Consider the following 72089-nt stretch of genomic DNA (forward strand, 5'->3'; position numbering starts at 1 on the left):
GACCTGGCAAAAATTGCACACATTGTTACCATTATTACATGAGCATCTATCATGTCGGGTATGTCATAAGCTGCTCGACCGACTGAATCCCTATTTGGGTGGTTATGCATGTACAATGTGTATGGATCAGCAAACAACCGAAAATTTGTCCAGTACGATAATACAATGCTACAAGAAATTGTGTGCTTATATACATAGCACATCATTGTACAAAGTTATGTGCACAAGAGTTGAAGATAAAATGTTAGTCGAATTAATAACCGAAGTTATTGGTCTATCTCGATCAGTTAATGGCTACAGTGGAATGGTGAATGGTAGAGTAATTAAACAAGAAATAAAAGAAGAGGATAGTATTGACACAACTTTATTAAATTCATCAGATATTCAACTACCCATAGACAACCAAACATCGGAGGATTATATTAACTTACAAATATTTGATGAACAGAAACACAGAATTCAAGATCAATCTGTATTCAACAATATTCCTAAAAAGAAGGTGTGAATCTTATTTTTTATTTCTACCTGAAATATATATAATTAAAAATATTTTATGTTTTAACAGAAAAATGAACGTCGTTGGGGCTGTCGATGTGGTAATGCTACAACTACTCCTGGCAAGCTTACATGTTTCGGACAGAGATGTCCCTGTTATACAGAACAAAAACCTTGTAATCAATGCAAATGTAGAGGGTGCAGAAATCCTAGACAGAAGAGATCCAATAATGATGACAACTTAGAAATAGATAAAGTGCGTCGGAAACCAGTGACCTTAGAACTAATATCTTCACTCAAGCCTTCACATAATAAAAGCAAGCCGGTAAAATAAGAAAATTATAAAACACATTTATTAAAAAGTAAATAATAATACCAGAAAATATATTTTGTTTCAGGCATTTAGTTCTTATACAATGAATGATATGTTACCGTTTTCTTCACACAGTCAAAGTTATGATCAAGGTGGGACTGAAGACAAACTTGGACATGTGAACTCTATTTTCCATTCTCCTTGAATAACCATCATTGAACATTATTTAGTGGAACTAGTGTTGTAAGAGTATTGGATGGTGTTGTATACTATGAACAACATATGTTACCTACATCTTAAATAACTACTATAATTAACTTTGGTACCTAAAATAATTTTTTTTTTGGTATCAGCATTATATTATGTATTACTGTATTTTCATAAATATTTAAGTGGACACTAAACCTTATGTATTGTCTCCGTCTCACAAATGTACAACATAGCAAAAATTGTTTTGAGCTGGACAATTATACTCCCTTTGTATTTATACTAAAATTACCTCAATTCAACTACAAGGAAGAAAATGCAATTAAAGTTATCAGTTAAAGAACCTTATTTTTTTTTTCATTTAATTATTAAAAATTATTGATTAGTGCTGTCAAAAAATAAAAACATTTTTTATTTATATTTTGTTGTATTTTATTTTTCAATGTTTTTTCTTTTAGTGGTAAATAAATCATTAATTAGGGTTGATTGGTCTTAATGTTATTTTTTATAGTACGTTTTTCATGATAAATATGAGAATATATATTAATACTTTCTCAAAATATCTGTAAAAATCATCCCAAAAGTTATCGATATAATATCTAACATGAAAGAGGTCCAGTCTCAGAAAAAGACAGTTTATTGATTAATATTATAAAAATAATTAAAGAACCTAAAGCAGAAATACTGTTACTCATTTCTACATACATTATCATATACTGTCATGTATATTTGTATACTAAAGGATAGTGATATTACACATTGAACAAGTATTTTGTCATTGCGTTTTTATTATTTGGATAACATAAGTACAATTAAAGTTATCAGTTTGAGGACATAAGGTTTTTGTTTCTTTTATTTATTAAAACTTATAGGTTAGTGCTAACAAAAAAAATTAAAAAGCTACGACACAGATAGGTCCTTCAGTATGGGTTTTGGAATTTTGGTAATTCTACTATAAATACAGAGTATAGCTGTCTCGCTGGCCGCTCAAAACAATTTTTGGTACGTTGTACATTTGTAAGACGGAGACAACACATGCAGGTGTAGCGTTCTCTTAAACGTTTTCTGAAATCTTAAAAATAAATTGATTACAAAAGTTTGAATAACTGATTTCGAACATTCTTATTTAAGTGTTTTATCAAAGTCATAACTAATGTTCTTTAAGTCTGGATAATAATCAGAGCACACTACTAAATTATTTACTGTAGGATGTGTAGGTAATAGGTAACACACTACACTAATGAATTACTCAGTGGCTAAAAGTAAGTAAACATAAAGCCGCTTTGAATATGATATTGCTGTAAGTGGCAAAAATGATAGAGCGCATATGTCAAGATACCCCTATCCCTTTAAGTATGACCAATAATATATTTGTAGACAGATTTATTTACATACAATATTTATTAGATAACTGTTGGATTGGTAGTTGGTACACAATTATAATCAATGATTTATTTATGTTTAAAACATAAAATTCCTTACCTATATACTATTTCAGTTAAGAACTGTACTGGACTGCTGACTTGTGCGGATGTGGCATTACTACATAATAGGTGTAGTGTGTATGGATGATTGACTTGGTGAGGGTGACAAACTAGTGTTGCCTGACTGCTGCCCTGAAAAAACTGGTCATTGCCGAATACTTTTCTTAACTTGAATAGAGCCTAGGTACTATTTAAATTTTAAACTACATTTTTAGGTTCATATTCAGTTAATATATATTTTTACCAATATTACAGTTCTTAATGTCAGTATAATTAGTTTATTAACTGTCAAATTGAATTATTTCTATAATTATGTATGTCTTATTTTACACATAAAGTTAAGGTAAATTTGTTTACCAATAAATTGTTAATTGTTGACTCGTCATTAGTAATAAATATTTATATTATTATATTTTATTGTGTGTGAAGTTAACAATATGTTACTGTATAAATCATATTCAAAAAAGGTAATTCTTAATATTGTTCCACTATTTTAACTAAGAAAATAAAATTAACGGATATTGAAGTAAGTGTATATGGACATATTATATTGTATTTGTTTAAAAAAAAAATTATAGATTTTCCATCATCTATTACAAAATATAAATGTATACCATTTTATTATAAATTATCATAGTAGTGTATACTTTTTTAACAGTGTTTAACTCATTTGAATAATGTGCGATTTCACCATAATACAATTTTTTTTTTAAAGTGAGCCTCTATATAATATGTAAAATTCTCAGGTCTCCAATAACCGCTATGTTACTTGATACATTATGCCAGTATTGCCTGTAGTAAATACTGAAATATTAATTTGAGATCTATTTTGTAATCACCAATACCAATTTATTTTTATTTTTCCTATGGAAATCTTTAAACAATTGTTTACTAAAATAATTTTAAGTTGTTTAACAAAATGTGTGTATGAGTAACTATTGTACATTTATACTAGGTATGTCAAAAAATAAAGTTTCATTTATCATTAACACTTATATTTATAATTTGCTTTTATGAAAGTAATCTAGTATTTTTAACTATTCATATGCTCTACCTTTAGTTTAGTATATACTTAGTTTTAGTCATCAAATGACAAAGGCAAAACAATGTATCACTAAAGGAGATTAGGAAAACTAGTGGAAATGTATGAACTGTTGACAACAGTTACAGTTGTATGTAAACACTTTTTATTCTTAAGGGCTAAGGCTTAACATAATATAACTATGTTAGTATAAATGTATTAAATGTAGTCCCTATAATTTGGTTATGATGATAGAATTAAATTAAATATATGTAAATGATTTGTTTTTTTTTTTTAATTAGGATGTGTTAGTGTTATTGAGTATAATTTGTGCAGTCTCCACGGAAAAATTATGGTTTATTAACCTTTATCCAATCAATTATGTTTGTTATTACACTTAAAGTAAATAAAAGCATAGATAAATTACTAATATAACTTATTGTACATAAAATATTGCCTTTTTCAAATATTGGATTACAAATTACCATCTCAGCAATCTAGCTTTACCTACTACCCTAAATTTGTCAGCACTGCAGGCTACAGCCAACTCTTAAAAATAAAATGTATTGTCATTTGTCACTTTAATAATTATTCATATTACATAATATTTGTACGGCAGTAACAGTAGTTACAATATGTTTTTGTATTAAATCGGTAATAATTTAATTATGCACAGCAATTGATAATCATGCAAAATGTTTTTAAAATATCTAAACATACAAAAGTATTATTTTCTGACTTTCTGAGTTGACCTCTTAAACATAGCTGATACATCATCTTTCCTTGCCACACTACAATGGCCAATTAAAATATTATGTCATGTACTCAACATTTCAACAGCATTTTAAATATTCTAAAAAATTATAAATACATTAAAATATGTTGCACATTTTATTAATTTATTTTTGATGAAACTCTGTTAGAACATGACAACGATTAGAATATAACAGAAAAAAAGAATATAATTAATGTTTTACATTTATATACCAAATTGATGAAATATTAAATAGCATACAAAAAATATCAGAAAATGTTATCCAAATATAACTAATAAATATTTGTACGTATTTTGGCTAATATCGTATAAAACACATAAATTTTAATAATTAAAATAAATCCAGATTTCAGTTATTAGGAAGATATTGTTTTGTATCATTCGTAACACAACTAAACCTACTACCCATGTATGTTTTAGTCTTACAATTTTAATTAGTAGGACCTTAGTTACAGTACCTAACCAACTATTTGCATGTAAGATATGCCAATAAAAATACATTGACAGTTTTCATTTAACTAAACAAATACTAATAGATTATTAACTCTCGTTATATTTAGTACTATATATACAGTCACCACTTACCATTAAACTTTAATAATAAATAGAGATAACTGCTCGCGTAAGGTAAAATACAGTAGGTCAATATGGTAAGATTTTTGAGAAGTGAATTTATTTTATATTGTGGAGAATTTTCTTTTGGTTGGACATTTTACACATTTAACATGAAAATTTCAAATCCGTAGTTTTGTAGATTTACTTCAATTGTATTTAGACTCTCAATGGCTTAACTTAAGGGAACAGAATAGTGAGTAGTTCATATTAATATTTGAATAGTAGGAATACAATAAATTAAATACCCAAGCACAGTTTATTTTTGGCAGTTTATTGAAAATATTGACTGTTGTATTTCTTTAACTAAATACACAAAACAATATTTGTTAGGTATTTAGGAATGAGGTTTTTTCTTATCCCTTTACAACTATTATAAGTTACTTATAACTTAAACATTATTTTTGTAACACAAATAAGGGACAAGAGAATAATTAAATAACACAATTATCAATATTTTGAGTTCTAGAATTATTTTAATAGCTGTAATGCAATATTTAAAATCTTAAACAAATAAATTAGATTACAGAAAAATGTAATTTTTTCTATTTTATTTTTTCTCTTCATACAATTAATAAATTCTATATTGTTAACATTTGTTGTAGTAATAATCTACTAATTGTATGTAACGATAAAAAAAAAAAAAAACAAACAAATATAGTAATAAAACCCCAGTGATCACAGTCGCTTTAAAGGAAAAATTATGTATATATATTTATGATAAATAAATTATAATAATTATTTAATTATACAAATATAGTAGTAAACACATGAAAACAAAACATTAATGAAAATATCAAACTAAAGATAGAAAGACCAGTTTAAGTGAGAGCAAAATATAAAGCCCTGTAAATGGTATAATTTCATAGGTACATTAAAAACATAATACAAATGTATCATCATGAGCTAGCTGGCAGTTCACTTGATGCTCTACACAGCAAATTTCTAACAAACCCTCTAGAAAAAATTAAGAAAATGTAATTAACTAGAGAACATCAAATATATGGTAGAGATATTTACCTGAGAGGTAAAAAATTTTGTTGAGAGTCCATCACTGGAGGAGAAATAATGCTGACTGTATTGCCAAAACGCACTTCAGTAGTGGCACGTGATCTAATTGATGTTGCTGGAGTATCAGTTTCATCACTATTTCCCAATACCCGTCGCATCAGGCCAGCAGTCAACTCTTCTAATGAACTTAGAGACAAATTGAGAGGCTGTTGTGATTGTGATTGTGTCTCGTCACTCACATCAGCCGACGTTTTATGGCCAGAACGCATCGACGCCGTCTCACTATTGTCAACTCTTGTGAAACATAATTAAATGAGTTTAGTGAATTAGGGATATGTTCTAGAAACCCTTCAAACCCATAAACACTTTCAGCTTTAAGAAATTCAATCAGTTTGAAATGTGTGAAAATTGTAACATAATCAAGTTTAAAATGTTCAGGTCTGACACCAGATGAGTTTAAAAAAATTTGTTAAGTGTAAGCACTGTTTTGCTATTATTATATTTTAAAAATTTCTTCTAGTTTGAGTTCTTGTAAGCTTTAATTCAACCCATCCTTAATTTGTGTTTATTAAATGTTTCAATTCATATATTATTTTAATTTTGAATGTATGTTTGAAACTTTGGTAAAAATTGTGTATTTAATTGATTTTTGAAATAGATAATTACTTTTGAGCTAATAAACTGCCAGCTAATGCAACAGTACTTGCAGATTCTCGATCAGCATCTCTTCCCAATGCAGTATCACCATCCCAATCATTCCAGAATGATGGTTCTCCAATGGAAGGATTACCAATTTCAGCACCGTGACTAACAGTATCACCATCTATAAAAAAAATAAGACGGGTATTTGAACAATTGTTTAAAATAGATAAATATTAAGTTTTGATTTACCAGGAGTTGTGAAGTAATCAATATTAACTGTTTTAGGAGCACTGTGCTCTTCATCAAAATCAAAATGTACTCCATTTGAGGATGTAGTAACTCCACAGCCACCTGAGCGACACAGAGATACTGGAACTACACCGTAAACATAGAATAATAATATTGGAACGCCAATTCCAACAGCTAAACTGGCCATAACTGGTGCAGCAATCAACTATAAGATATAAAAAAGCAATTATATTTTTATAAAATGAAATTAAGATAATTTTTAAAAGCTAAAAAAATGTATTTTTAATTTGTTAAGAACTATCCTAGACAACTAAAATTTTAACAATTGTATATTTAAAAGAAAAACAAATGCTAATATTTTATGCATATTGACTAATTTTACATGTGTGCTGGGCTTCATTTGTAATATTACATGGTACTTCATCCTATAACCTCGTACTTAAAAAACATCCTGGGTCAATTTAAATTGTATGAAAGTATTACGTAAGCCCCAAATAAACCGAGAAACACCTTTAAATTAAAATGTATACGGAGTTCCTACTTTGTATGTCAATGATTTAATATACTTCATACTATTTTTAAATATTGTAATATATTAGTTAATTAATAATAATTATTAGAATAATTTTAAATAAAAACTTATAAATATTATTTAAAATGTTTTTAATTGAATTTAAAGGTAGAGGTATAAAATTGATACTTAAAATACTTTTATAGAAAGGTCATTTATCAGTTTTTATAAGCCCGGTATGGTTTATAATTTAAAGTACAATAGATCCAATAAATGGAATAAACTATGATTGTTTAATAATATAGGTCAGAACCTTGTAACACTAAAATTTTGATTAATAAATATAATATACAGATTGCAAAGGTAAACTTATTAATTTCAGCAAAAATAGCATAAGGTAGAAAATAAATAAATAATTAAATCAGCTTTCACATAAAGTTAAAATATAAATGTCTTGAAGGAAGGTAAATTTTATTAGACCCGAAAATATTCATATTCAACATAACTTATTATTAAGCTAGAATTTATATGCAATAAAAATATAGGAAATAAACAATTTTCCGATAGTTTCCATAATACTTTTTAACACAAATGAATCTTAATTTTAAATAAGGTTCTTTATATACAAACTAAATCGTTTTTGTTGTTCTTACTTTTAAACAAATCAATACCATTCCTCCGTATTTTTCGTTTAAAAGAAATCATTAATTTTAAGAAATATACATTAGGAGCATCTATCAAAACACTCAGGCCTTTTACAATATTTTTGTTACAAGGGCGACGGGGCCGGTGCGTTTTTAGTTTTTAGTACAAAAACAAGTCTTACAGGAAAAACTCACGCACCGTAGAATAGCCGGGTTTTGTAAATTAAATAGGATCGAAACACGCGTTTCATACTTCTACACCAATACGCGGTAGTAAAATTCATACTTTTGAATGTTCGATTTAATATAATATGTATAAATTCTTTGACAAAATAGCCTTTTAGAATGTTTATATTCAATTTTCAATTTTAAAGAACTTTAAAATTAAGATCTTTTTTCAAAAATCCCATGAAATAATTCCATTACATTTGTATTTATTTATTTATTTTGAGCACATCTGATTTTAAATCAAAAAAGTAATTCCTAAAGAGCATAGTCTAGATCCTAGACAATGAATTCATTGATATGTTCTACTATTCGATTATTATTTAATAGTCAGAAAAATGACAAAAATTCCTTTTGGTTAAATTTAGCTTCAAAATATCCAGCCATTTCTCAGAAAACCATTTCAATCTCAATTACCATTTTCCATATCATATCTTTGTGAAAAGGCATTTTCTGCTCTGAACAATATAAAAACAAGTAGAAGAAATCGTTCGAAAAATGTTGAACCTGTTTGAGTCTTACTGTTTCAACTGTTTTACCTCGAATAGAGGAATTAAATAAAAAATACCAGTCTCCAATATCACATTAAATTTGTATCATTAAAATATTAAATAAAAACAATTAGTTACATATCAATATGACATTATGTATATTCATTATTATTCATTTGTGTACCGTGAAAATTTTTAAAATGATCAAGTGCGCCGTTAGGAAAAAAGGTTGGGAATCCCTGGTCTAGAACCTTACAAATTCAACCATTTTTTAGAAATTACAATCGGATTTCATGAATTACGTTTAATTTACTACCGCTTTAAGTAGTTTTTATAGTTATGCAAACATGAAAATATTTCATTTTTCACAATGTATTGACATGAATGTGCGCGTGCGAGAGTTGCATTCAGCAGAGCCGTCGGAGGCTGTGACAGCGATTTTCTCAAACATACACTAATGCACAATTTTTGTTATTCATCAAACGTATCTTTCTAATACTAGTTTAAGAAAAATGAAAATTCGACGTTTGATTATATCTGAAAAAAGTTTTCAACTTTCAGACACTAAAAATTCTAAAAATTCAACAAATCAATGAGGCGTGAGAATTTTTGCCACAAAGTCAAATTTGTTGATACAATATACCATATTAATCAACCCCCCCTGAATCAGGCGGAAGATTAATGGAAAAGTATTATAGCTAAGGTATCAACTGAAACTATAACATTCAAATTTCATAGGATTGCGGAAAATTGGAAAACACCCTTAAATATACACAAAATATGCATTTTTTCATCCATGTATAATCTTATAAATAAAATAAGTAAAATAAAAATGGTGGGCAAATGGGAACGATTCTTCTGTACTTTAGGTGTCGTGTATGGGTTACTGCAATGGATGTATTAGATTTGAATTTAATATATTTCAGCAATGTCATGGCGCACCTAAATTAAACATTCGGTGAAAAAAACCATGTACCTAATTTTATTTTTTTCCTGAGATACACAAAAACAATATAGATTTAGTCAAAAACTGGTTTTGCATAAAAAATTATTCTCATTTTTCCTTATTTTTTTTTTTTTGTTTTACCCGACGCTTTTGAAGACTTCTCGAAATTTTTCATCTTAATCTTTCAAAAGCACAAACTAGATTCACTTTAGCACCAAAATCTTAGCATTATTTCGACTACTTATCCTGTATACAGTATACACAAAAAGTTAAAAAAAACACTCACAAGTATCACTGTAAAATCAATAACATTCATTATTCCGCTCAGAATCCAAATAAATAGATAGTTTGTATCAATATAAAGCGATACGTGTAATTTACCAATTGGATCAAAAAGGATGTTGCAAAAAAAACATTCTAAATGCATAGTATAATGATATGATTGTAGTATAATGATGGACTGCTATAAAATGCAATCAAAATAAATAAGTTTTTAGATTTATTTTTTGTAATCGCTTTCGCAATGGTGAACAATATACGTGCCTTTTGTTGTATTTAGGTACTAGGAGAACGAGAATGCAACAATAATACAATGAAACTGTCAACCATGGGGCGTGAAATTGACGGTCGCATAAAAAAAACTACGAGAAATTATATAGATTCATGAGCGGTGATTTAGTAAAATACAATTTTACTATAAGGCGGAGCGGAGTTAATTGTTATAAACTAACATAACAAATATTTCTATCAAAGTTTCAAAATATTAAATAGGTATATGTTCCACGTATCATGTATATAACATATTGTAAAGTTAACAATTATCAAACAGATATTTCTATAACAAAAAATAAAAAATGTATGTTGATTTATTTGAACCTTAAAAAAAAATAAATGTTTTTATTCTTGAGATAATACTTCGGGTATCTCGGCTATAGAGAAGCTATAAGCTATAAGCTATATCTTTGGCTACAAACTCCAAAATAGAATTCACCGACTAAATAGTACGAGTGTTCAAACTATAAAATAACTACTTAACTAAATTATGTAAATTAATAAAAATTATTATCGGTTTTTTCAATTCTCGTTATTTGTTTTGCGTACTCGCATCTCTCTACATCATCCCACAATTACGTCACGGCACGCTGACTCGGCTCTGCGGTATTGATGGGTCGCACGGATGACGTACATTCTTGCACACACCCACGGCGGCAGTCGGGCACGCCGGGGGACGCGCGAAGCGAGACGGTGGGAGCGAGCGTAAGATGACGGGAGGGAGACTGCGCACTGCAGAAGGGAGATCGTATACTACCAGTGCAACGGCGGGGAGAGATCGCGATCTGCCGACGTTTTCCCGTTGTTTCCAGTGCGGGGAGGGGGCTCAGTCGGCGGCTGCCGATACTCGTGCGAGGGGCGGTTAAGGGTGGCTACGGTGGCGGTGAGGGGGCCCAGGGGATGCAGGTCGACGACTCTCACAGGCTTACACACGCGCGCGCACGCTGTCGCGCCGCCGCCGCCTCCATAAATGCGCGCGCGGTCGAGGCCAGTGTTGTCGTGTCATACGCGTAATACGCACTGCCGCCGCCGCACGGTCAGACGTCGAGCGCTGTCCATCCGCCCCCGAGGCATCGTCAGCGATCCTCGGCCATGTCGTCAGCAGCCGCGTCAGCCGCCGCCGATGACGACGACGAGCATCAGCGGCAGCCGCTGCCCGCCGACCCGGACTGGTTGTCCGGCGTCATCAGTCGGCTGATCGGCCGGCCGCGGGATGCGGTCACGGTGATCTGTGACCGGACCATCGCCACGCCCGCGGTGTCCGACCCGCACAACGTGCTCAGCTCTATAGTGGCCGTGCACATTGTGTACGCAGTGGACGGCGTTCCGGGCACCGACTCCCTCGACGTGGTCATCAAGAGCCTGCCGCAAGAGCCCTACTCCAGAGCGTTCGTGCTCGAGGCCCAGTTCGACTACAGAGAAGTTCACTTTTACAACACGGTGGGTCCTCCTTCTACCCCTCCCCCGTATTCACATAAACATTACACTGACCTTGCCCCACCCCACACGTCACCCCATAAGCACGTCTGCACATCCATCACCTCTTGCACAGTTGTACCGTACACACCGCGAGCGAACTGCACACGACATCGTCGAATTCATAAGATAGAAGCCATGATCGGATGTTCTAGGAATTAATTTTAGCTCATCCAACCCCTAGCAAGATTGACATCCGAAATTGGGTGGAATACACACAACACTATATTATAGTCTTCGATTTCAATCCGTGCAAACCACGGTAATTGCCATGGCTACATAACGCCCGTCGTGCAGTAGACCTTGACCACTCGTTTCAAACATTAAAAAATAAATAAAAAATAGCTAGGCTACGTTGATGCGGTTATGGCTCCCGCGGATGCTTTGAACGAATTCCAGTCAAGGAAATAGCGTGTGCATGGAGAGATGTATGCGTATTGTTATTTGCTGCTGTCTAACCACAAGCGACCCTGAGGTATCATAAACGTGGACCATCCCACCGCACACACGTCAGACACGTCTGTTATTATGTCACGTAATTAATTATAACGCTTGCGGTCAAAAACAACAAAAAAGTTAGTTGGTATCTATCACTTTAAATAAACATGAAAAAAAGAATAATTAAAACAATGGGTGTCGTGATAATATATCTATACATACTTTTTATAATATGCTAATATTAAAAAAACCATTAAACAATAGAGATTACCATTATGTCAGTAGAATAAACATATAATGTTCATCGCAATAAAATTAACCCACTTTTATTCATCATAAGTTGATTTTTTTAAATTACAATTATATAGATATACTTCTCAGCAAAATGAAACCATGAAAATATTATTATTTGTTACACTATACCTTTTAAATTATACTACACTTTGTAAAGAGGTATAGAATACAACTGTCAAAATAAAAAAACCTTCCTCCAGATAAAACTAACTTTTTCAAAATGCTTCAATATTCCAATCAGATATCAATTTACTAGAATAAGGAGTATAAAAGTTTTTCTATTTTTTAAGCATATCAATTATTTTTAAAACGCAGAATAATTTTTTAAAAAAAAACGATCTCCTGACTAATAGCACATATTATTTTATTATACTGTCTTATAAATGTTAAATTATTTTTATTTCTAATAATTCAAATTTGGTTACAGGTATTATTTGAGTTAAGAAATCTCGAAGAAGATGTGCTAACAAAACACAATCGTTCTGCGATTGGTGACATGCCAGTTGCCAAATGTTACTTTGCTGGTATGAGTGCCAGTGGTAAGGATGAGTCGATGTTAGTATTGGAAAACTTATCCAAACGCGGATATACAGCAGCCAACTTCTCTACTGGACTGACATACAAAGAGGCCAAACTCGCTCTCGGTTCTATAGCTCGAATCCACGCAACGTCTCTTGCTTTGAAACTCAAGCACGGGCCGCTCACCGAACGTTGGCCGTTCCTATTCCAAACATCTCGTGCAACACTATCTTACCAAGCACTCGTTGAACGGGGAATGCCACAATTGCACGTTTTCCTACGATCTAAAGGGCCACAATACGACACGTTAATCAATACACTTAGATCTCTATGTCGTGTTACTAAACAAATAATCGGATCGCTAATGATACCCAAAGAACCGATGGGGTTGATGACGCACACGGACTTTTGGTGTAACAATTTAATGTTTGGAGAACAGGACCAATGTGTAATACTAGACTGGCAAATGATATCCTATAGTAGACCAACCAACGATGTCGCACTTTTGCTTGTAAGTAGTTTGTCAACGGAAACCAGACGAAACCATTCAAATGAGTTGGTAGACATCTACTGGGAAGCTTTAACAACGCATGCAAGTAAATTGGGAGTTGATATAGAAGGACAACTTGAATACAGCCGATATGACTTGGACGAAGACATGAAGGAATCAAAGTTATTGGCAGTACTTTTGTGTATAGGTTCAGTGGACGTTGCTTTAGGCAATGAAGAAACTGAACAAAGATTACTAGACCTGTTGACCGATCTACAAGCTGAGGAAATCTTCAACAGACATTTAACTGAAATTTCAGCATAGTATTTATTCAATTTTATCTTTGTTTATAATGTATTTCTCTTTTCTCAAGTAATGATATTACTTTAGAGCTTTCACACTATATAATATATAGAAAAAATATACTTGTTAATCATAAGGGTTTTATTTCACTTTTACTTTTTATATTAGTTCTGCAAATTCAGATGACACTTGAGGTTAAGGTAATTTTTTTTAAATGTTAAGAATTTACAAAATATATTAATATTAGAAAAATATTGTTAAAGCTAAATCATCATATTAATTTTATTAATTTCATCTCATGTACTCAAGTTTAAAAAGCCTAAAAGCCTTAATTGTTAGCATAACCTTAACACGGTATGCAAAGTAATTAATTTAATATTAGATCCTATAGCTCAAAACAAATGTATAAACATGTTATATTTTTCTTTTTAAAACCAGTTTTTACTGATTCTTTACATTTTGACATGTTAAAATTATGTTGCCTAAATTAATGTAACGGTGCTGTCCATACTACTCGTATTATGTGATTTTACTTACTATAGTAATAATAAACATTATTGATTATAAAATTGAAATTAATAATTGATTTGTGAGTACCTTCCAGTTTAATTATTAAATACGATAAAAGTATACACCTACATCCAGTGAAAAAGTGAAAATTAAGAATAATAAATATTCAAATTATGTTTGTGTAATACCAACAGAAGTACCTACTAAGAATGGCCAAAAAGTATATTTTAATTCAATTATACAAATTTAGTGATCACCTTTTATAATTGTAAGATAATATAAAATTCCCTCGGACAAATTAAAGTAAAACAATCTCAAGTCTAAAATATTTAATTAAACCATTAAAAAATACATTAAAATAATTATGAACCCTTAACTCTATAGCTAGTTATTATTATAATAATTAATTTAACTAAGAGATTAGATCAATTAGTTCAAAAAAAGTGAAAAAAAATTTTTTTTTAATATTACTCATTTACCTATATTACTGTCATAATATATTTTTTAGTTGAACCATAATGGCATAATGTATTTAAGTATTAAGTAATAAAATTAGTATGAAGTTAATACTCACCGCAGCTAATACCCCACCAGCAATTGCAAAATTTCGTTTTAATCGACTTGAATGTCTATAACGAGTATACATTTTTCGTCCAGTCCAAACAGGTACACCTTTTAATATAAATAAAAAACAATACACAAAGAATATCTAATCAATTCATTCATTATTAGATCAATAAGTTTTAATTACCAATAATTATTGCAGGTATTGCAATTCCTGCGATTAGACCAATACCAGCTGGAGCTCCAACCAATGTACCTAATTGCCATAAAAGCTTTTTCTTTCTGGACCAGGGTTTTTTGCCCCAAAAAGTACAACCTGAAGGACTAGAATTAAAGTTTATATATAAATAATTTAAAATTGCAATACTAACCCAAATGAATATAAAAAAAAAATGGTATTACCTAAGATAATGTAAATCGCTAACTACTTTCATACATAGCCAACAAAATTCTGCTCCACAAACTGCACATGTCATATGATTGCATGATCCATCGTCCATTTTTACAATTAAAACCTGGCAACGAGGACATGGCTTAATGTCTTCACCTAAAATTATATTTTATGTTACTATCACATGGATAAAATAAAAATATTATTAACATTTCATACGTGACTGTGAATCTGTACTAAATGTTAAAGATGAGGTTCTCATATTAGATGATCGTTTTGCTCTAGCGGAATCACATGTTTGATTAGGATGCCATGCAGCTTTACAATGGTAACAAAAGTATGAATCGCAACCAGGACGTTCACATTTTATTTTTGGACAACTGGCACAACCTGCCGCTATAACAGCATAACTAAAACAATACACCTTTATCATTATTTGTTACTGATATACTACCTAAATATGTATTATTTATTAGTCTATTTCCAAATTGGTTAAAAAGATAGTTTTTTAAAAAACAAAATAAACTTAATGAAGCAAATAAGGTAGTTGTATAGGTTACATTAAGTTATTATCAAGTTATGTTATTTTATAACAAAATTTAGTAAAATAATTCTATAAATAAACAATATTTAATAATCATTAAATATACATATATTATTATTATATTTCATTTTTCTGGAAATTTGAATAATTAATTGTGGATTATTATTTAACATTTCCAAGTTTACTTATTGTTATACACATTACAAATAATTAATGATAGAACTTATGTTATAATTTAGGTTATAGGCTATAGCTAATATCAGCCATTAAATGGTATTAACAAATTGGCGAACAGTCAAACCAATTTTACAAGTATAGCTGTAATTCTTTCTTTTTTTTTTATTTAAATCAACAGTTTTAAGTATTATTGTAATGGCAGTACTTTAAAAACCTTCATAAATGTGTCAATACTAACAATAATAGTTTGAATGGTTTCTTATGAAAGATCAAGTAGCATATTGCATATCCCATGTAAAAACCACATTGTACTGTTGAATACAGAATTTAAAGTGGATTTGTGTCAAAAATGTTTTCCACTCTATTTATAAATTAATATATTTCTAATACAACAGTTACAACAATATTTATCAGCTGCTTTTAAGTGTATAATGTTATAGTAAAATGTTAAAATTGTTAATACTGCTATGACAGAAATTAAAGATATTTTTGAGATAATATGTTTATCACGTTTTAGATGAATATTTAGCATTAATTAGAGTGATAAAATATCAAGGGTATAAGCTATTTAATGATGATAACCTTAAAATGTAAAACAATTTACCTGCAGTCAGGTGAAGGGCAATATCTAGTATCAGGATCAACTGCTAACACCCTCCGTACCATAAAGTCTTCATATTTTTCATAAAGGGCTAGATTATTGAGCACACTTTGTATATCTTCATAGAAATATATTAAACATAAAAAAAAATGTATTAAACTATAAACATTTAAAAAATTTAAAATATACCATTTGGATGCATAGCCTCAGTACACTCTGGACAGGTGATGTTTACACGCGATTCACATATTTCTATACGTAAATATTGTTGAAAACAGTCAAAACAGGAACGATGATTACAAGTTGACAATTTGGCAAAATAATTTTCATCAAATTTGGCTAGACATAATGGACACTCTAATAGACCATCAACTGGAACACCAATCTGGAAACATAAAATTGTATATAAATTTAAAAGATAATAGTTATAAATGCAAAAACAATAGTATTTCTTTGGGGATAACCAGGCAGATAGGTAAATTATACATTTTTTTGTTCAAAAAATATTTATAATATATATAAGCAATGGGTAACAGTTTTTGCACAGAGTTTGTAACCTTATTTGCATAAAATCATTGAAGCATATCAACTGTGCATTCATACAAATATGCAATTAAATATTTAAGTATAAAACTATAATAGGGGCACAAAAAAATAAATTTAAACGTAGTTTATGACGTAATCAATTTATTATTGCTAATGTATCATATATAATAACAAAGGTTTAAAATACAATTAACAAAATTGCATAGTGCAGATAATTGTGTATGGTTGGCTTTTTGTGGTAAACATAATATCTCCTATTTTTTTTCTGCAAAAATACACGTCATGTAAAATATTTAAAAACAATTTAAATGACAACTAAAACTACAAAATTAAGAATTTCAAGTTAAAAAAAATTAAATGTGGACAAATAACAACATTTGGATAAATACAACATTTTAATTCTAGACATTCAGAAATTAATGTGTGTGGTCAGATAATAATCAAATATTTGTACTACAAAAAAATATGCAAATTTATAAAGTCCCTATCTCTGTTTATGCGCTATAATATTTTAATAACAGCCAATCGGAAACTTCAGAACTATTGATGTAGACTTGTTATTGAAAAAAAAATTGAATATAAAGAAAATAAACTACGATGATATAAGGGCCTTGATTATTCAAGGTTTTCCATCCTTAATAATCAACTACCAGAAATTCACTTTAAAAAACAAATTATAAAAAAACTCTTAAATCATATATTTTATAATTCCTTGTTCCCATAATATATTTTAGTTACAAAATTTATTTCCCTGATTTTATTTCATTAACTCTAATTAATTACTTTTTTCAAAGAACTTCTAAGTATTGTTAAAATTGAGAAATATATCAAAAGATACACTGCATTAATTGTAAATAGCAAGGGATCAAAAAGTTTATTCATTTAAAAAGTCAAAAACCATTGCAAGAAAAGAAGAAATCAACTACAATCATGCTGGTTAGAAAACATGATTTATACATTTGAAAAAATAAAAATAACATCACTAATGGCATACTACCTAATGAATTACAATAATAAGACTATAACTGTAAGTACTCATAAACACTTGATGATACAACAAGTTGCTATTTAAAATATAGAAAAAATACAAATGGATACTAGAACATTTAATTAATTTAATATTTTCATGTCAAGCCGTACATAATAATAAAACATCTAGGAGTATTGCTGAAAAAATCATCAAATTATACTTTAATAAATCAACAATTGTGTTTCTACATAAAGCAATTAAAAATATGACGCATGGATAGACAATAGAAATATAAGATAGGTTAGGTTAGGTACCTTATTTCAATAATTTAGTATAGAAGCATAACACAAATGTTTTTCAAATAAACTAAATTTTTTCTAGTAAAAATAAATAATGAACCTAACTATAATCACTTACTTTGGTATTACATACTGGAGTAACCTTTTTAGGATCATTGTAGTTTTGTCCAAACCCCAAAGGAGCTTTTTCAAAATCGGTTACATCTGCTACACTAGGACCACCTAAAATAAATAACTTATCAGATTTATTTTACAATATACGAGTATAATAATTTATCAAAAAAAAAGGATAAATAATAAAATCACAATTTACATGACATCATTTATGGCAAAATAAGTACATATATAATAATAATACATCAAAAATAATTATGGTAGTATTGGGAATTTTTCAATTCAATTTAATAAGATAAACATTTAAAAATGAGATACAAAATAATTCAACAAATAGAGATGAATTGAGATTTTTGTGATACCTACAAAACTTATTCATAATTTTTTTTTAGATAACAGGGCACATGGTAGCTATATTTATTGAATCCGTGGATTATAATAAATCTATGCAACAAAAGTTAATTATAATGTTAAAAATGTGGCTGTAATTGTTTTCCAAAAATTATTTTGGTTATAGTTATATTAGTACATTAGTTTTGTTTAACAAACAATTTTGAAATTTAAAACATTTTAGACTTTGGTTTAAAATTTAGATGAAATTACTATCTAGGTTCTCTAGTTGGTTATTACAATATGCTAATTTTAAAAATAAATAAAATTTAAAAATTATTATATCATACAATTAAAAAATATATAAAAAACACAACAAATTGTATTTTCATCTAAAACTTTGAATACATAACATACTCTAATATTAAAATTTCTATTTTGCCAAAGGTTGTAAATTTGAAAGGTTATATTTTATTTTACGACAATGATCAAGTAATATATTATTTCTAAGTTCACTTCGATTAATGATAAGTAGGATAAAATTATATTCAGTATTAGCTATCGTACAACATACATAATTAACAACCTTAACCATCAAAATAATTATACTTGAGAAAAGAGAAAAAAATAATAACCAGTTTATGAGTTGTTAATTGATAGGTACTATTAATTTGTGACATAACCATAAACATGTAAAATATAATAAAATAATAAGATGACATAATGCAACCAAATACAAAGTATAAATTTATAAAGATTATAGAATCAAACTGCATAAATAATATTTAAAGAAAACATTGAGCTATTATTTCAATAATAACTACTATAGTTAAAAATTAGTAATAATTTTCTGAATGACAAAATATCTTATTTGGTCATAAAACTAAATTGAATATCTTAAATGGTGATTATCATAGAGTCAATTGAATCAACAGACCATTTTACAAACATACCGGTAATTATAGTACGGCGTTTGCCATTTTGTGAACTTCCCAAATGTCTTGCCAAAAATGTATTTGAATACAAAAGTCGGCGTAAGGAAAATCTCGGCATACGTCTTTTACGTGTAGGCGCAGCTGCACTTGTACTGGCTTCAGGCAAATCTTGTAACGATTTGGATCTCATCCCGCGACTGTTATTTCTACTGTCTACACAATACAACATAATAAAGAAAAAATTAATGATTTTAAGTAATCATAAATCACTACATATTTCTTTCTTATATTTGGATGATATTATAAGTTATAACATCGCACAGACAGTAATGATACTGAACAAGATGAACAAACGGCAATGGTACGTGGTTGGATTAGTGAAAGTTGGTGTTCACCTTGACCAATAAAAATAATAAAATAAATAAATATACCTACATAGCGAATTTAGATTATATTCATTATTTAACAAAAGTGGCATTGGGAACAATGTCATCAACTATTAATTGATAGAAAAAAATGTGTGAAAATAAAATATCACTTAAATTTACTAGGTTAATGACTTAGTTTAAATTAAAATATATATATCATTATATCAATACAGTTTACTACTCTCTACATCAAGAATACTTTTCTTAGACTATAAACATGGATTTTATCAATTTTACATGGAATATAACAAATGAATGAGCTTGTATTTGCTATTCATTACTTCATGTGTCACGACTTAGAAGTTTAAATTAAAAATGTTATTAAATAAAATATAATACATTTTCAAAGTTATTATATCATAGTCAAAACTACATAACATTAAAATAAACCATGAATTGTTAAAAGTATAATAACTAAAAAATTGTAAAACAATTTTTCCATATTTAACTACAAAATTACAAAAAATGTTGATAAGTAACTGCAGTTAGCAGGTACATATCATAATTCGATAAATTGAAGCGTTTCAACAATATTATCATGAAATTTCTGTTTCCTATATAGTCTGTTCAGTCTTCAATAGGTGCTACATACAAGATTTTACTGATTCAAAGACAGTTTTTCGAAAAGTATACCGGTACAAAATTAAATTAGGTAGTAAATCAAATGAAAAAATCTATGATCCATAATTAAACAATTTTAAATATATACATAAGAAAATAATAAATATTGGATGAAATTGGTGGACCAATAAGTAGTTACCTTCAATTCCTTTTCTAACACTATTAATTATCTGATTCATTACCTACTTAATAAACCAATACATAAAAGCTACATAATTAAATAATTTTGGTTAAAAAAAATTACAGCTGTACAAATTAGAAGTCAATCAGTAGATTAACCCAATTAAGACCTTGAACATTATACAAAGATAAATTTAACCAATATAAAAAATAATTAAATTAATAGAACGAGGAAATATAAAAAAAGAAACATGTAGGTATCATTTTATTTCATGTCAAGACAATGCATATTATACTACATCATACACATATACATTTACCTAATTGTTTTTCTATACACATTGTTGTTTATTTAATTTATTCTAGAAGCCCGACTTTAATAAAAACAAATAAATATAATTTAAAACGCAACAAAACAAATGTGGTACACCTATGAATAAAAATTAAATTTGTTAACAATTTTATGACTACAATACCATTTAACCCTTTGAAGACTAATCAAGCATAGTCATCTAACGATCAAACAAAAGAAACAGAAATATGTAAGATGAGATGACAAACATAAAATTTAATATTTCCTTATGTATTACCTACAAATTATTATTATCTTTTCCGTTTATCACTAAATGACGCTTGTATAAATAATTACATGTTGTTTACATTTATTTATATTTAATCTAATTGTAAATTTATGTAGAACTAAAACACAAACTGCTCTAAATGTTGACCTTCGTCCGGGTTACGGTTATCTTATTCTATTTAATCCTTTTTGTAATCGTTTTGCTATACAAAACACAATATAAAGTCATACCACATTATAATGACACACGCACACACAATATTGTGTATATTGTATATATGCATATTTTTTGTACAGTTATTCAAAGTATTAGAATTGCATTGGTTTTGAGTACATATTACCCATAAGCTTGTCCAGGAGTGCAGTGAATGTTGCTTTAGCTGGACACGACAATTTATTTTGGATTTAATGCCTAGTGGGATGGTGGATATTTATTTGAAAGGTAGAAACAGAACGAATATTTTACAAATATTAAGTTTAAAATTAAATTCAAATATAAATAATATTCAATGTTATTTAAATGGAAATTTATAATACTATTTTATAAATACGAGAAGTCTAAAAATAGAAAAGTTTTATACTAGAAATCCGACGTTCACTAGATGCACTTTTTATTTGCAATACTTCTTAAATGTTATAACCATAGTCCATAATGAAGGAAATAAGTGGACTGATTCCCAGCTGATTCTGTAGGGCCGGTTAAAGCACCCGGAACAAAATCTTGCGCACGCCAATGATATTACCCATTATATTTTATGTATTAACTATTAGTATTACTAAGATATGTTATGAGATTACATGGGTCCCGAAATTTTTATCACGATTTCGATACACCCAATAAATATAATTCGTTACTATAAGTTCGTATTGCATTATTTGAAAGTTTATAATTTGTATAATCGTTTTGCAGGTACCTCTCGTTTTTTTTCAAAAAAACAGCGAGATTTTTTTAAATATTAATAAAACAAGGTTGATTTATTTCATAAATTGTATTCAACTGTTAATTTAACACGTACAATAATTATGTGTGTATTTTTTTGTCTGAGAACACTTTTTATAGTGTAAAAAATACTTAGGTTTTGAACATCAGCATATTTTTAGCTAGGAAAGTGAATGTAGTCAATACCTACTGCGGACGATCAAAAGTGAACAATCCAGTAATTGAAAAAATATAGAAAAATTTGGGAACATTTTCGGTCAATACTTACGTATAAACTATTTCTCTACTTGGTTTGATTTTTACTTTTTTCGACCTATTTGTAGACATTTCACATTTTCGATATTTGTTTTTAGAAATTTTTCTATAAATATTGATTAAAAAATGTTCATTTTTTAATATAAATTTCCTCATAAGTTATTTTTATAGCAATTTAAAGATATTAAAGATACATAATATATGTATGTAGCCATGTACTCGTGTAGAATTTTAGTTCTTTTGCTGTAATTCAAAAATGTTTGTCGAGGGGATTAGGAACTATTGAAGAAGGGGATTGGAAATATAAATTATCTCTTTGTCTAAAACACGAGGAACACAGGAATTTAGACATGTTCTAATTTAAACGTATCAATTGATTTAGTGAAGCGAAAAGAATTCAAAAAAAAATTTGAATTTGTCGTCAAGTCTACTTAAGATTTACTTTCCTACATATTTAATTTTATCCACATATAAATCCAAAAAAAAAATCGTGCTCAAAAAGTGATTTTGTATATTTCAATTTTGGAGAAGTAAACATCAACAAATTAAAAATCCGGGAAAGTCGATCTCAAGTAGACTACACAAATTCATATCCGTTTTTGGAATTCATATAGCTTCACTACATCAATCGGTAGGTTGGGATGAAAAAACGTCTAAATTCCAATATTCTGCTTGTGTTAAATTAAAACAGAAAATCACCGCTTCCAATCTGTATACAATTACACGACAATTTCTAATGCAAAGTTCTCTACAAAAATGAATTCTACCTGCGGTATAACTAAATGATGTCAAAATAAATTACACCAATAGCAATATAAATATATCGAAAAATATACATAGTAAAGTTTTTTCGTGAAGAATCGTTTTTCATATGCAATTATGATATATATTGAATTCAAACAGACACTGTAGTAGTAGTACTCGACACCATTATCCAAAGCGGATAATATTTCCCTCCCCCGCCTATTTTGTATTAATGCAATAAAAATCAGAGAATATCAATGGCCCATCGATTCTACAAATACAGCATCGATTTCGACGATACAAGTATACATATACTAAACAATACAATATTCCAATAATCCAATTGCAACTGATTTTTTTGTTTTTTTTATGTTTTAAAGCAGTATAGCCATTATAAGTGCTTTTTTAAATAGAAATCAATCAAAATACCTAACCTAATCTACTTTTCAATGAAATGCATAATGGCCTTAAAATACGTCAACTAATTCGCTCCCGCAATTTCTGTATGATTCCCGGAAATTGCCCATCCCAAGTCTTGAATGAGAAGTAAAATTAGGCAATCTAATCAATCAATCAAACCTGTCAACGGTTGAATGTTTGTGAATTATTATGACTTTAAAAATTGTAATTTATTTTTAAATTTATCAGAATAAGAAAATATTATCTGTATTTTGTAAGAAATGTATACATTAAGTGATAACATAATACATAACACATTCCATTAAATTTTTTTTTTAAATGTGTAGAAACAGGTAAATATTTTACACTATTTTTATCAACAAAAATGTGCATATTTTTGTAAAATAAGAAATCTTTTGACAATTACATAGATAAAGCTCACATTCCTTTACAAAAGTTATTTTTCTTCGAATCATATTTAAAAACTAGTTTTTTATATAAGTGTTTTATACTGCAGGGCGATTTATCAAGCATGCAAACCTTTTCCCCATTTTATACTTTCGTAATGCAGGTACTAGATCAGGGTGGTCCAGCCTTCTATAGTTGGATGGCTAATTTCCACTTTTATAAAAAATTAAAAACATAAGGAGCAGCCAAAATAAAAATAAATGATAATATATATATATTTTTTTTATTAGCTTTAAGTATTACTATTACAGCTCAACAATTATATAAAACAATATAACTAGATATTATTATTTATATTTAATTTTATCTAGAGAAATAGAGAATGTTCGCGATTGTGAATAGTATTCACGCCGTTCAGGAAAACCCACAGTCATTATTATTAGGTGGCGATAAGACCGACTTTCTCGATTTTAAAGCGAATTTTTTAATATAAATTTTCTAGGAAGGACCAAAAAAAGGCTTCGAGATCTGTGAGTTGGAAAACCCTGTACTAAATGATACTCTCAAAAATACCCAACATTTTAAAATTATTTTAAGAAATTCATGTCTCTAAAATCATTTATTATTGGATTACATTAACAAAAATAAACGATTTTGTCAAAATCTGTTTTGAGTAAAAATTCCCACGATTATTTTAAAGATAATATTTTACTTGACCATCCGAAACACCTAACTGATCATATTTGCTACATAACAAATCGCACTCTCAAAATTGAAAGTCGAAGTATTTTTACAACTCCAAAACGTGGACTTAAAAATAAAAATAAATTTAAAACTCACCATTGTAAAACCAATAAATACAATCTTTTTCCGGCACAAAGTCTAATAAGAACTTTGAATGGACATTTGACACAGTACAATCTTTGAAAAATTGGTGCATTTATAATTTATGTACTTCAAACTTATAATTGAATATTCTGAAAATCAGAATTTTAGTAAATTTACTATTTTTTTTGTTTTACTAAATCGAAAATTTGTTGTATAATGTTACAATAAGATCTGCAATATGTATGAAGCGTAAAAAATGAATTATTTAAGTCTTAAAAGGGATTAGAATTTAGAATGCTTGGTGACTCACTCCATATTTTTTTATTATTGTTGTAAACCAGAATTCAATGTTTACTTTCCATAAGTATCGAAATAAAAATAAAAAGAGTAAATATTAGGGTAAATAATATAGTTATGACTAATAAGCTAATGATTTTGAGAGAACTCGAAAACTAGGCCAAATAGACATTTGGCACATTGTCTTAGAACTTGAAATATCAATCAACACCGAATAAATAAAGGTTAACATTTTGTTAAAAGCTGGTTTGTACCAAACTTACACTGTTGGGAATTTGTAGAATGCTTAGTTTAAATAGCATTGTGTAATTGGTGTAATGATCTGAACAGACAACCGGTCTTTAGCCAATTAGTCAAATCATAAATCTATCTGTTATATAATACATTATATGATGTACAGAAGTAGCAGGCGAAAGTCACTAGTTACCCGTAAATAAACTATGATGACTGTTGATTCTCTACCAAAAAGCGAATTGATAATAATTTATATGACGTTGTAGTCTTATATAAATAATAGAGAACTTTTACAAGTAAATTAAGTTTCTTAAAGATTTTATAAATCGTAAGGTTAGGTACGATATCCCTCAAATATTGTTTTATTTTATTCAACATTTCTACCCTCACAAAAACTCCAAAAACTGATGGATCAATAATCATTTATCATCATTTTTATGAACACCAAAAGATATTAATTTTTTGTGATTTTTTTTACGAACAACAATATCAGATTTTAAAATTATAATATAATATTAATTAAATTCAATGAACGACGTATTATTTTTTTAAATATGTACTTGGTGAAAAATAATTAACAATAAACTCGTCATGTTATTAGAAAGTTTTTAATATTTTATTCTTATGCAAGGCTTAGCAACAAATTTATTAATAATATGTTTAACAGGTCATCAGCCCACTACAGATTGATTAAATTCTAAGCCAGCTTTCTGGCAACAGAATATAGTCAATATTTTTAAACAATTTTTGAAAGGTCAAAATACACCCCCGATTTTTAAAAATAAAATGTTACTGCAGAACAACTGAACAACTTTGTCAAACAAAATTGTATGAATGATAAATTTAGTTATTTATTAATGTATATACATTATTAAATATTTGTGCAAATGGACTACATTTTCATACATAAATAAGCAAAAAGAAAATAATGAATATCTAAAATATTCTAAAATGAAGGTTAAATATGATCTAAATTTTCGTATTTACATACAATAAGTATTCATACGCACGTAGGTAGTATGTTTTTATTATATCATTCCTATTTTATTTTAAATTATAATTTGTACTTTGTCATTAACCCATCCAAGGTTTTAGTATATATATATATATATATCTATAGAATTAATTCATATCTACCTATAATAATGATAAGAATAAATAAATAAAAAAATTAAAATAGGTTATCATCTTATCACAGATAGCAAAATTGATTGATATAAAAAAATGTATAATAGTTAAAACTATAAATAATAGATAGGTACAAAAAAATAGGTTTAAAACTTGTTTATGTTTGATGGAGCAGACAACATCAGTGAAATCAATTTCATGACAATATTATTAAAGAATCTATAATATTTTTATTTTATTATAATTCTCAACATTGCGACCAAATCAAGTGACATTATTTATAAAGTATAACACTAATTATTGTTATGACACTACTTGGACCTATCTAATATTTATTTACTATGACTTGGTTGATTTTGAAAGCACAATCTACAGTTTGATAATATTATTGATTTTACATAGTATACAACTATGGTTATTTTTAAAACGAAACCCAATGGTAAAATATCAATAAGTATAGAGTACTAGACAAAGGTCAATATTGTATATTCATTATTTTAGTCTAGAAGCATCTCATGAAAATTTGAATATACCATGGAAAAGCAATAGTTCTTGATATGGATATTGGATGAAAGAAAGACAGTGTGTGTTTCGAAGGTAATGGGGCCTTTTAAAAACCTAAGATTAATTTCTTTTTAATGAATGCATAAGTCATTGTAATAATTACTCGTTAAAAATCAGATTAAATTTATAAATACTAAAATTTACCAAAAATTATTAAGCTTCGAAATGAAATAATAAAATTTATTTCTGTACAATGTAAAAGTAATTAACTTTAAAAAAGATGTTTTTTATGATTTGAAATTATTTACAAACATTTAAAAAAATGATAATAGTTATTGAAATAATGAGTGTCTTGCGTTAAAAAAATTGTAGAGAATTTAAAATACTCACTAATCACATTCACAATCCTTATTCCCACTACTTCTTAGAGTACACCTATAAATTAAAAAGGCAGCTGTTTTTTTTTAACAAACTGAACCCTCTGGATAGCAGAAACCTCTGATTAATAGGAAAAATGTCAATAACCAAGAGCATCCTGTATTTAGTTGTTTCACTGTATATTTATTTAAGTACACATTTGTAATTGAAAATACTCTAATTCCTACAAAGATGGCAACTTCAATCTTTTTTTTGCGTGATGCAACTCACCTACTGATAATAATTTCGGACGCATGTAGTATGCTCCCAAATTTTTCAGTAATCTCTGAGTTAAGAATTATGGTGAACAATATTTTTCAGAGTTTGACACATCAGTTTTGTATTTAAATTATTATTTGACTACATCCATTATAGATATTACATTTTTTATAGATAATATTTAGATGAATTGATAGGTTGGTGTTAAAAAAAAAATCAATACTTACTCCAAAATATTTATAATTTTTTTAATAGGCTATTAATCAAAAAACGATTTTAAGTGATTGCGTTTTGTTTATCTATGTTGTGCGTGGGTCAACATCCTCTGAATTTTAAAACTAACAAAATAATTTTCTTTAGCTAGGTATGACACTATTGAAGGAAAGACTGTATTGTATTAAAATGATATTATAATGATATATTACATTGTTACTTTAACTTTTTTTCAGTCAAAAAATAGAATTATTATAATTTTAAACCTGAGTATAAATAATAAAGAGTAATATATAATAGTATTCAATTGGAATTACAGTCTTTTAAGTATTGTAGAATTAAAAACTGAAATTGACAGGTTTATACATCAGAATAAAGGAAGATAAATATCAGAAATAATTATTGACTATATTACGATGCTACTAATTACTATACTTATATTTTATTTCAAAGAAATTATTAACATAGACCTACTTTAAACAAATAATGAATACATAATTGTGCATTTAAATTTCTCTACAATTTGTGTAAATCCATATAAATCATAACATATCAATTTATCTTTTATTTACCTAAAAGGAAAACAAATAGAGAAAGTGTACACTTTGTTTTCTTTTTACAAACACAAATTTAAGTTTTAGTATGACATAAGTGAATGACAAATGAACAGCTTAAAAAAATGCAGCAAATATTATGATTATAGAATTAGCAAAGAGAAATCAAATAACCTGTTTTATAATTTTAGAATGAGTTGTAGATAACAAAAAAAACAAAGAGTAAGAATAAAATGGAGTTAAACATCAGAAAAAGTCTTAAAATAATCTTTTAATTCATTTAGTAATAGCTACAAACACATATTGGGAAGTGTAATAATATCAAACTACAAACTCAAAAAATAATTTGATTTTATTGATTTTATTTTATTTATTATGATTAAACAGGCTAGCCCAATTACAATAGTAATGTGGGAACATAAAATAATAATATACAAAGTATTTAATTAGATATATATTGATTTCAGTTCATGAACACGTGTTCAGGTATGTTCATGTTAATATTTAGTGAACGATACGTAAAGGTCACTCTCTTTTTTTCAATGTAACAATGTTTATACTTTTTAATGAATTTGAATGATTTTTATATCATATTTAAGACATTTAAATGTATTTACAATTTAATAAATATATTATGTATAAATATTGATTAATAATATTATATACCTAATGACATTTTTCTTTTATAAAATTCTGATTATATTTATTAGAATACAAATTCTAAAAATAAAATACGTACAATTCATGTGCACCCTGCCCGACATACAACAACAATAATATTATAATTTTCACTATTTTGCAAAAAGTATTTTAACAATTATTTATAAAAATAAAATAAAAAATGTACATAAACTAATTTGTTTTTTCAAATAATGTGAACATGAACGAATTCAATTTGTTGGTGTTTTGAACACAGGTTGAGAATAAAATAAAAAATAAGTACATAAATGAATAACAATCTTGGTTAATATTTGGTTTTTAAGCTTTTATCAGACATAATGAAAACCATAATATATCTGAACTATACGGAAGAGAAAAATCCAAAGAATTGGTAAATAATCAGGGACTAACAAAAATATAGTTTTATTTTTTTATGTTAAAAAATTTTCTTGGTATTCCTAAATGTAATAGGTTCTGTAATATAGTAGTCATATGAAAATGTAATTTAAAAAAACCTCACGTTTGCTAGCTTAGACTAAATCATAACAGTAAACAAAAATGCGACCATTTTCATACCCACATCATATGAAATAAAATAAAATATTTGATAAATTGGGTGGTAAGAAATTTACTAAATTAAGATACAATATTGAAAACATTGTACACACTAGTATAAAAAAACAATGAATAATCAAATGTTAATTGCAATATAACTGGGATTAAAATACTAATAAAATATCAATAGCTTTATTACACAAACCTCTTTGAATTAAACTTATAATTATTGAAATTTTAACTATTCATTATAAATTAGTAGGGACTTGGATTTCTATGAAGTTGCATATTTATTTCTATTAATCCAATTGAATGCTAAGTATTGCTAACCTAGATACAAATTTGTTTGTTGTTCAACAGAATCAAATAATACCATTTGTATTTGACATATGATTGCAAACTCTAACATAGAATTATATACAAACAATAATTATAATTGATACAACAATCGGTTGTGTGAGTAAAGAATGAAGACATCAATCAGAGAAGAGATTTATAACATAAAGATTGTATATATGTGTATATATTTATAGTTTTATTAATTCGAATAAGTGTATTTTATTTTGTACTTTTCTTGAAAAATATATATTTGTTTCAATAATTTTTAGTTTTAATATAATTGTATACATTTTTTACAATATCAAGTTAAAAATGCATATTTAAAGATTTTTAATGCAATGTTAGCCATTTTTTGTTTACATAGTAATATAAGCAAATAAATATTTCATATTCATCACTAATTATTATACATTTATATATATATACATATATATAACCTACAATAGTAATGCAGTAATACAAATATGTAAAGTAATATAACCATTCAATTTATTATTATTATTACAAATGCCTATAATTTTATTTTGTTTAATATTTGTCAGTAAATCAAAGAAAAAACAAAGTCCATACCATTTTATTATTATTATATTAAGGCATTCAAAAGTATTTAATCCAATAAAAACTCAAAGGAATTTTTTTTATTAACACTTGAGTAAACGACCAACTAGTGATACAAATTTTAGTAATATACCTAATTTAACACTTAATGATATGAAAAAATATGAATGAACTATGAAACCGTACAGATAACCATTTAAAGAAGTTTTACCTCAAGTTTTACTTAGTACTTGTACAGTTGTACATTTGTACCTATATAGCCTTTGAATAGGTCCAGCTCAGGTTCCAGGATTATTAAAATGTATATTACTAAGTTCACAAACTTAAAATAAAAAAAAAATAAAATTATAAAAATAAATACATATTTAATAGACACACAACAAATTAAAGTGTTTCTATGGATTGTTTTTTTTTTTTTTTGCTGTTTTAGTTACCTCATATAAGTAAATACTAAAAATACTCATGAATAAAACAAATTATTCATAATAACCCACAATATATGAATTCAATAGTTTTTATGAATGGAAAATAAAAAAAGGTACTTATATCAAAACATTGAACAACAAGTATCACAACTATTCAAAACTTAAAAATGGGCTACATGAGATATAAAGTAATTTTAGTTTTAACTCAGATGAACAATCTAAAACATTTAAATTTAGGTAATAGGTACTACAAAAAAGTACACCAAGCAAATTTCATGGAAAAACATACTAATCATAGGTGTAAGTAGTGGGGGCTTCGGGGGGCTAAGCCACTCGAACTTTTATTTTAGCCCCCCTATCATAATTTCTATACTCCCACCAACAGTAGCTACACTTATACATTTTAATTTAAAAAAATTGTTTAAGATCTAGGGAAATTATTTTTGTTGTTAAGTATATATTATTATCATTATATGTGATGAGTGATGACCCTGTGTATCCCGTATAATTTCGTTTAGTTTATACTACACAGAAGTTGTCAATAAAGTAAACACAAAAATAATGTCACCAAGAAGAATAGACTGATGATTCTGCTTGTGATTTATTTTTATAACATTAATGTAAAAATGGTGATAAAGACAATTTCTGTGCCGGCCGACCCATTATAGGATTTATCTTGCTAAAAACAAAATCAGATTCTATATATTTTATTACATAATCATTGTCCTTAGATCATCATAAGTACAACGGTTGTGTGCTTGTGTCTAATAATTTGTATACTGGTCAACATTATTGTTATTATTTTAATGAATCAGTTAAATATATTTTCCTTATGTTTTCTGGATTTATTAAATGAATGAAACTGAATTAAAACAAGAAATGTGGGTAGATAATCAATGGTTAGAAAATATTAGCAGAGGAATTAAAAGTTTCTGAAGATTATTATTCAAAAATCTGTTTTACCAAATGTATATAAAATGCTACATTTAACACTTAATGTTCCAACAAGTTCTGCATCTAGAGATAGAACATTTTCAGCAATGCCAGATTGATTCTCTAAGTTATTTATTGTAGCTATTGAAAGAAATTTATCAAATGTTCTAAATAAAGAAGACATTTAAAAAAGATTTGCAAATAATGGCTTAAACAGTATTATTATGTTAGCCATATAAATTGTTGAACTTTCACTGATATTTAAAGAAAATTAAATCAAAAACTTGAATATATTTGTAATTTTATTGACTTATTATAAAAATGCTAGGGTTGAAGTCCGCTCTCCTAACTTTAAGGTCTAGTTATGACTAAGATACCAACAGAAAACTATTATTATACATTTATTACCACTAATGAATTACAAGTATTATGATTTGAATCATGCATTTTTTAAAGGGCATAAAATATCTCATATGTAAGTAATAGGTACCTACATACTAAACTAACAAACACAAAGTCAAAATAATAAATTTTCAATTTCAGATGACTGAACTATAGATTTAGGTTCTATTCCTACTTTATTGACTATTGTTACGGAAAGGCAAAAATACCTATTAGTGAGTGAATTATTATTTTTAATAAAATAATAGCCTAAAGATTATAAAAGAATTAGTTTTTCAAAAGTTACTTAATATAAATTTCAAAGTACAAGATTATTTTATTTCTTAGATATAAAAAAACTAACTAGGCAGTTCCAAAATTTGTTTTATCATCTGACATCAATTTTTAATCAAATTTTTTTTCTAGAGTACATATTCTAGAGTAGATATTCTATCTATATTAGTAATTGTTATTATCAACAAATACATAAAAAACAAGAGGCAACTAGGTATTTCAAACAATTTTATTAACAGTTTTCTCATGATTGGCTTTTATTATAAATATTTTAAATTATTAAAAACTTCATACAGTCATTATCATGAAATAACATTGTCCTAACTAAAAGCATATGCTACATACATTATACATGGTTAGATAAAATGTACAGTGGGTTGGTCCCATTGATATTTTAAATATTTATTAAATGATTTGAAAATTACAGTTATTCATTTATTTAACATTAAATTAACAGTTAGTAACACAAACTGTATAAGAAAAACGCATTTGTAAACTTAATTTTACGTAGGTACCTAGTATGAAAAAAAATTATTTGATATGATTATACATTATGATGTATGGACTGTACAAAAACGTTTAAGACCAGAAAACTAGTATATTTATTTGATATTCAATACAAATGAATATTCAAAACTTCATATCTTATATCATCAAAATGAAAGTAAAAAAACTTACCAGCATTCATTGACATAGATTTCTTTCGGCGTATAGAAATACGTGTGTTTCGCCAGAGGCGCAATAACAGATGCTGCCCACGATCAAGACGATTTTTATAATCATAAGACGAGTGCCGAATTAATAAGGTTAAACAATATCAAAATTTTGTACGAAAAAATTGGAGGTACGGATAATATACTGGAACATTTCAATAAGTAATTTCGGTTCGTTCGGTAAACAGCTATGTATTAAGTGCAAATTCACTTTTCGGCGTAATAATATTTGAAACGTAAAAATAAACACTCAGATAAATCGTTGATGATAAAAATAATAATACCTATCATAATAAAAGGCAAAATAATTTACAATTTAAATATTATTACATATTTATTGTTATGTGTGCGTGTTTATTTTAGTGCGAGTAAATTTGTCTACATTATAAAGTATTTACACAAATTATAACTGCATCTAATAACTCATCTACTCTAAGTGAGATAAACAAGAACTGAGAAGAAAAACAAAACTTTTTTCGACTTTCTAAAAAATAATAATAATAACACGTTTGGTGATAGAGTATAACGGGACTGGGAAGGAGAAATTGGTCACGTCTGGTGTTGTTGGTGAGTATGTCTGGTTCCCTATTGGTCTGCTTTTAACGTCATGGATCTTGGAGAAGTCGACAAGCCCATGGAAAATATATACACTACTTCATAGTACAGTGATAACAATTAAAGTCAAAATAAAGTGACAAGTGATAACGTTAAGCTATTATCACAAAATAGTTTATCCCACTATTGGACTGATTGGACTATTATTTTGCACTGCATAGACTAGAGAGCCTTAATAAAATATACTATCCAGGCATTCCAGGCTCTCTAGTGCAACTACCTGACTAAGGTGTATTTGAATGATTAAATAAATTAGATTTGAATCCACCTTGGTTAGTAGTATTAGTCATTACTCTATGAATTATCTTAACCCTTTTTCAAAATCTTACTGTATTGTAATATTGAAATTTGAATGTTCAAACCTCGAACCTAGATCTCAGTTCAAGGAATGATAATTATTAGATAATTATTTTAATCGTGGTTCATTTATTTAGTTATGGCTTCGTGGTAAGGAGGTATGTCAGCGGATATCTATACATGTAAATAACACAGACCTCTATATAATACTAGATAGCGAACTCCCGCTATCAGTTGAAGCCTGTTAATTAATTGGCATCTTATGATATTTTATATGGTAAGTATTAATTATGTTGCATTGTAATTTATTATTTCTAAATCTGTTGTTTGAAAAAAATAAAAAAATATTTTAAATTTATCATTTTATTTTACCATTAAAAACAATGTTATTCCTTAATCCTTATACATGTTGTATAATGAACGCACAGATATATAGAATTAATACGTATATTATTATAATAGTTATATAAATATCAGAATGAATGTAATCTTTTGCCGACTGAAAACATGACGGCCGTTTAATCAGCTTGCTGCAGCAGCTGACTTCATAGTTTGCAACGGTTATCATAATATGGAGTACCTTATCTAGTTTTCTTTGATTTTATCATAGATAATAATAAAGATATATTATTTAGATACACGTCATATGATCTAAGGTTTAGATATAGATTTATTATCTATGGATTTTATAGAAATCTATAATATTGTTAACAAGCGATTGCTCTTTGATTAAAGTTATACGGTCATATCTTTTAAGACCGTGGTGATGAATCTTATCTATTCTGTGGTTATACCTATTATAAATTATATTTATTTATTATATTCCGTGTGTTCCTAAATTCATCAGATCGGTCAGCCGCTGGAAGGGAGGTAATCAAGCCGATTGACTTATCAGCAATCTGCTATTTTATGGATGGTCTGAAATGAAACTCGATGGATTTGATAACAATATGCAAAAGTTAAGGGACACGGTAGTAGCATGTATGCTTCATACTTGTTCGATGTAACTGGCATCAACGACATTTTAAACAAGTGATTTTGTAAGCGATGTTTTGTTTTTTCACTCTGCCATCTCATCACGTCTGTTCATTCGAATTTTTTTTTTTGGAGTTGATCTGCTACTAGCACTACTCACCCTGGAATATCTGGATCAACTTCCATTTTTGCTTTTTAAAAAATTTAAACAAAAAAAAATGTCTAAATTGTAATATTTAAAGACAGTCACAGAAACTCAGAAAAGCGTATATAACATTGTAATTAAGAACCAAACCAATAAAAAAGATTACAGTCAATAGATTAATTAATATAAGACGACAAATAATTTTCAAGGTATAAAATCTATTTTTGGAATTAATGGTATAAATCGTATTTTTTTATTCGATAGTAAACATATCTTATCGTATATCGTACACAATCATGAAATAACCGTATGCGTGCGAAATTTATCGTATGGACGGCAACTCTGCTGTAACGCAATTTGCTGTGACCGCACCACCCAACCCCGCCAGTCAAGCATATTGCATGCTCTGTCGACTGTCAATGAGTGCACCATATTCTTCTATACGGTTCTGTACAATGGCAATTATAGACCTTCAACTACAACTTAGTCTATGCGAGCAATGAATGTATGGAAACCTTAACAATATAGAGGGCGCTTTTTGATTACTCGGTTACTCGTACGCACGGTAATGCGGGGACTGGGGAGGTAGGGTTAGATAAATAGATGAACAGATTATTCTATTTTTTAGTAAAGACAGCCTACATCACTGCTTGATGTTGTTACGCAGCCAGGATGCAGCTGTTGTTGTACACAGTTCTCGTCTAGCGGTAAAACTTTACCGTATAAGGTCTATGATACAATCAATACATTAGTGTTCGTATAATAAACTACTAGAGCGCAGCACTGTGCTAGATCCGGATTTTTTCCATAATAAAAACGCCATTCAATTGTGCCTTACCAGACCTATTATTTCACTAATCCCCTAATCCTCATTCCTCTGACGGTCCGATGTCAACTCCTACTATTATATTTAGAAATCCATTGGTTTTAAATTTACACTGAACATTTTTTATCATAATGTAATATAATTTAATTTTATATCTTAATTCGTGATCATTATTCGTTGTTCACTGATTTGTAACCTGTCCTAGTCAGTACTCAGTAGTCGCTCAGTTCTCAGTAGAGCACCTTATACAATATCATTATACATTTTATACTTTCAAGTATAGACTAGTTTGTACTGGTAGTAATATCTTAAATTTTTTAAAACCTTCAAATATTTTTTCTCAAAAAATGTCCAAGTCCAACTATGATCCTCATAAAATATATGAAATCGGTTTCATAGGATCTGGAAATATGGCTCAAGCCATTGGACTTGCTTTTATCAAGAAAGGTAAATTTACTGAATATTTTTAGTTAGTAATTAGTAAAATATTTGTTTGAATGAAAATTATTAACTAGGTACAAATAAATAATTATGAAATACATCACCAATTGGTGTTTCATTTTGTTGCCTAACTATTCAATTTTTGTATAGGTATATTTCTTTTTTTATGATTTTGTTTTGTTTGTGATGTATACTATCTATACCTATTGGTACATTTTATTTTTCACTGGATCAAAATAAGCTGGTATATTTACATAGAAAAATTGCCTATTTGTTTTACTCACCGTGTCATATATTAAAAATAAAAATAATGTATTGACTTCTTTTAATTAATTTTTTTTAAGGTATATGTAAAGCAGAAAACTTAATTGTATCATCACCTTCAGAAAATAATAAAAAAGTATGGAGAGATATTGGTGCAGCTGTAACAACTGATAATAGTAGGTTTATAGCAACAGCACTAAATACTTAATGTATAATGTTTAGATGACATTAATTGAAATTTGGGTCTTTATCCATTTATTTTTCAGATGCTGTTTTTTGTAATACTAAAATTGTATTTTTAGCAACGAAACCCCAATATTTCCCTAAGGTCGTATCTGAATTATTTACAACAACTTTTGGTTCCTTAAATATTTTAATATCGATTATGGTTGGAATACCATTAAATATATTACAAAAGGTAAGGAATTGAAATTAAAATTTGAATTAATAAAACTATTAAGTACTTCAGTCTAAAGTATCTTATCGAATGTTATTTATATTTTAAAAAGTTGATTTTTTATAAACATTAATAGATTTTTATGTTTTTATTAAATAAATACATTAAAATAAGCTGTTCATTTGATTGATTTTGCATTTCATTGATGAACTCTAATCTGATAAATAAAATATGTACCAACTTATTTTAATTTTGTCAACCATTAGTGTAATCAATTTTTTTTCAGGCATTCAATGTACAACCTAGCGTTTTATTCAAAGTTATGCCAAATACACCTAGTTTAATCGGAGAAGGATTTTCAGGTTTGTTTAAATCAATATTTTACAAATTGAGAGGTTTGCAGCATATTTAAGCCATGTTGAATACTTGTTCTATTGTTTGTAGTAGCCAATGCTAGTACATTGTTTTGAAACATTGGCTCAGAACATGTACTTCAGGTTGTAATGTCAAACTACGAACAAATTACTACTTATGATGAATATCAAATTTTTATAGAACACACATAGACCCCCATATTGGCGTATCGAAACTGTAGTGTTTTTATCTTCATTATGTTCATATTATTTACAGATGGTTTATGGGTATTTAAGCTATGTGACACCCATCCTCCACATGTCAGTCCCATACTTCCAAGTAGGGATTTAATTGGAGTGGATTTTGAATTTTTTATTTGAGAAAATTGAGTACTGATAAAAAATCATTTTTTTTGTAATTGAAAATAGTATTGCTATGTATAGAAAAATAATTTAGTGTCATTAAAGTTATTTGAACTGTCATTTTAAATTTAGTAAGCCACCATTGCAACTTGAAGGTTAGATCAATGTCACAATAAAATTAAACTAAGTTTGAAGCACAAATTAGTATAATTAAACATTAAATTGATTGATTTACAATATCATAGTTAGTAATTAATCAATTATTTTTATTTTATTTTAGTAATTTCTCATCTAGATGCTAGTTTGGAGGAAATTGCCATAACTTTGCCAAAAGTTAAATTGTTAATGAGTGCTGTAGGTGATGTAGAAGTTATACCAGAATCATTAATGAATGCAGCTGGAGCAATTTCCGGTTCAGGTCCTGCTTATGTAAGCATTGCAAATTAAAATATATGATTAATTATTGTTTATCAATAAATTATGCAGATTAAATTTAATTGTTTAGGCATTTCTTATAATTGAAGCATTGGCTGATGGTGGTGTAAAACAAGGCATTCCACGTGACATAGCAGTACGTTTAGCAGCTAGTGCTATGGCTGGAGGAAGTCGTATGGTTTTAGAAACAGGAAAACATACTGGCCAACTAAAGGATATGGTAACATCTGCAGGGGGATCAACGATTGCAGCCTTACATGCGTTAGAAAAGGGAGGAGTTAGGTAAATATAATAATTTTTTTTAATTTTTCTTAATTATATTTAAATATAATATTATTTTGAAATCCAGCTGATTATTTGTTGAAAATGAACAATTATTATTTTTAATGTTCCATATAGATCTGCCATGATCGATGCAGTTGAAGCAGCTACCAATAGATCAAAGGAAATGGGAGAAAAAAAATAATATATAATTTTCTACAATTAATAAAGTAATTGTAATAGTTAAAATTAAATTGTTTTTTTACTTAACAGTTTATACATCATCTAAAGTCTTAATAATATGATACAGTATGAATAATATTTCTATGTTTTAATAGTAATAATATTTTATGTATCTGGAGCATATTCAACACATCTAGATGGGTCAGTTGGGAAAAATTGTTGACATTTAGTCATTAAACGTTTCAAGGCCTGAATGTATTTCCTTTGTGTTTCATCATTTAGTACATGTGCTACATTTTTTGAGAAAATCTTTTCTCGACCCGTACGAGCATGAATACCAACCATAGTAACTCCAATAGGCCAGGGAGCGTTACCAATAGCCATTTCCAAGTATGCATCACTAGCTCTTAAATAATCTTTCTCCAACATGTGTTTTGTAATAAGTGTAAGACTATCTAAAATGTCATCAGGTAAACTGCTGTTTTTTAGTTTTCGTAATAATGGTTTCAAGTAAATTTGGGTTTGATTGTAAGTAGCTAAAGCTAACTTTCCTTTTGTACTAGCTTTTTCTTTAACAGATCTAGCGTTAAGTTGAACCTCCCACATTTTCAATAACAATTGTAAAAGCTGTAGAATAATTTCCATATCTTGGGATCGATCACGCCTTCTTCCTAAAATACCAGCTTTAGACTGAATGGTTTCATAAGTTGCCATTGCTTCTTCCATGCTTTCCAACTCTGTGTATGTTTTTTCAGGAGCCTTATTTGTCATCAACTTATCTAAATAGTCTTGATCGACTTTTTCTAATGCTTCTTGAAAATCATTTCTGAAACCCTAAGCACAACATATTTTGTGTTAAAATTCAGAAATAATCAGAAATTGAAGAAATACCTTATTTGACTCTGGTTCAGCAAGTTCACTTCGACGCAGTCTTTTAAAAGAATCAAGTTCTGATTCTCCAAACAGTGTAATAGGTTCACCACGATCTCTCAACCTACGAATTACTTCTTTCCTTGACAAAGTATGTTTCTCAGATGTAGAACTACTACTTTCATCACCGCTACCTAAATTTGTTAAACAATTGTTAAGTTTTTTTTATAAGCATTTGAAGTTAAAATTTTGCACATTATTATATAGTTGAAAATGTGTCCAATGTTCAATTTTTATGGTTAAGTTTTAAAAACTTAATACTAAGTTCCTCATAAGTAGTTCATAGTGAGTCTAAAACAAAAAATTCAAATTCAAATATCTTAAAAATATGGCAATGTATTTTAGACATTTTGATTTCAAATTTAGACAAAATTAATGAAGTACCTATTCACAATTCACACCATTCTATGATAAGTTTGTGATTGCTCAAAAGTTAATAACAATAATAATATATGATATAAGTATTAAACATGTATTAAACTATTTCAATAATTCAATATTAATAATATAATAATCGCAATGTTTAGGGCAAAAACTTATTCAACCTACATAAATTACTAATAGTAAAATAAATTATTACAATAGCCATAAAAATATACTTATAGTAATTTAGGATGTCTTTGCTTAGAATTGTTTTCATATACAATGATATATCATTGAATTCAAAATTAAACATAAACATTTAGACTAAATGACGAGGTATAAACAGAGTGATAATAGGTTATGTTAATGTAGGCATTTCACTTTTTTATTTTATTGAAACCAGAAATTTAATTTTAAATCCATTAATGCAGTACTACAGAATTTTTTTAATAATAATGATGTTCTGATAATTATTTTTGAAAAACAAATTTATACCAAGACAACTTATTTTAGACAATTTCATCCTCAAATTTTTAAATAGATTCTAATAAATAATAAACATATAACACAAAACTATGATGCAACAAATTATTTTATAATAATAATTACATACAAAAGAATATGTCTTAAGGAAAGTATTAACTATAATATTATAAGTGATTAACAAAATTGTATGGTAACAGTTGAAAATGTGATCTACAAATTTCAGTCGACCTACTGATAAAATTATATTGATCAACGCAATATTGACTATTGATCACTTATTAAGTCATATTATGAGAGATGAAGAAACATGTGTTCAATATTAAGAATAATAAGGGTTAATATTGGCCGATAATACGATGACAAACATAAAGGTGAAGAACGGTATTTTATATAATAGCAAACTTGTAGAATGTCTAAGTAGTAAAAAACAAAACTGTGATGGCACCATGAAAAAGGTTGTAACATCAAATGTACAAAACAAGATTGCCAGACTTATTAATTAATTTGTATTTAACATTTATGATGTAGGTCGCGTATTGTTCGGTAATTAAGAGCAAAGGTTGAGTATTAGGACAAAAATTTGAGTGTGGATCCCTTATTAATGATTTGTGCACAATATTATTAGGAATAATCAGTGTCAGTCTGGCCTACCCAGCAGCCTGGCATTTGCTGGGGGCCCTTGAATATTTTTAATTGACTGGTTCCAATCAATTTATAAACATTGAGCGTAGTGATGCTTTGTGAGTTTAGGTGAATTGCTTTTTACCCACCTATTAAAAGCAGTGTTAGGATGAGTTCCTTAAACAGTGTTTGAGCAAGTATGATAAAAGATAAAAGATAAAGTTGTAAAGACTAAGTTAAAATATTATATTGTATATTTATCAACCTATACACTCAAGTATGTCATGATTAATGTTTGTCTAAATTTAACCTGTACACCTCAATAATGAATATTTAGGTACCTAATAACTATGACTTTTTATATTTTAATAATTTTCTTTGTTGTTTGAACATTTATTGTTCTGAAAAAGAAATTTAAAAATGAAGATATCTTCAGCAGAAGTCTCTATTTCGTATTTACTAAAACTATTGAAATTAAAGTAAGTTACACATAAATAATAAATATTATCTTTAGTTTTTTACTAACTTATACAAATTATTCTTAAAATCTTAATTATGAAGTTTAATAAAGAAGTATTAAAATAATGTTCAAAAAATACTTATCCAACAATTTATTTTTATTTATTATTATATTTAAGAACAAAGAAATTAATGACACTACAGATGGTACTAAAATGTAAAGCCAAAAAAAAGAAAAGTTTCTGTATTTTCAAGAACAATGATACTGTAATACTATATGTAATAATTTTAAAAACCGGGAAAAATACCTGAAGAATGGAATTACGAGCTGTTAAATTCATATAACATTTTAAATAGCGTGTAATTAATAATGTCAAATTAATATATTAACATTACAGAATACAGATTGCAAAAATGTATGTATTGAAGATTCAAAACTATGTTGACTATTATTATACTTCTTATTAGATTCATAACAAAAAAATATTTATTTTTAATTCATGACTTAACTAGTGGGTGACCAGCGAGTAAATCAAAGCATGTAATAGACACTTAAATTTCATTTCTTTGAATTACCTATATTAATCATCATTGGCTCAGCCCCCTTCCACCAAATAAATCTGTGCATGCCTATGATTTCAGATATATTCATTCACATTTAAGTAAACATAAGAATTTAACTAACCTGTTGATTGTTTTTCAACTGGATTTTCAAGGCCTTCAATTTTTACAGTACTTTTTTTCAAGTATTCTTCTCGTTCTTTGTTTATTAAATCGGATCTTTTAAAGAATTTTCTATTTGGATTCTACAAAACATAATTATAAATATCTAAATATTACAAACTTTTTTTCAAAGCTTTAGTACAAAAATATAGATGGTTGGTAGATACACTGGTACAATATTACTTACAAGCAAATTAGCATCTTCTAATTGTTTTCTTTTTTTTTCTATTTCAGCTTTTAAAAGGTCCATAGTAGTATAGGAATTTAATTCAATATTACTTTGTAACACATCGGCTGGAAACTAAGTGAGAACTGAGAACTAAGAACAAAAATAGAAATCAAGTTTTTACTATTCTGTGTATTGTGTATGAAAAATGATGAACAAATTACAACTGTGCCTGCAGTGATTCGTTTATATCACAAATATCTTAATTCGTTGTTTATATTCACTGAGATAGATAAGTATATTCTTACCTTTATCAGTGTTTATTCTGTGTTTATGCCAATGGCCCAATTTGTGATAAGGTGATAAATTGACTTTTTTTATAAGGATTTAAAGTTCAAATTTTTAGAATATTTATCAAATTGAAAATTGAAGATGATTTTGTAGTTAAAAATTCAAAAAATTTCCAATTTTTATAGCCAAGAATTGAAAAATTAACGCAAGGTTCCACTTAAGCAGTTTTTTCCTTAACTAAAAAATCTAAAAGATACATACAGTTATTTGTACATACATTTTAAGTTCAAATTTGGACAAAATTAAATATTAATTTTTTTTTTTTATTACACAGAATAAAAACGTTTGTCATTTTGTTGTAATTTGGTTCCAAAACTGCTAAATTGTACATAAGTATATTCAATATTTTTTTACCATCACTGATAATCGATAGTTTAAGAATAATATTAATTAAACTTACCGGCTAGTGGCTAACGTATAAATAATAAGTAATAACAATATAAAATATACTTACATACTGTCTCTTCTTAGAATCGTTTTTTGTATATTATAATATATCATTGAATTCAAATTTAATACCAATCATTACAGATTTGCAGCCACCTTCTAAGAATCTAACCTGATGTACAAAAAAGCGACATCCATTTTTTATTTATTTTTTATTTTCGTGTCTGTCATCACGATTTGGGGCAGTAAAAGTGCTTCGATTTTCTTAACACCAACTTTTCAGGTAGAAAAGTGAATCTAGTTGATGCATTCAGGAGGTCGAAATTTAAAATTCCCAATAGTTTTCAAAAGCGTCAGGAAAAATCAACAAAAGATTAAAGAAAACCTGAATTTTTACTCATCAAAACCAGTTTTCGAAAAAATCGATTTTGGTTTTTAGAGAACCTCTAAAAAAGAGAGACCATAGATACATGCAATTTTCACTGATGTTTTTGTTAGCATTTTCTAGGTATTCGGACAATTGACACCCGACGGTTTTGCCGATATCGGACTTTTTGCACCCGATATTTATAGAACACGGACAATTACAATTGACACCGAGCGATTACGATTATGATTACGATTACAATGACGATAATCGTGAGTAGGTAAGTACCTATAGACTATAGGCATTAGGCAATAGTTATTAGTTACTAGTTAGTGTCTGTTGTAATGTAGTGTGTACTCAGTTTTATTTAAAAGTAATTATTATCATAATATTCATTCAATATGGACTCAGAATGTTCCGATATAATTGAAATAATTAAAACAAAAATGATAATTAATGATTATATTTATGTGTTCCAAAAAGAAGTTGGTGGTGGGCTCAGATATACTATTGTGTTCAACGAAAGAAACATTATTGTAAAGGTAGTGTAACGATAAATTCGTCCAAAAGCAAAATTTTAAAATTTCAAAAACATTCTCATAATCCTGATTCCACTGAAGCTGAAGTATGTCGTGCCTTAAATGCGATGAAAGAAAATATAAACAATTTTGATATTCCTTCTAAAGTGTACGCAAAAGAAGTTACCAAACTAACAGACGTAGCTGCTTGTTTGATGCCAAATGAAAATAACGTAAAAAGAAATTTAAGGAGAATCCGTAACAATTCATATCCTACAATTACTTCCAAAGAATTCGTATTAGAGGGTAAGTGGACGATGACAGCAGAACCTAATCAGCAAAAGTTTTTATTTTATGATAATCGATCAATTAATAGTCGTATAATTATATTTGCTTCTCAAGACTGCCTAGAAACAGGGCCGTATTAGGGCATAGACACTATAGGCACTGTGCCTAGGGCCTACGAACATTTTAGGGCCTACGAAAATGAAATGCATGGCTACGATTTTTCTGTAATCATTTTTTTTTTATTTTAAGTCAATTAACTATCTGTAGATGTTGGCACAACAAACAAAATATTGTGTTTGACATTTCTCATATATTTACACTCAATGTTCGTTATCGTAATTCGTAATAATTACTTATTGAAATCAGATTGGATAAAACCAATAACCGATAAAATGCATACGGTATACAGGTAAACTACTGTGTATGATGAATGAAACCACGATTACGGTTTAGAGTATTTTAGGGAAATAATATAAAAATAATATAGTTCATGTAATATAAATAATAATTATCGACCGCGGACACACACACACACACGCATCATTCATCAATATTCAATATATTGTGTAATAATAATAAGAATAAGAATTACATGCGATCATGCGAGACATGATCGGTCGGCAAGGAAGAAAATGCAAGATGGTATAAAATAAGTTGTTTTTTATGGTTTCTGGTAATTTAATTTTAAATAATATGTTTTGAGTAAAATAAAATGTATTTTAAGATGTGTTAAAATTGTCATCAGATAAAGTTATAATTATAAAAGTTGATATTTGATTTTCATGTTGTAAATATTTTTGTTTTTGAAGGCTTAAAACACTGAGATTCAACACTACCTCTCCCAAACATTGTGTTTTTTAATCATTTAAATACTGAACACTACAGGACCGTATTTTAACATGGGTCTACTAGGGCCTACGGTAGAGTTAATCCGGGCCTGCCTAGAAATATTATCACAAAGTGATCACGTGTTCATGGACGGAACATTTTCGTCATGCCCTAAAGGATTTTATCAACTTTATGTACTACACGTAATTTATAAAATGAAACCTTTATCTGTCGTTTATGCGTTATTACCAAAAAAAAACACACACAGTTTATGTAGAACTTTTGATGACTCTCAAAGACACGTGTTCATCAGTGAAGTCATTTTCTATTGATTCTGAAATTGCTATGATAAAAGCGATTGAAGAAGTTTTTGAAGACAGCGTTTCCATACATTTGTGCTATTAACATCTAAGTCAAAGTGTGTGGCGTAAAGTCCAAAATCTTGGTTTGGCAACAAAATATAAAAAAGACAAAGAATTCCGTTGTTCAGTACGAATGATCAATGCATTGGCCTTTTTACCACTTAATATTATTGAAAAAGGTACCATACTCATACACGTACATAATATATACATATATTTTTTTTTAATTTATATATATTTTTTATAGGTATGAGCTTATTATATGACATTTTTTCATATGATGATGATGATATTTTAACATACTTCGATGTAACATATGTTAATGGGCCGTACAAATTAATTAACAATACGCAAGTTATGTGCTTCAAAAAGAGACCATCAATGTTTGCTCCATATATGTGGAATATCCACAATGCCACAAAATTAGGTTATAGTAGGACTAATAATGTGTCAGAAGGTTGGAACAATAAGTTCCAACATTTAATTAGATTTAAACATCCACATATATATACATTTATTTAAACTTTACAAATGATGAACTCCATTAGCTCAATAGAGATTTTAAAACTAAATACAGGAATTCAAATAAATTGTAAAATTTAATCAAATGAAGAACGGCTTAAAAACATATGTAAAACTTCTCAATTCAAAACAAATAGTGAAATTATTAGTTTTTTAAAAAACGTATCCTACGTAATTAAACATTAAATTTTTAATATTATCTTAAAATTAATACAAAATCGTTTATCTTTTCATTTTATTAGAATAAACTTTTCAATTATATTATTATATTATACGATTATACACTGATTATTCAGTATTTATAAATTTTATATTCGGTGTCAATTGTCCTATCAGTGGGTGTCAATAGTCCTATTATTGGGTGTCAAATGTCCTAGATTCCATTTTCTATACACCATACAATTTTCAAAATATTTTAACTCGAACTATTTATAGGCATCGCATGAAATTGTCGATTATTATTTGTTTTTTCTAAACTATAATATCAATAAAAAAATGTTCGTTCAGTCAAAAAGCTTGTAAATGTAATACAAGGTTCCTCGTAAGTTGTCGTTAGTGGAAATTAAAAAAAAGTTGAGCGTAAGTCCACAATAATTTTGATACTCGTCGAATAAGTTTATATTAGTTTAGTATGCTAATATCTACCGTAATTTTATGTTGGTCAAGTATGATAAGTACCCAATACGTTACAAGTTCCGCGATATCGCACTAATTTAAGCCACTGTTGGGTACACTTCCCATTTTTATCTATATATACGTAAAAAAGTTATTGTTTTTACGTATGGAGTAAAATGTTTGGCACACTTTTTTTGTACATCGATTATAAGTTGTTTTCAAAATATTACCTTCCGAATCACGTTTTCGACTATTTTTCAGAACTTTTTTTAACTCATCGCCACAAATTGTTTGGTTTTTAATTTTTGTACATGTTTGATAGATTGGTAATAAACCGAGTATGTTTAAAAAAATTTCGCACATCTCTTCATTTTGAATCATGTGTCGATATAAATAACTCATATAGTAGACAAACTCATAATAATAATTGCCTAATAACTAATAATAAATAAAACACAGTAAAACCACACATAATCGACACGACTCACAAACACACACTAAACAGGTATAATTTAAAGGTGTACATATAGTATAATTTGGAGTTTCGATAAAAGCATAATCATATATAATTGCAAAATGATAAAGTATAAATAATATACTGCAGCATACGGTCATACGGACATACTAAACAATCATACAATTACGGTAGATAGCGAAAATTGGACGAGTACCATCATTTATGAGCGTCTAAAATTCAAATTTTGAAAAATGGGTAAAAATCACTACAATTTGCAAATTATTTTAGATTAGACATTTTTCATTCTTATTCCTCGATAGTTCTAGTGAAAATGAAATTAAACAATTCGCGCATTTGACTGTTTAAATTTTCACATTTGTACAAGAAGCGGGTCAGCGCTTTCCGTGGTGGATGGCGGGGACAGAAGTCGCAATCATGACGCTATACATTCAAAATACATATTTCAAATAGTCTAAAGATTGAAGGTATCTAAAAATCTAAAGGTATCGTACAAAATATGTATACGTTTACGATGGACGTTGCTTATGGTAATATTATAGGTCACCGATATTCTGGCATTTACCTCAAAAGGCCATAGTTTTTCTGTTTCATCAAGGGGGCTATAAGAAAACTTTACTATTTACCAAAAGGCACCACGAGTCAGAAAAGTTTTTTGAATAGCTATAAATAATAACTATAAATAATACTACTAAATAATAACTATAATAGACATATCAACTGATTTAGTTAAAATATTAATTAGTCTAGTTTTGACATTACACTACATAAGAAAAATATTAAGTCTAAAGGTACTCTATTTCACTCTATTCCATTCTTCTATTTTTCAGAATATGCCATTTCTGTTCATCCTTCGCGTCATCCTGCTATTGAAATCTGTTTTCCACGGCGGCTAGCAGGCAAGGTGTCACTTGAGAATGGTCAGAAAAACCGATTTTGGTCAAACATGTTCGTTAGTGAAACAAAGTACAGACTACAGTTCTACACACCTTAGCTATGATGGAAACCTCTGATGACCACGGTTCACGTTGAACGTTGTAAAAAAGTTCTCCATACAAAAGTTGAAAAGTTAAAAAATACTATTAATTATTAGTTTTGTGTAATGTGACATTGTCACTTTAAAATGTTGACGTAGCTGTTGATAAAATAGTTAGTAATAACAGATTTGATATTTTTAACGCAAAACTTTCTAAACGTTCCGAAAACGACAAAAGCTGACAAAAAATGGAAACTTGATTAAACTCTCGAACTTTTGATTATGTAATACACTTATTTTATTTTATAGTAAATGATAAGATGAATAATTTATTTGACGATACCAGAATAAATATATTTTTTAGAAAGATATAATTTATAGATTATATCGTGCTTAATCGAAAGAAGCGCGCTTTCTACAAACTTTTATTGTTCCAATCGCAACTGCAATGATCGTTACTACCACTGCCACACACTCAGTGCTGCCACCAGACCGTATTGGTGGCATAAGGCGTTGGATAATGGATAACTTGCCAACTCTGTGTTTATTTTATTTATTTATTGAGTTCAGTGTTTAGTGTTTACGTTTCAAAGTTTCATAGTTCATTCTCTCCTGACGCTTCTGTGATTTCTTTAATAATTATAAACAAATTAATCCTGTGTATTGTAGGAGTAGAATTCTTCTCGTCTTCAACTTTTTAGAACTTTAAACATATCTATCTTTTTATTGTTTTGTTATTGTTGATTATTATTTTAATTTTGACACTAATCATATCTAATTTATTATTTTATTTGACGTTTACTACCAAAACATTAAACAAAACGATCTCTGTTTGCATCTACTTAAGATAATTTGTACGACTCGTAATCATGGTAATACTATACACATTTAAATTAATTAATTGCTTAACATTTTTAATTGCTTAATGCATGACATAGTGTTTAATATTGTTTTACCGTACACACAGTTTTTCCTATATTTTGTTCTCTGATTTGAAGTGTGAACATATTATAAATTGATAGTTTTATGAATATTATTTTTTTAACATTTTATATGGATTACAACTACAATTCATCAGAAGGAATAAAACCTATTGCATATCTGCTTAAATAATTAACTAAAATTTAAGCTAAAACTATATTTCACAAGAATATGTAACTTTTTAGTGTACCTAAATCAATTTCAAAAACTTGATTTGCTCCGTTTGTATTGTAATATTTTTAATGAATGCTGAATACTGTTGCTGTTGACAAACATTTTACCATAAATAATGAATTATGACAATTTATTTTGGTGATAGTTTCTTACTCAAAATTTAGGCAATTTGTAATTTGCATTCTAATAAATTTAGATACCTATTTTACTTCCTATTACCTACAATTAAATTAAAATATTTTTAATTGAACAAATTTTTTTTTAAATTTATCTAATACCTAATCAACATGCAATAATTATGTAGTTAAACGAAATTACAGTGTCATAAAATAGTATTTATATAACTATTTGATTTTACTTTTTTAAAATTCAATATTGCCACACTTTTCTACTAATCAAGTAGTTGATTATATAAATGTAGGTATCATAACAAAACAATAATTCAAAATTTATTAATTTACTATGATTGTAATTTTATATTAAAAGATTTATTTTTATCTGATTTCTGTTATCATACTAATATGATTGATGAAAGAAATGAGTTTAGACCAAATATTATTTTTCTCTGACCCAAATTCTCTGCCAAGTTAATACACAATAAAATAGCTATGCAAACAACTAATTGACCTGATTTAAAGCTTTAATTATATTGTGTTATGAATTAGAACACGTCCTGCACATTTTTCTTTCTGTTCTAGAATATATATTTTTCCTAAATTTGCTTCCTAATAACTATTATTAACGTTCATGTCATAACTTCTGTTACTTATTTATTAGTTATTACACAACAACAATACATTTAAGCATTGTTAGCAATACTTTTGAGTTTTGACCATAGAGTTGTATCATTAAAATAGTTTGCATATTTTAAGTATTTCAAGTATTTTCCAGCGCTATGTTTTATTTACAATCCTACAATTAGCAGGAAGTATTGTTTAAAACAAAATTACTAAACTGTGAATTATATACATTTTTGGAAACAAAGATTATTTTACAATGTTATATCTTATATGTCACCATATTTATTATACATTGTTTAAAATGTTTAATACTGTCATTTTTTTGTATAACCTTTTGATAGTTAATCATCAATCAATGTTTGAAAATAATTTTTTATTCTTCAAATACAAATTTAATGTATTCTATTTACTTTTTTGTTTTAGAGGGAGCCTGAACATTTACGTAAATTATTTGTCGGTGGATTAGACTATAAAACTACAGATGAAAATCTCAAAAAATATTTCGAACAATGGGGTGAAATTATGGATGTTGTTGTTATGAAAGATCCGCAGACTAAACGATCAAGAGGATTTGGCTTTATAACTTATGCTGCAGCTCATATGGTTGATGATGCACAAGGTGCCCGTCCTCATAAGATAGATGGTCGGACAGTCGAACCTAAGCGTGCTGTACCAAAAACTGTAATACAATATTAATTAATTGAGATTAAAATAATTATTTATTGTTTATTATGAATATATATTTTAATAGGATATTGGAAAACCTGAAGCAGGGGCAACAGTTAAAAAATTGTTTGTAGGTCTGTTAAATGACAGCATAACAGAAGAAGACTTAAAAGAATATTTTTCTCCGTATGGTAATGTTACTTCTGCTGCCCTAGTTGTTCATAAAGAGACAGGGAAAAAAAGAGGATTTGGTTTTGTTGAATTTGATGATTATGATCCAGTTGATAAAATATGTTGTAAGTTACAAGTACCTATGTATATATGTGTGTTTTTTACTAAAATATTTTTTAATTTGAGCATATTTTGTTTAACAGTAAAAGGATCGCATATAATAAAAGGGAAAAAAATTGATGTCAAAAAAGCATTGAGTAAAGAAGAAATGGCTAGAGTAAATGCTAGAAATAACAGTAATTCTGGAGATAATTGGGGCAATGATAATCGAAGTGCCTGGGAACCAACAATGAGAAATTTTGGAAGAGGTGGAGGATGGAGAAGTAAAAATCGTTAAATTTATTTATAATATATTACTTGTGTCAACAATACATACATATTTATTTCATTTAAATTGTATAAATTTCAGGTGGTAATGACCCTGATCCATGGGAGTCAGGCCCTAGTTCTCGAGGAAGTAATTGGGGAGGTCCATCAACTAGTGCTTGGGATAATAGTTTCAGTGATGGCTATCAACAAAGTTTTGGTGCTGGACCCATAAGAGGAAGTAATGGCCCTTTGCGAGGTGGTGGAGCAGCAAGACCGGGACCTTACAATAGTAATACAAAATTGTAATTACTATTTAACAATACTATTATATTAATTTTATTTTATGTTATTTCTTAGGTGGTTTTGACAGCGGTTATAATGATTTTAGTAGTGGATTTAGTGGCAGTAATTTTGCTAGTGGGGAAGGAAGTGGTTTTGGTGGAAGAGGAAGAGGAGGTGTTCGTGGAAGAGGAGGTGGCCCTGTAAGAGGAATATCTGGAAGAGGTCCTGGAAACCCAAGTCGTGGTGGAAGGGGTGCTTTTGGACGAGGTGGAAGAGGAAGATACTAACTACATAAGGTACATCAACATTTTTTTTAAACCTTTATCAGTTATTAACATCAAAAAATTGTATCTTAAAACTTAAATATACACATTTTGATTTTACGCTTAGAGCCATTATTACATAGAATTTATAAAACCACTAATTACAATAAATACTTAAATTGCCAATGTTCTATAAAAAAAGGTACTTCTTAAAAGTAGATTCGTTGACATTTATTTTAGTTGAACATATATATCTGTAACAAAAATGAAAAGTGTAGACTCTTAAATCGTTTATATTTATAAGCATCTACAAATGTATTTAGATGTATTGATTTTTTATTATTTGGAACTACCTAAAATCTAAATTATAATACCCGAATATGCAATTGATAATTTTTACTTACTACTATTCCTAATAGTTATTTGTTATTTATTACAAATTTTAGTTATTGCTTTAAATTTTTAGTTCAACCTATTTATATTTGTGATAACATATTATTTAATTAATTGTATTTATCTATTATCTATATGTACATACATATTTAAATTTGTATTTTTTACAATCTAAAATTTGTCAATTAATTAATTCTATTGAAATGTTGTATGATTGGCTCTAAGTCGTGACTAGTTCTATAAATATTTATTTATTAATCAGGTTTAAAGTAGAATATTTGTTTTATTTGTGCACAGGTTAAAAAAAGTATGAGCTGACCCAAAATGTTACATAAGGGGTTTGGGTCAGGAGAATTCCAACCCGCAGAAATTTAAACTTGTGCAGGTCATCAGGAATCTTTTATAAAAACTATTCCTCAGTTTATATTGACAAAAAAAGAAAGGAATCTTAGGCTTAAAGATTTGTGTGTAATTTTTTTTCTATCTCATATGTGTCTTGATTTCAACATTTTAGTGTGAGTGATAATTATTCTTATAAAGTAGTAAAGATTAAAGTCAGTATTATTCAGAACTGTAAGCAAATTTTCCAAATTAAAAATTATGTAGTAAGTTAGGCTTAAATAATAAAGAGATAGGTTTAGACAACATCCACAAATTACATTAGAGTATAGATAGTATTAACAATTTATTATTTTTTTTTTTTGATTGATATGAGAATTAATGATACTGTTTTATATCTTATTTAGAATTAGGAACAATGGATCATTATTTAGCTAATTGAGTTTTAATGAAAAATTTCATAATGTAGTCCAATTACCCTCTTAATGATTTATGTTTGTGTTTGATCGTTCTGCATATGTCAACTAATTTAGGAAATATAGTGTGTAATAATTTATTGAGTATAGTTACTTGTAATGAACATTTTTTTTCAACTTATAATAACAGTGTTAATTATTTAAACATAATTATGCATAATATTTTAATCTATATTTTGTGTGTTGTATAAACACATTACTATACTTATCAAATAAGTTTTTCACTATGCAAATTCTTAAGTTTATTCCTGTCTTTCGTTAAAAAAAAAAAATAATAAAAATAGTGTAAAAATCGAAAAACTGTACAATATTTATAATTTTTTTTAACCTGACTTCCAATTTTGTATCAAATCAAAATATATAATATTAATAATTATTGTTTTAAAGATCTCATACTGATTTCGCTTTTTACAATTTTAGGAAATGAGTAACAACTTACAGTATACAAAATATACTGATTTAATGTAATAATGAGTTTACATTAGATTATCGTATCCTTATTTTTTAAAGAAAGTAGTAAGTATATTATCATCATATTCAAAAGTCAGATAACTAATAAAAAAACTGCTATTAGTTTTTAGAATTTTCTTTTTAAGTTAATAAAAATTACTAATTGTAAATACTTAAAAAGTAATAATAAATTGTATTTTTATCAAACATAATTTTTTTTGCAGTCTCTTAGAAATAATGTTTATTTATTTATGCCTAATGATGGGTTTAGTGATTAAATTAATTATTAACATGTAAAACAACAATATGCTTAATACAAAATATACAGGCTATTATATTAGGTTACCCCATTAATGGCTAATATCAAAAACTTTATAAAAATATAAATTTAAAAGATATGACACTCGTAGTATAATCTAATATTCAAGTTCATATGATTTATGACAAATTCATAAAAATTAACAACTATAATATCATCTTTATACTAACTAAAACTCTTTCTGAAAGTTATAATTTTGTATGGTTGCGTATAAGAATGGGCAAAACTGCAATAAATTATCAAAAATTTGAATTTTACCTTTGTTTTTTCTTGAACTCTAATCCATAATTTACTCAAACTTTTGAACTTCAGGGTAACTTAACTTTAAATTGAATTAATTTACCCACTTAAATTTTGAACACAAATAAACCTGATGAGACTGATAGGAAGTTATAATATTAACTATTGACATTCTTGGTACTCAGTTTAAATAGAACTTTATATTTAGAATAGTATCAATATCGGAATGTTCAAGTTAAAAGTAATTGATTTTGAGTACTAATTTCCAATATACTTTCTCAATGTCTGGGGTGTTTGAGAATTTGATGAGATGGGAAATTCAAGAACCCATCTCTCTTAGATAATAAAACTAAAAAAAGTCAATGATAAATAAGTAAATCAAATACAGTCCAGCAAAATATATAAAAATAATGATAATACTATAGTTTTTATATTTATAACTTAATTCTTTATATGTTTATAGGCAAAGTTTACTCTGTGTGCTTTTTGCATGGATATGTCATATGGTTTTTTTTCTTAGCATGATGATTGGTGAATAACTTTTAATGTTAGGATTTTATTTAAATTATGTTGATTTCTATTCAATTTTCTTGAATTACAAATATATAATATGTTGTATATTATTTAGTTTTATTTTGATGTGGTTTTTCTATTAATTAATCTCTTCAGTATCCAATTCGTGATTTATATTATAATATAATACATAATCAATTATCATTATTTTTTTAAGACAATTTTTAACTAAACTAATTGCTTTTTTGCTAATATTTTATTTTCTATTAATTGAATAATAATGGCATTGTTTGTGTTTAGTAGACAGAATTTAGTTTTATTGAAATAATTTGGTAGCAAGCAATTTTATTCAAATAAGTACAAATGATCTATAGCTTAGAATGATATAGACTATATCAATTAAATAAGATGAAACACAGTTTTACATAGTTATTAAGACCCAGGCTTGTATGTAAATACTAAACTCGTGTTTTGATTATCACAGACTATTTTGATCATCTTAATTGAACGATAGGCCAGATATAATGTGTAGTTTTCTGAAAGTTGTATACATTATAAATGTTATAATTTGCTTTTAATACCATATCAATTATTGAATAAATATTAAATTAAAACATTTTATTTGTATGCTATTTTCTTGAATATTTTTGAAATTGTTGATGCTTAAATATGTACATATTCTATAGTAGTTTTTTGCTTAAGAATCCTGTTTTTAACTATCAGTAGGCTAATAGTAACTATTCTGGTGCTCTGGGTAAAAATTATCCTTGATTAAACATCATCTATTTTTCCTTAATATTTATTTTTTTAATTAAAGTTTTAATTTACGCAACAATAAAAGAATACAAAATGTAATTAATACTTTTAAAGGAGCACAAAACACAAAAAATAAGTTTTTTTTATTTGAAAGAATGTTCAATTCTAAGGATAATGGTATAGGTTTTACAATTCTACTCACATTAGTGATGAGCATGATTAAAGATAATCGTAATATATCTTAAAATCGTAGTTATGAGCAATTGAAAAAAGACGTGTGACGTCACTGGTCACATTACGATGGTTCCGGCCCAGTGACGTCACGCGGCTATTCTACATCTCTTAATATCTCTTAAAGTAAAATTTTTTTTTTCCATCGTATCTTCACAAAATCTTTTCATATAACCATAAATACAATAATTTAACATTTAAAAAAAATGTAAAGAATTTTTTTATTTGTGTTGTGTGCTCCTTTAATTTTATATTTGTTTTTTTTTCTTATTAGACAAATAAATAATATATTGTTTTTATTTATTTCAATGGCATGCTAGATAAAACTCCACCACTCTTAAACCACCTAAAATAATATTAGAACATAGTTTGAAATTAGTGGGGCAATAAATTACCGAGTTATTGACCTACTCATGGTTAATAACTAAGGTGTCTAATGACGTTCATCAATTGTACTTTAACACCTACCAATGCTTTTTATTTTGAATGGTATAAATTATTTATATTTGTTGTTTAAACAAGAAATATCTTGCGTAATATTGTTAGTATACCTACCTATTTATCTTATAAATATTTTAAACAACAAAACATTTTAATAAAAATTACTTACAAGAATAAATAGCCTCTTTCCTCGTTTATGTCATTGTTGTTTATTTAGCTTATAATGCCACAGGTTAAATAAATCTGTGATTATGCCTCTTTGCATAGATCGTATATATTCTTTTGATAAAAAAAACCTATTTATAAATAATTTTGTGTTATCAATTTTAACGTATTTAAACATTTTAAATTCAACTTAATAATATTAAATTTTCCAGATATTTAAGATGCTGTAAAAGTAATTTGTAAGTACTAATAACAAAGTAAAATCAATCATTGTTGATTTACTGTTTTTATAGTTGTTAAATTTACAGATTATTGAGATAATCTTCAATTAATATTTTATGAAAAATAAAGTATTACACTATAATAAATAAAATTAATAATAATGATAATTTTAGTAAATTATCCTGAACAATTGTTTTAATTTTTTAGAAATATAAAATTGTTAATAATATAGAAAAGGATATAAGCTTTTTGAAGTATATGCACTGAATGATTTAGAGGGTAGGCATGAATATATGAATTCCATTAATTACATTTTACAAATTGTGTATTTTAGAAAAATTTTTGTTGTCCTACAAAAGAAAAGTTGGATCCAAAGATCCATGGTTAAAATGTTTATTAGGGTATCTTAACATTAACTACTCAAGTATATTATAACTTATCGAATTCATTTTTAAATTATTAATATTTAATTATAATTTACATTGATTATTACACCACTCACAAGTTAATACAAATCAAGGACTAAGATATAATCATAGACAAGTAGGTTTACTAATATTATTATATCTTGGTCCGTGATAAAAAAAAAATACATGATATTATTTACTATAGATATTACCCTAAAACAAAATAGATTTCCTCACATGTCTTTTATTCTGTGCTTCTATTAATATTATTGTATTTTTTATTAATAACCACCATGTATGTATTTATAAAATTTATATTTTATTTTCACCAGAATATTTCTCAAAAAAAAATGTTGATTAATTTTTGAAGATCGCTAAAAAATTAACACCATTGTCATTTCAATATTTTATACATAAGGATTAAAGAGAAAGAAGAAGTGATTTAGTAAGTAAGATCTAAATAAATATTTTTTAAAAAGTAAAAAAAATTTAATTAAAGTGTTGAGAAGCAAAAAATATTTTTAAATGGCACCACTGTATATACTGATATGGCAAAACAAGCTGTTATCTTCGCGGATAGATAGACCTTTTTATCAGTGGTTTTCTTTAACAGTATAAAAAATTGAGCGTCTAGAAAATTGTTATTTTACCTTTTAAATTTAATTTAAAAACAAAGTAAGTTCGTTAACCGAAATATTAAATTAAATTTTAATTCAATCTTTTAAAAATTAAAATATGAATGGTGGGTTCTATTATATTTACTTAATGGTAGGAATTTACTGATTTGTTTAAATATTATCAAGAATATGTTTATTGAATAATTAATTTTTTTGTATGATCTACAAAACAACTTTACAATTATAAACAGGTCAGTAACACCATGCTAACATGGACTTTCATTTTTAATGATCAATATTTTATTTATTTATTTTAGTACCTATCTTATATTTGACTAAACAAATTTAATCAGAATTGTTTTTAAAGTAAAGGAACAAGACTATGTTTTAATTAAATGTTAACTACTTAAATTTAGTTCAATGTTAAAAAAATTAAATTAAAAATATTTAAATACCTATTTAATTTTTAAATTTTAACTACCTTGTGCACAATAAAAAAAAAAAAACAATATTGCGGGAATCTGTAGTCATAAAATATTATCATATAAATATTTATAAATTTGATATACTGCAAGTATTTAATATTTTGGTATAAATCTAGTTTACCGCTCCCTCAAAATTTCTGTTTGTTCCAATATTTATTTATTTTATAAAATTGTATGGTAAATAAAATAATAATAGTGAATCATAATGTCATATTTTTAATAGAGACCTTCCTGAAAAACATAGTTACTAAACGATAAAAAATATAATTTACCAATATCATGTTGAAAAAATCTATTTAATATTATTATAAAATTATACAATTTAAACTTAATTCATATTTTTCCTAAAAATTTACTTACAAATTATTTGTTTTTTTATTGTGCTCTTAGATATTTTATAGAATAATACCTACATTCAGTTAAATTATATAGTCATTTTCAAATCCCAATAATATCCCATCTTTATATCTTGAATTTGAATATGTATCTTAAATATTAACTTGTCTGTGAATAATCCCCATTTACAGTACTAACAAAATGTTCTGCATGATGGGTTCATTAATAATAGCCATTAGCCAATACTATAATATTGTCTCTGCCAACTCCCATTAAATCTTCTCTTTGGATAGTTGGAATTATTGTGTTATTATCTTTGTTAATTAGGTGAGTCATTAAATGAATCACATTTTATTGAGTCCATATATTTTATAAATAGTAAAATCCCAAATATACAGATTTAGCTATTAGTTTTAATACTAAAGTTGCATGGTGTTGTGATATTTTAAAATATCACAAAAAAAAATATTTTAGAGGAGTTGGAACAAATCACAACTTGTGATCACATTTTTTTTGAAGTATGTTAATTTGTGAAATCATGTGATCATATTTCTTTTATAGTTGTATACAGATTATTTTTATAAATATTATGGTACAAATTAAAAAACAAAATAATAATTTGTTCAGTTTTTAATATTTTAAATTATAATCTACGGTTAAAATGTGTATTCATTTTTTTTCAGACGAAATTGATGTTTAAAAATGTTCAAGTTCAATTTTAATGCCGTTGAGTTGGATGAGTCTGATTCTTATGAAAATGATTCCCATGTGATCAAAACAGAAGAATTAACTAATTCTTATGCGTTGACCACCTTGCCATTTACAGAATTGATCATTGGAGATAAGTCTTTAAAACTAGTAGATGAATTTCCCAATTCATTCAATTCAGATCTCATTCCGGGCACTTATGAAGGAGGATTTAAACTTTGGGAATGTACCATTGATCTCTTAGAATATCTAAGCAATAATACCAAATATTGTAAAGAAAAATCAGTGTTGGATTTAGGCTGTGGTACTGGCCTTTTAGGCATTTTCACATTGATGTCTGGAGCTCGGAATGTTGACTTTCAAGATTTTAATAAAGAAGTATTAACCAATACAACTATGAAGAATGTATTAGTAAATTGTAAAGAAAGGTTAGAAGTTTGCAAATACTTTTCAGGCGATTGGAAATCATTTACTACATTTAATGAAGATACCTATGATCTAATTTTGACATCAGAAACTATATACAATGTGAACAACTATATGAAGCTTATCAAATTATTTGAAAAAAAATTAAAACCATCAGGAAGTATTTTATTAATTGCTAAAAATTATTATTTTGGTGTTGGTGGTTCGATTACTGAATTTTTAGATTGTTTAAAATCTTCTAAAATGAATTCGGATATTGTTTGGACAAGTACAGACGGAGTTAAAAAAACTTTGCTCAATATACATTTTTGATTACTTTAGTAATTGTTTATTAATAATGTAAGAACTAACAATCAAATAATGACATTGTTTTTTTTTATTTTCATTTTGTACATAGTTAAAGATGGTAATTAATAAACATAGTATTTGTTTAAATGTAATATTACATTAATACACTGATCTTTTTGATTTTGTACAAAGAGAACAATAATGTTTTTAGTTTGTGAACATTAATTTTTTGGATAGATCAAAAAATATGTTTTAAAAATTAATAAGAAGATTGTGAAGGTTTAATAACTTAAATTTACAAAGGTCTCATATAGTCCAGTATAATCGTTTACGGATAGGACATTCATTATTACGTATTTACATGACTAGTAGTCACTCATTTAAACTTGGACTAAACGACTCGCCACTTTGTACACTGCACATTTCCTCCTAATGAGTATATGTGACCTTCTTCATATTTTATTTAACTGCCCTGCTCTCCGACTTAAAAAACTAATTCTTTTCAACACTCTTATGTCTCTTAATATTCCCATCAACCTTTATTCCATCCTAAACTCTAATTCTGAAACAGCTATCAAAACAATAATTGCCTTTATACAAGAGGCTTGCTTTATTTTATAGTATATATAAGTACTTAATTTTATATTGTTTTATTCTTATTATGTAATTGTCAAGATATCATAGTCTATACTATCTATACTATATTTATAATACAGTCAACTCGCGATATAACGAATTTCCAGGGACCGAGAAAAAAATTCGTTATATCGAAAGTTCGTTACATCAAAATTCGTTATATCAAGAGAATATATCAATTGAATTCGTTATAACGAGATTTAAAGAGATTGTACATATTTATCTAATAATTTTACTATTCCTATACATATGTATAACATAAATGACTCATAAAAGTATGTATTTATTCGACAGAAGTCTTATCTTAATTGGGATACTGTACTTGAGTGTCCTATAGCATGATAATCATCAGAAAAACTTCGTAATCTATTATAGTATTATGTGATAATAGCAACATACTTATTTTTATATATTTTTCGTAGAGTTATACACTAGAGACATGTGTATAATCTTAATTAAAAATTCGTAATAGAAAGCTCCAAATTTATAAAAATTCGTTACACCTCGAGAGTTTTGATCAAAAACGCTTCGCTACATCGAGGGGACCAAAATATATTACATTTGTTCGTTATACCGCGATATTTTCAAGGGACCGGTAGTTTTATTCGTTATATCGAATTTCGTTAAATCGCTAGTTGACTGTGATAAAAAAAAAAGAAGAAGATTGTTCAACTAGGAACATTGTTAATAATTTATAGAAATCATCCACATAATTTTAAATATAATTATTATAATTAATATATTAAATATTTATTTAAAATAATAACTACCTATAATTTGAGAAAAACAATGTTGAATTCCAGTAAACAGTTTTATTTTAATTTATCATAACGAACTAAGTTTTATTGCCTACCCTATTAAAATATTATTCTAATGAATAATTTTAATACCAAATGTGAACATACTTTTATAGTATATAGGTAACACATTATCAGTGAATAAGTGATGTATTTTGAGTAAGTACTAATAATATTTTGTATAGCCGAACAAAATATACAATTATGTTTTATGAAAACATACCCCTTTTTCCTTTATTTTTCTTGTCGCCTTTGATAACTATTGGGAATTTTGTCCCCAAGAATTTGCCAATTTTATTCACTTTCCTACCAGAAAAGTTGATGTTGAAGAAAAGCAAGCACTTTTACTGCCCTTTACTGGCCTACCCGTGACGGCAGAAACAAAATAAAAAATTAAAAAAACTCACCATTGTAAAATCAATAAACTCATCCCTCAGAATCTATATTGAAATTTGAATATATAGTTTTAAATTATAAGTCGTAAGTATTCAGTTTTGCTGAGCATTATTAGAGCAATAGCAAATGGGTACGGTTAGGGGTACCTATCAAAATGTTAGTCCATTATTCTGCTCTTCATCACTTAATATTTATATTACATATGAATTATGAGTGGAGTTTAAATGTTTATATGATTGCATATTTTTGGATTTTTGTCAGTGATCTTTATAAATTGTAATAATCTTAAACAAAGGACTAAATTTTTGTGTACAGTTTGACAACATTTAATATTTATTGCGTATTAAGGTGTGAACTGCATACATTTTTTTTACTATTACCTAATTTTTAATTTCTTTTGCCTATATTGTTAAGTGCATAACAATTTATGCTTAACTTATAAGTTATCACTAATACGCTACTTGTTTTTATGTATCAAAATACTCCAAAAATATTCTGCTTCAGATTATGAAACAAAAAATGTAACTATTGACATTCTAAAAATAAAATATGATATTAAAAAATATAAGTGTCTTGCATTAAAAACCCATTTATAGATATAATAAAATGATGCCAGTGATAAAAATTTAATATAAAGAAAATAGTGGTTAGAACAATATCATTATTTTTATTGAAATTGTTATACAATATTCATTATTATGCTTGTTTTATTTTAATACTAAAACATGTACATGGAAAATAATTATAAGTTAAACCTTAAAAGTTTGAATGAGCTAATTATTAGCCAAATCAATAAAATATATCGGGTATAATTTATGATTACCACACCAAAATTTGGTGTTCTTAATATTCAATATTTCCATTGGAGTCAGTAATATATTCTCAGTCATGATAAAAAAAATGTGTATAATAAAATAAGGTTAAAAAGTGTTTTCATATAGGTACTTCAGTCTACATTTTATAAGTATTTTTATTATGAACACTTTTATAAAAAAATTTCTGTTAACATTAAACAAAAAATACTTATTTGTCATTTAATAAGCTACAATTTTAATAAAATAACTGGTTGAATTTGTTGGCAGTATTTCATACAAACTCTTAGATAAAATGTAATTATGGAGTAGAGTATTTTCACAGGTTAACTTCTTCAAACTGTATTCATATTCAAAATGTTTTTAAGCGGATGAAGTTTACGCTAATGACCTAATTTTGACTTTTATGAATATAAGGGTCATTGGTTGTGTATATTTTGGATTTATTGTCTTAAATATCAATAATTTAATAATTTTTAATACCTATTAATAAGTGAATAACACATAAAAAAACATGAAAAAAAAAACACAAATTAACACAAATTCAATATCCATTCAGAATATCATTGTCAAGATAGTAGGTTTTCAAACAGTAGCCTGAACATTTTGCAAAAATCCACTGTAATCTATTTTAGATGGCACAAAATAAAATGCTGGAGATACTTTTGCACCGCATTGACATTGACATCCCATTGTCCAACTATATGAGCCAAGTTTAGAACGACATTTTGGACAGTTGATCTTTCCACTTTCAGATTGGCTCACTGACATCCAAGTCATCGGTTCAATAAATATTGTGTCTGAACATAACTGGGAGCCTGAATAATCTGAAGACAATTTTGAATCTTTCCATGACAATTTTTCATTGATATAATGGGGTAATAAATTTGATTGTAAAGCTAAAATCCTTCTAAAATAATGATAATATTTAACAGGTGATTGAAATACAATATTAATTATTATAATTGAAATAATACCGGCATTTACGGCACCGATAAACTTTTGGATCTGGTCTAGCACATATTAGAGATGGGTCTGCTTTAATTACGTCAATACAGTCTTGTGGCAAAATTTTAACTAGAACAAAAATATAAATTTAACAATAATATATAATTAAATTTCTCATTTTTGATTCTGAGATGAATGTATTCAGTATAAAATGTGTAATTTTTTTTTTTTGTATTTACAAATGTTACAGTAGAAAACTTGACCTTAAGGTTAGGTTAACTTCAAGGAGCGATTTTGGTAACAAATTGGGTTAGTTGCTACCATGCCGGCCAAAAAACTTAAAAAGAAAGAATGGGAAAATTTATATTACACCAGTTTTTAAAAATGAATAGACATGTCATCAATTTTAAAACATTTTAGCTTTTTTTTGTACTTAATTTATAGGCAATAGTAGTATTACTTCTTTTGATTTATGCAAGATAAAAATTTTATTTAAAAATGTTTGTGAGTAAAAAACCATGAAAATAGTGTTAGGTATTTTATAAATTGTTCCTTCAGTAAATAAAATATATTAAAATACACAGTTTTAGTTTCAATATTCATCAAAATCACTACAATTTCCAAATCGTTTTGTTTTTATTTCATCGCCTAATTTTTAAAATAATAAATATGTCCATAAGTAGTACTAAAATTTTTTTATAAAGATTAATGATAAAATGTCAACGACATTGGATGTTCAAACATAGAAAAACAATTTTTGTAACTATTCGGGGGACTTGAAACTTTACGAGGGAATATTAGTATGCTTATTAATATTTTACCATACACAATAGTCAAATGCATCAATAGTTAAATTTAAGGGTGTGCTTTTGCAAACTATTGATATTATCTTTATATTGTACAAATTTATTATTGAAATTGATCATTGATAAACATTTTTTTAACACAAATTGTAACATTTTAATTGTTTTGTACAATTTAATGATTTATTAAGAGTGATTTTTGTATACATTTTTCCAAGCTATAGAAGATTCCAAATAGGTACTGTACAATTTTTACTACTAATCTTAAATTATCATCTGAATTATATTATGTTTAATCATTTATGATTTTAAAAAAACTAATATATTTTTACATTATGTATCTACCTTGGTGACATACCCAGGATTTTAGTACAGCGGGTCAGCTTAATTCATGAGAAGCCACTGGTGTAAGCGCGTAGAATCAACTTACTAGGAATGTATTAGAAAACTGCTGGCAAATCACTTCATTTATTTCATATTTTGACTACAAAATACTAATTTGTCTTATAAACTTACTATTTGGGTACTGTATCTACATATAAAAACAGTTATATAAATTAATTGCTATTTAAACCGATATTAATAATTGTAAATCAAATTAATGGGATAATTTTTACTTGGAAGGTTTATTCCATAAATAATTGGTACGGTATTTGGGACTTGGAAATATTATAAATGTAAATAAATGTACAATAGTATAAAAACCCTGAAGACGTAACTACATCTTTTGTCTTACCTAACTAGATATCATTTGTATTATTGAAAAAACGAATAATTATAAAAATTTTATTGATATCTGATAACACCTTTTTAAGGCACAACTCAGCTCATGATTGTTATATTTTTTTGAATTTCATACAAAATGTTGAAATGAATGACACCCCTGACAATAATAATCGTAAACTATTTAAATTTTAGATTAATCTTACATATTGTTTATTTCTACCACAAACCATCTAACCTATTGATACATTCAGTTCTGTGGTCAGTCAGTTTTGACTCAAAAGTAAATAACAATATTATATGATTTTATAAAAACCTTATATTTACTCAATTATGAGTATATTTTGTTCTATAGGACACTTATAACACCAGGTAGGTATACAACAATTTATTCAATTTTATTATTCATTAAAACTACATACCTTTTTTTACTTTTCTAGCAGCTATTTTCAGTCTGAATAGTTTAAATTGCATATTGTTTTTGTCAATTTTCCATCCCAGAGTTTCATACAAACTAAGTTGTGCTTGAAATCCAATATTTGGTAATGCAGCTGCATTTTTAACTTTCACTCTAAAATAAATTAATAATTAATAGTTCTCTTATTTCTTTAAATAATACAGTAAAATAATAAAATAAAATGAAGGACTGAAGACACTTATGAGCACCTACCTAATGATTAATCAAATCATTGTTTAAAAAAATGTTGGAATAAGTACTATGCTCACTGTCCACTTTAATACATTTAATAATTAAGCGTTGAGATAAACTTATGGACATATTCCTATGTAGGATAAACCAATTAATTATTAAATATGGTTGTATTTATCCCACCATACATAAATATTAACAATAGTCACTGGATAACCGATAATAAGTATGTATCATATTTTTATCAAATAGACTTATATAATATTGCATTTACTACAGTAGGCTTTACTATAGATACTTACTGATTCTTGATAAATAACAATGATTATAATTGTTTATATATGAATACATACACAAAATAATAATTAATAAACAATCTTCAATTAGGTATGCAAAATTAAAAACCAAATAAGCCATAATCTGCTGGTACAAATTAAGGGTTTACTTCATTTCAATAGAAAGAAGCTGATCAATGACCAATCTATATTCAACAACTAAATATCTATTATTTGGTTGACAGGGTAAAAATCATTTAAAGCATGCCACTATATGTGTATTAATTGTTGATATTTAAAATTTTTAAATTCTATAAGACACTAGTAGTAAAAATATTTAACAGAAGATAATTTACACTACTTATTATTTTTAGTATGTAGTTGATTATCATTTTTGAAAAATCACAGTAGGGCATTAGTGTATTACCTACCATCAAAATAGATCAGACTACAAAATTGTTACCTAAGAAAACCATATTATTCATTCTTTCTTTCATACATAATATTATTTGTAATATGTTTGTATTGACATAAAATATAATATTATAAATTATAATGCATGGCCTGTAACGAAAAGCTACTTAAAATAAAAATAAAAATGCAGGGTGGTCCAACCTCTTATAGTTCTAAACCCAGTTTACACATTTATACAAAAACTATACCCCCCCCCCCCTTAAAATTGTAAAAAATAACATTTTCAGATAAAATTTGTCAACAATTAATTTTCAACCTCCTCACCACCAAAAAAAAATTATGGATACACCACTGATGATAACTATTAAATGTATTATATTATTAAAATATATATTTAGTTCATTATTTATGCCTTGTCTTCAAAGAAGGGTCAACAAAGTTGGACAAAACCTGTTATAATGTATTTATGTATCATTGCCTAATAAATATTTATCTACATACCTTTGGAAAGCATCATCAAAACTAATTTTATACTTCTTCATAATATAAGCTGTAATAATTGACGCACTCCTGGATATTCCATAATAGCTAAAAGTACATTAATACATTTTTGTTATATAAATATATATATGATTTAGTAAAATTTGAATAGTTTATAAAGAATACTGATTAATATAAAAGATTATTTTTGTCAAAACTAAATACTTTTAAACGGTTTAAATTAGTTACTACCTATATATTTTGAAATAAATACTTAAATTAATGATCATTTACTTACCAATGCACAAGAACAGAACTTTTTTCTTGACCTTTTTTTATGAACTCATACGCGCTATCAAAATGGCTTAAAAGATCTTCACCATCCATATCAGTAACTATAAGCATGCACAATTTAAATAGTTAAATTTAAAACCTTATAATTATCAACTAAATTATAAATAGACATAATGAATACACAATCTAGGTTATTTGATCTAGTAGAGATGAGGTTTAATAACTACTTGAAAATGAAATATATATGTGGACAATAGTGAAAAATAATCATATTTATAGATTCATTTTGAAAATGTATTTACCTTGTATATATTTAACATTAATGTCTCTCAAATCTAATATAATTTCTGGTAAAGGACAAGAATCCACTGTAATTATATAGTTTATTCCGTTGCTTCGTAAAAATGTTAAATCTATGGCAGCTGTTAGGTTTCCTAAATTAAAACAATATGTTGATAAATTTATTTCAAAACAAATTAATATATTTGAAAATTGATATACTTAAAAATTAATAAGGAAAACATAAATTTTACAACATGAAATATTATAACTTATTCTAGCGAATACATTGCATATCATAGCGTTATTACTTTTTCTCATAAAAATATGCTCCAAGATATAATTTAATTTTGTTTTTACCTAGCCATAGACCATCTTCAATAGAAAATACATGTTTAGGACCCGAATCGAAATCATCTCTACACAGATTTGACATTATAATAGTTAATAACACAACATAACATTGGTCATCAAGTCAAATTATTATTGAAATAATCGTTTAGTTTACAACCCGTAGAAATTATGAATATATTTTTATTTACCAAATCAGGTAAAAAACCAAAATTTAACAAGTTATGAATGTAAAATATCGAATCTTCCCACTTTTCAGAACTATTGTGACTGGTTAGTAGTAAGTACAAAGACTAGGAAGCAGTAATGACTAGTGAGTACTCAACTACAACTGACCACAACTGAATAGCGAGCTGCTGTGAGACGTCAATAGTTACAGATAAAAGATAAGTGAGCATAAAACAAACAATGATAAGAAAATAATATTCCATCTTTGACCAATGGTGGTTGACATGCATATTACACACATATTTTATACATTCCGTGTCTTTATCATTTTTGCTATCACAAACCTTGCTACTGAAGTTAAAACCAATTTATCAATTGAATTGTTAATGAACAATAGGTTCGTATAATAGTATACTTATCTATGGTATAATATTATTATTTTCATTCGGCCTACAACTACCTATATAATATTAATATATCATAGAATGTTTTTCTCCACTCTCCAGATTGTCAGAGTTCTGTTTACTTTTGCGACGAAAGTTATAACAATGTGTTAATGTTTTTAAATTAATATCAATTGCACCGTGATGGCTGCAGTTGCTCATGGACCGTGTTCTATATTACGATTCGAACCATTAAATAATTCATATTGACATATAAAATTGTACATATATATTATTTTTTACTTCTATCATAAAAACAGTAGGTAACTAAATATTTTGTATTGCAAAATCACCTTGGATCATCCAAGGCTGTATTGGGTTTTGTTTTTCATGATTTTTGTGTAATATTTTACTACAGGTATATATTATATTATATATTTTAAACAAGTAACTACTTTTATGTTGTTTAGGTTTCAGTAATTATGGAAGAACGAAGAGTAGTTGATTATTTTGTAGTAGTTGGAGCATCTGATGAACAATCTCAAGATGACACTAACTCTACCCATCTAAAGCAAAGTTTATGTTCTGATTTACCGCCAATTACTGATTTAGCTATAGTGTTCCCTTCACTTGGTGAAAAGGTGCCCCCTGGTTATACGCTTATAGAGACGACTCCTACTGGTGAGTCTATGATTAAACACTTAATTGTTTGAATCTACCTAATTTTATTTCAATGTTAGGTCTAGTAGCAGATTTAAATCATGGAAGTCTAAGGAGTCCAGAAGTATTTTTATGTTACCAACGTGGACGTAATAAACCTCCTATTGTTGATATTGGGTAATTAAAAATATAAATATATTTATTGAAATTAACATCATTATTATTATCCACCTAAATTTTGTATTATAAATACTGAATTAGTTATTATTTTTGTTTCCTTATAATTTGAGTGTAAGTTGATGAATCATTAAAAACGTTTTACTATCTCTATTGATATATCCAACCCCTCAAACAATAAGTATTTCTTGAATTTTGTCAGGTATTAATTACCTTAATGGAATATGGTATCACTCCCAGCCAAGTGTTTAAATAAAAATGTCAACTGAAACACCTGAAGTATAGGATGTTTGAATATTTTAGGTATTTTTATGATAAATAAATAATATTTCTCACATAAAAAACCATGACTATTTTTAGTATTTTTTGAATAAACCCTATTTGTTGCAATGCGACATATGATAACATTTCAGATTGGAACATAATTTAATATATTAACAACGTGATTACTCAAAATAATTTTTTTCAGCTTAAATAAGCCAGATCCTAATATTATAAAATATAAATTGCATTATAGAAAAATTAATATTTTCAAGCCTTTTATTTTACATTTTTATTCTGTGTAAATATGTGGGATTCTTTTTCAGTATTATGTTTGATGGCAAAGAAAGGGTATTACATGATGCTAAAGTGTTAAAAACAAGTGTCAGTGGCCAAATAGCAAATATCAATAACTCTACATCATCTCGAACTTTTATAACTTATCGTAGAGCATCACCTTCTGCACCTTGTAATATTTTAGCTGTATCACATGTATGTGTAGTTATAACCAGCCGAGGAGAAACACCACCTCATGCGTTTTGTCTAATACACAAAAATCTCAATAAAGGTGTAGTTGGATCAGATGTCTACTTATGCTACAAAAAGTCTGTTATGAAGCCCAAGTCTATAACCTATCAACCAGGTAAAAACTACATATTTTCATATTCCTTAATCTTAATTTAATTATGTGGATTAAGCAATAATTTTGTGTTTTATATAATATTTTGTAGTTATTACTGATCGATATCCTAAGACAGATAGAAATTACTTCCATCTTCTGCCTTCAGTAGCGTTATTTTGCTTACCAATGGGAGCCACACTTGAGGCATGGCCAGATGAAGCATCTCAACCAGATCCTATATTTTCTACATTTGTTTTAACTGTTAGCGATGCCTCAGAAAAAGTATGCATTTAAAGATTATACAATAGTGTCTTTAAGAAAAAGACATACAATTTTTAATGTTAAATTGATTGTTATAATTAGGTCTATGGTGCAGCAATTACTTTTTACGAAAAGTTTAATGGAAAACTTTCTATTGAACAACAAAAGTTATTAGGTTTAAAAGATTCAAATGAGTTAAAAAAAGGAATCAGTTTACATGCTAATAAGAGTCTGTGTGTCTTATCACACTGGCCTTTTTTTGATACTTTTCAAAAATTCTTAATGTTTTTATTAAAGACTTCTCTTAATGAACAAATGCCCATACCTATTGAAAGATATATAACACATTTGGTGGATGAAGTACCATTTCCTTCTCCAGAAAGACCGCAGATACTTGTACAATTATCAATGGACACACAGCTTATATTAACTCAACCAGAAGATCTACCCATTCCTAGGAGGTAATTTAATTAAGTTATTTCAGGCAGGTTAAACATTTTTTAAACTTTTTATTAAGAATATTTTATATATTACAGTAAACATTGTATTTAGCTCCTAATAATAGAATTCTTAAATTTCATTTTCACCTAGATTAAAAGTTAAAATAATTATTATATATAATTGTAATATATTATTTTAATAATAGATTGTACAGTAAACCTGTATATTCCAATTTTGGTATTCAGAGTTAAAAAAAAAACTAGTTAATTAAAGTTATTTTTAAATTAATTGGTAATTTGTATTAATATAAAATTCAATAAAATAATTTAATGATATATTTATAGTGGTGCCGGTTTTCATCAAATGATTATGAATTTACATCCTGATAATTGTCTTCTATTACTTTTGTGTGCCCTAACGGAACAGAAACTTCTCATTCATTCTTTAAGACCAAATGTACTTACCGCAGTAGCAGAAGCAGTATCCACGGTAAATAAATAAAATTAAAGTATTTTTGTTTAAATCATTATAATCATAATTTCATAAGTGATATATTTTTGCTAACAAAAAATATGTAACTACCATAATTAATATTTTTTATATTATATTTATAAATATTCTTACAACCAATTTTCAGCTGATATTCCCGTTTAAATGGCAATGTCCATATATTCCATTATGCCCCCTTGGTTTGGCTGAAGTCTTACACGCTCCATTACCATTTCTGATTGGAGTTGATTCAAGGTTTTTTGATTTATATGAGCCACCCACAGATGTGACTTGTGTAGATCTGGATACTAACACTATTACACTGTAAGCATAATTTTTAAATTGTTTAATAATTTATAACATACATTTTTTAATTAATTATATTTTGTACAAAGTTGTGAAGATAAAAAACATTTAACAGCAAAACTACTTCCTAAAAAACCAACAAGAACATTAAAGAATACTTTAGAAAAACTCAATAAAAAACTTGATGATCTCCAAAATACCTATAAAGCTACTTGTAACAAAAGTATTGAAGAAACTAATTTTGATAGAGATTTTTTAAAAAAGCGGAAAGAGGTAATAGTGCAATACATATTATTTGTAATTTTATTATTCTTACAATATAATTGTATATAAAATGACATAAGTATCAATTAGCTTTAGTGTTATAAATAAAAGGTCGGCAATAACTTAATACCGGATAATAAATTGTTGTACAACATGATCCATATAAGTGTCTACAGACATTATTTCAAATGTTATTTTAAGTTTTTGTGATGGTAGGGGCACTCTTATTAGGTATTCCGTAAAATGTTGGTCAACCTCTGTTTATCTTAACTATAAATACTTATAATTAATGCCTTGTTTAAAATTTGATCTTTATTCATTGAA

The 72089-nt window shown here is 27.2% G+C and overlaps 9 protein-coding genes across 20 annotated transcripts in view; 6 read left to right on the forward strand and 3 right to left on the reverse strand.

The window, feature by feature from the left end:
• Nucleotides 1-1197, forward strand: part of LOC111034356 (E3 ubiquitin-protein ligase MSL2) — a 1580-nt gene extending 383 nt beyond the window's left edge. The window contains exons 1-3 of the mRNA XM_022315535.1: nt 1-499; nt 566-820; nt 894-1197. The exon at nt 1-499 is cut by the window's left edge and continues 383 nt beyond it. Of these exons, the coding sequence (XP_022171227.1) occupies nt 1-499; nt 566-820; nt 894-1013 (874 nt within the window). The 3' untranslated portion in view covers nt 1014-1197. The remainder of the gene's footprint in view (nt 500-565; nt 821-893) is intronic.
• A 4228-nt stretch (nt 1198-5425) lies between these two features.
• LOC111034332 (E3 ubiquitin-protein ligase RNF19A-like) lies at nt 5426-33966 on the reverse strand. Its single transcript, XM_022315494.1, has 13 exons — nt 33392-33966; nt 19698-19892; nt 18419-18522; nt 16675-16870; nt 16489-16603; nt 15383-15573; nt 15175-15319; nt 14960-15096; nt 14783-14880; nt 6810-7014; nt 6585-6741; nt 5928-6212; nt 5426-5864 (listed from the first exon to the last, which is right to left on the reverse strand). Exons 1-13 carry the CDS (start codon nt 33405-33407, stop codon nt 5807-5809), a joined length of 1902 nt encoding a protein of 633 aa, XP_022171186.1. The 5' UTR covers nt 33408-33966; the 3' UTR covers nt 5426-5806.
• On the forward strand, nt 10437-14267 carry LOC111034333. The gene is made up of 2 exons (XM_022315495.1): nt 10437-11618; nt 12814-14267. The coding sequence occupies exons 1-2, from the start codon at nt 11271-11273 to the stop codon at nt 13717-13719; spliced, it is 1254 nt and encodes a 417-aa protein (XP_022171187.1). The 5' UTR covers nt 10437-11270; the 3' UTR covers nt 13720-14267.
• Nucleotides 33967-36278: 2312 nt separating the features above from the next.
• On the forward strand, nt 36279-39117 carry LOC111034351 (pyrroline-5-carboxylate reductase). The gene is made up of 7 exons (XM_022315527.1): nt 36279-36731; nt 37070-37165; nt 37256-37407; nt 37673-37748; nt 38383-38531; nt 38608-38819; nt 38937-39117. Exons 1-7 carry the CDS (start codon nt 36632-36634, stop codon nt 39001-39003), a joined length of 852 nt encoding a protein of 283 aa, XP_022171219.1. The 5' UTR covers nt 36279-36631; the 3' UTR covers nt 39004-39117.
• Nucleotides 39041-43009, reverse strand: LOC111034350 (pre-mRNA-splicing factor 18). Its single transcript, XM_022315526.1, has 4 exons — nt 42751-43009; nt 42526-42646; nt 39873-40045; nt 39041-39815 (listed from the first exon to the last, which is right to left on the reverse strand). Exons 1-4 carry the CDS (start codon nt 42811-42813, stop codon nt 39147-39149), a joined length of 1026 nt encoding a protein of 341 aa, XP_022171218.1. The 5' UTR covers nt 42814-43009; the 3' UTR covers nt 39041-39146.
• A 6020-nt stretch (nt 43010-49029) lies between these two features.
• Nucleotides 49030-53788, forward strand: LOC111034337 (heterogeneous nuclear ribonucleoprotein A1, A2/B1 homolog). 2 transcript variants are annotated; one of them, XM_022315500.1, is made up of 7 exons: nt 49030-49290; nt 50737-50994; nt 51065-51275; nt 51354-51533; nt 51620-51808; nt 51877-52097; nt 53693-53788. In XM_022315500.1, exons 1-6 carry the CDS (start codon nt 49288-49290, stop codon nt 52086-52088), a joined length of 1053 nt encoding a protein of 350 aa, XP_022171192.1. In that variant the 5' UTR covers nt 49030-49287; the 3' UTR covers nt 52089-52097; nt 53693-53788. The 2 variants fall into 2 exon arrangements, with proteins under 2 accessions (XP_022171192.1, XP_022171191.1); XM_022315499.1 differs by lacking the exon at nt 53693-53788 and adding an exon at nt 52755-53572.
• A 3561-nt stretch (nt 53789-57349) lies between these two features.
• On the forward strand, nt 57350-59904 carry LOC111034338 (histidine protein methyltransferase 1 homolog). 3 transcript variants are annotated; one of them, XM_022315501.1, is made up of 2 exons: nt 57350-57461; nt 59138-59904. In XM_022315501.1, exon 2 carries the CDS (start codon nt 59157-59159, stop codon nt 59898-59900), a length of 744 nt encoding a protein of 247 aa, XP_022171193.1. In that variant the 5' UTR covers nt 57350-57461; nt 59138-59156; the 3' UTR covers nt 59901-59904. The 3 variants fall into 3 exon arrangements, with proteins under 3 accessions (XP_022171193.1, XP_022171195.1, XP_022171194.1); XM_022315503.1 differs by lacking the exon at nt 57350-57461 and adding an exon at nt 57476-57691; XM_022315502.1 differs by lacking the exon at nt 57350-57461 and adding an exon at nt 57757-57884.
• A 2584-nt stretch (nt 59905-62488) lies between these two features.
• LOC111034331 (dual specificity protein phosphatase MPK-4-like) lies at nt 62489-68124 on the reverse strand. 3 transcript variants are annotated; one of them, XM_022315492.1, is made up of 7 exons: nt 67743-68124; nt 67406-67537; nt 67108-67204; nt 66831-66917; nt 65414-65562; nt 63495-63594; nt 62489-63424 (listed from the first exon to the last, which is right to left on the reverse strand). In XM_022315492.1, the coding sequence occupies exons 1-7, from the start codon at nt 67816-67818 to the stop codon at nt 63103-63105; spliced, it is 963 nt and encodes a 320-aa protein (XP_022171184.1). In that variant the 5' UTR covers nt 67819-68124; the 3' UTR covers nt 62489-63102. The 3 variants fall into 3 exon arrangements, with proteins under 3 accessions (XP_022171184.1, XP_022171183.1, XP_022171185.1); XM_022315491.1 differs by having other exon boundaries at nt 62489-63427; nt 67743-68120; XM_022315493.1 differs by having other exon boundaries at nt 62489-63427; nt 67694-67787.
• Nucleotides 68125-68327: 203 nt separating this feature from the next.
• LOC111034329 (C-myc promoter-binding protein) overlaps nt 68328-72089 on the forward strand; it is a 14286-nt gene continuing 10524 nt past the window's right edge. For 3 of the 7 annotated variants that reach the window (XM_022315488.1, XM_022315489.1, XM_022315490.1), the window contains exons 1-8: nt 68767-68965; nt 69025-69121; nt 69709-70025; nt 70114-70286; nt 70368-70726; nt 71051-71195; nt 71344-71519; nt 71591-71774. In XM_022315488.1, the coding sequence (XP_022171180.1) occupies nt 68767-68965; nt 69025-69121; nt 69709-70025; nt 70114-70286; nt 70368-70726; nt 71051-71195; nt 71344-71519; nt 71591-71774 (1650 nt within the window). Of the gene's footprint in view, nt 68703-68754; nt 68966-69024; nt 69122-69708; nt 70026-70113; nt 70287-70367; nt 70727-71050; nt 71196-71343; nt 71520-71590; nt 71775-72089 lie in introns of those variants that run through there. The other 4 variants (XM_022315484.1, XM_022315485.1, XM_022315486.1 and 1 more) reach the window with 4 other exon arrangements.

This window comes from Myzus persicae, unplaced genomic scaffold, assembly GCF_001856785.1.
Source record: "Myzus persicae strain clone G006 unplaced genomic scaffold, MPER_G0061.0, whole genome shotgun sequence".
In the NCBI taxonomy this organism is placed as follows: domain Eukaryota; kingdom Metazoa; phylum Arthropoda; class Insecta; order Hemiptera; family Aphididae; genus Myzus; species Myzus persicae.

Coding starts and splice junctions, on each gene's coding strand:
- LOC111034333 (XM_022315495.1), top strand. CDS start 11,271: ATGTCGTCAGCAGCCGCGTCAGCCGCCGCCGATGACGACGACGAGCAT. Junction 11,619..12,813: donor AAGTTCACTTTTACAACACG/GTGGGTCCTCCT, acceptor ATTTGGTTACAG/GTATTATTTGAGTTAAGAAA.
- LOC111034332 (XM_022315494.1), bottom strand. Junction 7,015..14,782: donor CTGGTGGGGTATTAGCTGCG/GTGAGTATTAAC, acceptor TATATCTTATAG/TTGATTGCTGCACCAGTTAT. Junction 6,742..6,809: donor TGATTACTTCACAACTCCTG/GTAAATCAAAAC, acceptor TTTTTTTTATAG/ATGGTGATACTGTTAGTCAC.
- LOC111034351 (XM_022315527.1), top strand. CDS start 36,632: ATGTCCAAGTCCAACTATGATCCTCATAAAATATATGAAATCGGTTTC. Junction 37,749..38,382: donor AATCGGAGAAGGATTTTCAG/GTTTGTTTAAAT, acceptor ATTTTATTTTAG/TAATTTCTCATCTAGATGCT. Junction 38,532..38,607: donor CCGGTTCAGGTCCTGCTTAT/GTAAGCATTGCA, acceptor TTAATTGTTTAG/GCATTTCTTATAATTGAAGC.
- LOC111034350 (XM_022315526.1), bottom strand. CDS start 42,813: ATGGACCTTTTAAAAGCTGAAATAGAAAAAAAAAGAAAACAATTAGAA. Junction 42,647..42,750: donor TAGAAGATGCTAATTTGCTT/GTAAGTAATATT, acceptor TATGTTTTGTAG/AATCCAAATAGAAAATTCTT. Junction 39,816..39,872: donor CTGAACCAGAGTCAAATAAG/GTATTTCTTCAA, acceptor TGTTGTGCTTAG/GGTTTCAGAAATGATTTTCA.
- LOC111034337 (XM_022315500.1), top strand. Junction 50,995..51,064: donor AGCGTGCTGTACCAAAAACT/GTAATACAATAT, acceptor ATATTTTAATAG/GATATTGGAAAACCTGAAGC. Junction 51,809..51,876: donor AAGACCGGGACCTTACAATA/GTAATACAAAAT, acceptor GTTATTTCTTAG/GTGGTTTTGACAGCGGTTAT.
- LOC111034338 (XM_022315501.1), top strand. CDS start 59,157: ATGTTCAAGTTCAATTTTAATGCCGTTGAGTTGGATGAGTCTGATTCT.
- LOC111034331 (XM_022315491.1), bottom strand. CDS start 67,818: ATGTCAAATCTGTGTAGAGATGATTTCGATTCGGGTCCTAAACATGTA. Junction 67,205..67,405: donor TAATGTTAAATATATACAAG/GTAAATACATTT, acceptor GCATGCTTATAG/TTACTGATATGGATGGTGAA. Junction 63,428..63,494: donor TATCGGTGCCGTAAATGCCG/GTATTATTTCAA, acceptor TCATTATTTTAG/AAGGATTTTAGCTTTACAAT.